Source organism: Saccoglossus kowalevskii, chromosome 16 (assembly GCF_978046115.1).
Source record: "Saccoglossus kowalevskii chromosome 16, keSacKowa6.1, whole genome shotgun sequence".
NCBI classification, from domain to species: domain Eukaryota; kingdom Metazoa; phylum Hemichordata; class Enteropneusta; family Harrimaniidae; genus Saccoglossus; species Saccoglossus kowalevskii.
This window is the reverse complement of record NC_140656.1, coordinates 28371322-28428082: the sequence shown is the minus strand read 5'-3', so window position 1 is coordinate 28428082 and position 56761 is coordinate 28371322. Positions and strand designations below refer to the sequence as shown.

The following is a 56761-nucleotide window of genomic DNA, read 5'->3' as shown; positions in this document are numbered from 1 at the left end:
CGAATACATGTGTGTTTTCAAATCTACATATGAATACTTGTGTGTCGTTTGCAATCTGCATATGAATACATGTGTGTGGTTTGCAATCTACATATGAATACATTTGTTTTCCAATCTGCATGAGTACATGTGTGTGGTTTGCAATCTGCATATGAACACATGTGTGTTTCCCAATCTGCATATGAATACATGTGTGTGGTTTGCAATCTATGTTTGAATACATGTGTGTGTTTTGCAATCTGCATATGAACACATGTGTGTTTCCCAATCTGCATATGAATACATGTGTGTGGTTTGCAATCTATGTTTGAATACATGTGTGGTTTGCAATCTGCATACGAATACATGTGTGGTTTGCAATCTACATATGAATACATTTGTTTTGCAATATTCCTATGAATACAGGTGTGTGGTTTGCAATCTACATATGATTACGTGTGTTTTCCAATCTGCATATGAATACATGTGTGTGGTTTGCAATCTGCATATGGATACATGTGTGTGGTTTGCAATCTACATATGAATACATTTGTTTTGCAATCTTCCTATGAATACAGGTGTGTGGTTTGCAATCTACATATGATTACGTGTGGTATGCAATCTACATATGAATACATTTGTTTTGCATTTTTCCGATGAATACATGTGTGTGATTTGCAATCTACATATGAACACATGTGTGTTTTCCAATCTGCATATGAATGCATGTGTGGTTTGCAATCTGCGTATGAATACATGTGTGTGGTTATGCAATCTGCATATGAATACATGTGTGGTTTACAATCTCCATATGAATGTGTTTTGCTATATTCGTATGAATTAATGTGTGTGTTTTCAAATCTGCATATGAATACATGTGTGTGGTTTGCAATCTGCATATGGATACATGTGTGTGGTTTGCAATCTACATATGAATACATTTGTTTTGCAATCTTCCTATGAATACAGGTGTGTGGTTTGCAATCTACATATGATTACGTGTGGTTTGCAATCTACATATGAATACATTTGTTTTGCAATCTTCCGATGAATACATGTGTGTGTTTTGCAATCTGCATATGAACACATGTGTGTTTTCCAATCTGCATATGAATACATGTGTGGTTTGCAATCTGCGTATGAATACATGTGTGTGGTTATGCAATCTGCATATGAATACATGTGTGGTTTACAATCTCCATATGAATGTGTTTTGCTATATTCGTATGAATTAATATGTGTGTTTTCAATCTGCTTACGAATACATGTGTGTTTTCAAATCTACATATGAATACTTGTGTGTCGTTTGCAATCTGCATATGAATACATGTGTGTGGTTTGCAATCTACATATGAATACATTTGTTTTGCAATCTGCATATGAATACATGTGTGTGCTTTGCAATCTTCATATGAATACAGAGTGTGGTTCGCAGTCTACATATGATTATGTGTGTTTTCCAATCTGCATGAGTACATGTGTGTGGTTTGCAATCTGCATACGAACACATGTGTGTGGTTTGCAATCTGCATATGAATACATGTGTGTGGTTTGCAATCTATGTTTGAATACATGTGTGTGTTTTGCAATCTGCATATGAACACATGTGTGTTTCCCAATCTGCATATGAATACATGTGTGTGGTTTGCAATCTACGTTTGAATACATGTGTGGTTTGCAATCTGCATACGAATACATGTGCGGTTTGCAATCTACATATGAATACATTTGTTTTGCAATATTCCTATGAATACAGGTGTGTGGTTTGCAATCTACATATAATTACGTGTGTTTTCCAATCTGCATATGAATACATGTGTGTGGTTTGCAATCTACATATGAATACATTTGTTTTGCAATATTCCTATGAATACAGGTGTGTGGTTTGCAATCTACATACAATTACATGTGTTTTCCAATCTGCATATGAATACATGTGTGTGGTTTGCAATCTACATATGATTACGTGTGGTATGCAATCTACATATGAATACATTTGTTTTGCAATTTTCCGATGAATACATGTGTGTGTTTTGCAATCTGCATATGAACACATGTGTGTTTTCCAATCTGCATATGAATGTGTTTTGCTATATTCGTATGAATTAATGTGTGTGTTTTCAAATCTGCATATGAATACATGTGTGTGGTTTGCAATCTGCAAATGGATACATGTGTGTGGTTTGCAATCTACATATGAATACATTTGTTTTGCAATCTTCCTATGAATACAGGTGTGTGGTTTGCAATCTACATATGATTACGTGTGGTTTGCAATCTACATATGAATACATTTGTTTTGCAATCTTCCGATGAATACATGTGTGTGTTTTGCAATCTGCATATGAACACATGTGTGTTTTCTAATCTGCATATGAATACATGTGTGATTTGCAATCTGCGTATGAGTACATGTGTGTGGTTATGCACTCTGCATATGAATACATGTGTGGTTTACAATCTCCATATGAATGTGTTTTGCTATATTCGTATGAATTAATGTGTGTGTTTTCAAATCTGCATATGAATACATGTGTGTTTTCAAATCTGCATATGAATACTTGTGTGTGGTTATGCAATCTACAAATGAATATATGCGTGAGTTTTGCATATGAATATATGAATACACGTGTGGTTTACAATCTCCATAAGAACATATGTGTTTTGCAATCTACATTTGAATACATGTGTTTTGCAATCTGCATATGGACACATGTGTGTTTTCCAATCTGCATTTGAATACATCTGTGGTTTGCAATCTGCATATGAATACATGTGTGTGGTTATACAATCTACATATGAATACATGTGAGTTTACAATCTCCATATGAATGTGTTTTGCTATATTCGTATGAATTAATGTGTGTGTTTTCCAATCTGTATTTGAATACATGTGTGGTTTTCAATCTCCATAAGAACATGTGTGTTTTGCAATCTACATTTGAATACACGTGTTTTGCAATCTACATATAAATACATGTGTGTTTTGCAATCTACATATGTATGTATGCGTTTTCAATCTGCTCATGAATGCATGTGTGTGGTTTTCAATCTACATATGAATACATGTGTGTTTTCCAATCTGCATGTGAATACATGTGTGTATTTTTCAATCTACATATGAATACGTGTGTGGTTTGCAATCTACATATGAATACATGTCTGTGGTTATGCAATATACAATTGAATATATGCATGTGTTTTGCAATCTGCATATGAATACATGTGTTTTGAAATCTTCATATGAATACATGTGTGTGGTTTGCCATCTCCATATACATGCGTGTGTTTTGCAATCTGCATATGAATACATGCGTAGTTTACAATCTCTATATGAACATGTGTGTTTGCAATCTACATATAAATACATGTGTGTTTTGCAATCTACATATGTATGTATGCGTTTTCAATCTGCTCATGAATGCATGTGTGTGGTTTTCAATCTACATATGAATACATGTGTGTTTTCCAATCTGCATGTGAATACATGTGTGTATTTTTCAATCTACATATGAATACGTGTGTGGTTTGCAATCTACATATGAATATATGCGTGTGGTTTACAATCTACAAATGGATATGAATGTGTGGTTGTTGCTGTAGTTGATGGATGTGTCATTGGTATTGAACATTTTATTCCATTCATCAAACTTACTGCCATGTTGAGCGTGTTGAGTGTGTTGTGGATCAAGACTGAATTAAACCTGTGGCCCATTGCCTCCCCAGTGCAAGTCTAAAAAAGCCAAGATGAATATACATAATTTGTGTCCCACACTCACAGGGCCTCATGTCTTCTAATTTTTTTATCACATTCGAGAACTCTGGTCTCTATCTGTAGTCAAACACGGCTACAAGACTCAGTTTCCCAGTTATCGTCAATTGACCACCACACCAGTGTAAACGAGTCTACTGGCAGATCTAGTAAGGCAGAGATGATACTAAAGATGATAGACTGGTTGCCAAAAGAGGGCGCTATAACAATAGTGATCAATCGGCTGATCAATCACCTTCTTGAGCCGTACTCTCCCTTATTTCTGCTGGACAAGAGCAGTGGCGATCTAGAGGGGGTGTCCGATAATCGACTTACGCCAATCAGTACATTCTGGTAGACCTTTTTCAAAATGGGAATGCCGGGTACACAAGCATGATTTCGTGGCATCACTGGATCTGTTGTGATTTGGGAGTTAAGGCGTTACCCCATCTTTGTTACAACTTGCATGAACTGTATTAAATGGTATCCCAAAGACTTGTCCATGATTGGTAGCAAAATGGCTAAACATGCGTATGATCTTCTACTCAGGAAGGGTGAGCAACGAATATTCGATCCATTCTAAATAGATATGGTTTTGGCCATGCTTGGCTCAATCAGGGGGAGGGGATGGAATTTATATCTTCAGTAAGTTGGTCAATACATTCGGGACGCTTGGCAACAAGAATCGTGGGAAGAGTGTTCAAATACGAGTCGCTTACATAATGTATACTGTCAAATAACATTCGCTTACAACGTTGACAAATATATTCCAGAAAAGCTTATTAATGATCATCGAAAGGGGTTTACTCTGTTATGTTGCTCCAGTTACAATCTCTCTATTGAATCTGACGCAGACATAATTTTTATACATGGCTTTTAGGCCGAGGAAAGAGGCATTGCACATCCTAAAGTAATTCAGAGCAGACTTAATCATTTTCTGGTCAGTGATAGTTTACAGTCTGCCGTATCTGATACATACATGAAACCATGTTTCTTGTCGGATCATTCAGCAATTATTTTAGATTTAGTAAGGGAGGAAAGCAAAAAAGGCAGTTCTTACTGGAAGTGTAACAATTGTTTATTAAACGTCATAGACTACTTAGTATTAATTCATGATAATTTCTCTTCCTAGGTTAAAAATAGGTATAGAAAATGAGTGAGAGTAGAATAAAATGGGACTGGTTGAAATTCAATATAAAGCACGTAACATTACAGCTTGAAAAAGTAGAACAAGAACTAAACTTTAATCCGTCACAGGAAATTATACAACGATATGAAAAAGTAAAAGAAGAATTACAGTAAGAAATTCATTACAGCAAGTCTCAGAAGTATTGGGGCAGCCAATTTGCAAACTCACTAGCGAATTGGCTAACTGCTTGGGTTTTGACTAAACGGTTGGCTTTCGAATCTCGCTGGCGCCGTCTTGCGGTCACGCCCACTTAAGATTAATCTATGTAACAGTAGGGGACGATCCTCATACTTTATGAGCTAATCAGCGACGGTGTTTACAGTTGGATGGCGATTTTGCTTTGAATATACCAGGGAAAGTCTTCTATGCTCTTCGTGCCCACACAAAAACGACGAATGAGGTCGATTTTTTCAGCGGAGTGTGAAAGTTTGTTTACCCCAGACCATTCGTCCCGGTGTTATCGCTATCGCCACACGAGACTCCAGCTTGTCTCCTATACAATTTGACTGCGCACATCCAGAAAGTAGATGTAGCTGTGATTGGTGGAATACTAATGAGTTGAGTGTCAATCAAACGCCCACGCTATCTTTAGTAAACAAAGTCACGTGACACGCGCCATTTTAGTTTTGGCAGGCGATTTCAAGGCAGCACGCTTAACCCTTTCGTTTACAGGTTGGGAGATATTAGAATGACTGACAATTTCACGCCACTGTTTTACATTATTGGCGGATTTTTCTGCGCTATCAATCTTTCTCTTACAAACTAGACATAGATGAGACGACAGAGTCGCTCCTTTCACAACGTCGCACTGGATCAAATTGGAAAGACGATTTCCATAAGTTATCCCTCCTGCTTTTCCTGGCTTGAATAAATTCACACACGACTTTAACTGTCCACAAACTCGAAGACTACACGAACACAGTCTACAATAGTCGTCCGCAACAATATGTATGTATTTCTTCGGTGTACTGAAGCACGAATGCACCGTGACACGGTGTTTCTCGGGTGTCGCCATCGCTGAGAATGCCGCCGGCGCAATTTTTCACCCAACTCGCGATTCTGTTTTGCAACATTTTATCAATATTCCCTTTGACAAAATCGCCGACAAAAGCACCGCTTTGCTGATCTTTTGTTCTATAATTCTTAATGCAAACACCGACCCTAGTAGTAATTAGTAACGTCGCCTAGTACATATGAACGGTCGTCATTGCAAATCGAACATCCTTTTGAAATTTGGACGTCGGGCAGGCGATTTCAAGGCACCGCACTTAAATATTAGCAACATATTTTTCTGAGCGGTTGTTTATTCTCTTTCAAACGAGACATAAATGTGACGACATAGTCGATCCCTTATCCACCGCTAAGAATGCCGCAATGTTTCGTTCGTTTTGCAACATGCCACAAATCGTCGAAAAAAACACCACTTCGACGGAAGCTTGCGTAATAAGGGGGTTAAAACAAGAAAACAAATGCCATGTTTAATACATATCGACCTGTTTTACTTGCGAAAGATAACGGAACATGAACTCGTTTCGTGCGACTTCGGAACCCGAAGGAACACACCAACAACGTTGAATTTACCCGCTATCTTCCAAATATGGTATATTAATTTATTCAGTTGTTTATTTAGAGTGACGTCCGCGGTCGAATGCGATTGGCTATCGATGTCAGTGCAAAGGTCATATGAATATTAAAATTAAGTGGGCGGAAGGAAAATTGTATAGGAGACAAGCTGGAGTCTCGTGTGGCGATAGCGATAACACCGGGACGAATGGTCTGGGGTAAAGTTTGTTATTTTCTCACTGATTTGTTGGAAACTGTTTCTCAACTTGTCTATTTAGTTTCAAGCAGAGTTCAAGAAGGTTAACCTCATATAATAAATATCGGTAGATTAATCGCATTTATAATATTATCACGCCAGCTGACTGTGACCATTTTCGGGCTCAAATCATTCAGGGGAATCCAGACATGTACCAGCCTGAGGATGCGTAAAAAACATTCTATGTCCCCTAGTGCAATATAGACTCGCCAAGAGTGGACGCGATCACAAACCGGCGCCAGCGAGATTCGAAAGCCAACCATTTAGTCAAAACCAAAGCAGTTAGCCAATTCGCTAGCGAGTTTGCAAATTGGCTGCCCCAATACTTCTGAGACTTGCTGTAAAGTGTAAGAATTAGATCGAGATGTAACTGGTATGAAAAATTATACCAGTACCAATTATACCAATTTTCTTATTCTAATTGTCAAACAAAGAATCAAAGAAACAAATTCATGATTTTATATATACAAAAAATATGTACAGCATATTAAAAAAAATTGAGTAAATTATTGCTTTGAGAAGGAATAAATTAAAAAGCCATATAGAGAAATGGGTAATTACTTGTCATGAGTAATTTACAAGAGAACGGAGTACACTTAATACTGTAATATGTCTATTATACTGTTACGTCTAAAGCATCCAGCTTTTTGACATTTTTAAAACAGTGCTTTAATGTATTAACATTTAACAATTTCCATATTACATAAGATCTGAAATGTATCTTTCATAATGAAGCTCCAATTAAAATTTTCATTAAAAAAACGTTCATATTGCTGTCATATCGCTCGTACGGACACCCGTCATGGGCTTTGTCAGGATTCCCACGGGTGACTCTTGTATTGAAACAATATCAAGCGTATCTTCACATTGCTATCAACCAGAGTGTTTTCTAAAACAATACCCGTGTCGCTTTTAGCAAGCATGTGGCATATGGGCAGCTGACAGTGTATGACACCACTTGTAATAATATAATTCGTAAAACATTATCACCTGCGACAAATCAGCCCGTAAAGCAATTACCCACGAGGTGGAGGTGTTAAAATCACTATTGTATTTTTATACAATGTATTTTCGGGAAACCTATGCGGGTGTATTGAATCACTGTCCTATCATAAAAGGTGTTTTGAGTAATGTAATGTGTCAATTTGGAACACGTGATTTAGCTCATAAAAATATAAAAATAATGTTACCTTAGACTTAGGGGAAGACTGGTACACACATGACCTGAGTTCACTTGTTTGCTCTCTGGGCTTGGCCGTAGGGCCAACGCCCAGATACAACTTTTGTACTCAATTCGAAATCTATCTAATGGGTATAAGGTATGTATGGATTCTCTACGTAAAATGTCAAATTATTTCTGGGGGAAAATTTGTGTATTTTGCTTCTTTTATTTAATAAATTAGTAGATGAACACTGAATTCAACTCATGGCGTTCGCAAATCAAACTTGTATGCAAACCCGAGAAATATTATTGATCTGGCGGCACTAATTATTCATCATCTGGCTGTTCTCCTCCTTGTTTTGTGTAGTAATAACCTGAAATAAAATAAAATATGACTGGTCGTATACACGGAATTTAAAACTACAAAAAATTTCCAAATCAATCAGTGGGACAATGTGCATGTTCGTATGACCCACCAATAACAAATAATCTCCTGCAGTCATTTTCTAATCAGAAATTATGAATTTTATATCATGCCTGCATCATCCCATTTTTAAGCTTTGTTGATTTACATGTATTCATTGCCATTGGTTGTTTCTATATTGTTTTATATGATAATTTTGGTATATTGACACAAACAACAACATAGCATTTATTATGAATAACAATGACATTTATTGTGACTTGGTTTGACGTAGCTAAGGTTCGGAACAAATGAAAATTACTACACTCATATATGTACGAGGTACTTACTGATTCTATTGCAGCATTTACCACCTTTATTATAAATAAATAATGATATTAATACTACGGATATTATAGTAATTACAACACCAATACTAATTCCGACCTTCAGTCTGGTAGGCAGTGCTGATTCATAATCTGTGGTTGGTTCTATAATTACAATAAAGATAATGTGTACTCAATAATTCCATTATATTCAATGGTCGACATTAATAAAAGATTAAAGAAAAATAGTCATGACACTAAAGCACATATTTTTTCTTTATAAAGTTGATTATTGTAAATTCCAGTTGTAAAGTCCTTACACTGCCATTTAGCAGCATCTTAGTTATTTTACTCCATGATACACACTGATGATTATTTACAAACGATTAGAGACCCCCAATTTGTAGAGAGTACATTTTGTTGTCACAAACCCAGGTCAAAAACAAAACACCATAAACATGGATGCCAGTGGCGCTAATTCATTCCTTGTATAATCAATATGTGATTTTCCATTTACAGCATGATTTAGCATAATGCTTGAAAGGGGCGGTCTGGAGGTCTGCTACAAAAATCAAATGATTTGATTTTGAAATTCAAATTATATTTTTATAGTTCAATGTCAAAATAAAAAAATGGCATTTACATACTAAGGCTTCATCAAAATTGACTGCCATCAAATGTGTATATTAAGCGTGGAAATACACAAAATAGTTTAGCATTCACGAGACTCGAGTTCTTAGAATGGCCAATTTATGAATTTAAATTTAACATGAAGTGCTTTTGAAAATTTGGAATAATGGACTATAATGATTGTGAAAAAATACGTTTTGAAGTCAACGAGTATACACAAATAACACAATCATAATCAAGTTTGTGTGGTTGATTTATTAAATTATTGCTCATTAGACTTCCTTAAATCGATTGTTTTAAAAGACTACATACTTACTGATGGCTCTACTAAGGTTATATTAGGTTGCCATGTGAAACAAATGCTCATTTGTTGACAAATTTAAAAATGTTGGCCTACCTCAATCAACGTTGAAAAAATCGGTCATAGCAAAAAAATCATATATCTGACGTCATCAGATAAAAATCAAATTGTCACAGGTTCTAGGTAACAATAATTATCTGGAGTCCGGGCAAACTATTTGAGAAATTAGTTTTCGACTTGCGCTGATGTTTAGTGGGGACAACGAGACTAAAACAGTATTTTAAATTGACACACTGGCGCATGCATACTATATAGCCGTGTAGTAGCAGTCGCATCCATTCACATACTTAGCTGCTTTCTTTTTTTAACCTGAAATATATATATATTTCATATACCACACAATGTAGACATCGTCTAAACAATCACCCTTATGAAAAAACTGATGATTCTAAAAATATTTTTTTGGGGGTATTTTGGAAGTTGGTAATAAGTGTGCAAAAATGTTTCCATTGTAATATACAATTTATTCCTCGCAGATGTCCCCAAATCGTTTTGTATGATGGTTGCTGGAATATTTATCGACATTCAATATTATACAGTACTTACCAGGCAAGTCACACGGTTTAACTTCCGTACATATCTTGTCGCCAAGATTTTGGGCAACACAAGCTGGAATTTTAATTTCGTTGCCTGGGCAACACTCAACACATCGGGAGCATTGGGCAGTTCCTTCATCCAAGTACCACCCATGGTCACACACGCATTCATCAACAGTGGCATTCCAGTGCGTGTTAGGAGCATGGCTGCAATTTTGTTTAGTCGTCCTACCAGTCTCGAGCATCTGAAAATATTTTCAAAATCTTCATACAATGAATTTACATAAATATTAGGCTTTGTATCATAAGACGCTTGGTCATCAATGAAAATACTATGTTTTGTACAAACCTAGTTGAAATAATTGTAAATTAAAACTGAACTAATTTCAGATTGTAAGAGAGACCTCGTATTCGACCTGACGCAGCAATTGAAACATTTATTGCTCGGATACTGTGTTATAACACCTATCACTGTAGCAGTGAGCTGAATGCATTTACATTACCCAGTATGCTGTTACATGTGTATACAGTAATAGAAAATCTGTCACAACTCTTTTTAAACTTGTCAATCATTTCATTAGTGAAACAAATCATTCTAGTAAAAAAATGGATACTGATGACTGTATTCGCGACTTAACTTCCGAGTTGCATTTTGTCACCTCTGACATTGACGCAGGGAAAATACGTAAAGGAATTATACTGCTACCATAGTCGGAACACAGAGAAGAACTGGAGGTGTGCTGCTTACAAGTGTAATTCTGGTAGTCGTAAATAGCAAAAAAGTTTAAATAACAATTGAGATATTTGTAGCTGTCTCCACTTTTAATTTTTGTCATAAAACACGGCTAAGATCATTCCTGTGCTATTGTATCCATGCTAAAATTAAATGATCACATTTCTATGTTTTAATGGTAGCTAACTAACTTACTATGTACTTCTCGCTTGAAGGTCGTATCGTCATATGGCGCGCGCTGCATACAATTTGTCAATCCCCTTCATCTTTGTTACCCCTTAACTCTTTTAAAATTAAGCCAGTTGAAATTAGCATGTTTCTGCATATGTTATAACATATCAATACAAGATTCTAATTGGTTAACACGGTGACAAACGTACCATATTTTATGCGTCTGACAGGCTGGGGGTATAATTAAATGACTAAAGCGCGGTGGTCGTCGCGCGGCGCATGTTCGAATTTTATGTAAGTAAACAATGTATTTTACACGCGTTGTATACGTCGCTATGCGTCCCATATCGAACAGGACGTGGCGCGACAACTGTCGCCCTTTAATGATTAATGCCAAAAATGTGAGTAGAAAATAATGTTCAACACTCAATTGATCAGGAAAGACCACCTTGGCCACAAAGCGAGTTGAGTAACGTATTTTAAATCACCAGGTTTACGGACTGTAACTTAAAAGACGCGTTCGACCCACTTAGCTTTGGCATGAGTTTCTAATGACGATTACCACGATGACATAGTGAATAGTGAAATAAACTCACATATTCCATTACAAATCAATTGCTTAGCTCATTCATTGACCATGCATCCGCCCGCCCCTCGATCTAGAAATCAAATTCAGGAGGAGGTTGCTACTTAAAAGTGTCTTTTACATAATGAGAAAGTTGTACTCTCCACCTGGATCATGCAGGAACAAACTAGTTCTATAACACAGACCGCTTGCTTGTAAATGTGGACGAAGAAGCATTTCTTTCTTAGTAAACAGTCATCGTTTTGAACAAAGAAACTACTAAACATAAATTGTAGAACAAAGACAGAATACTTTCATATTAAATGTTGACAAAGAAAAGGTACTCTGAGTAAAAGCTAACAAAATATACTTGACTAATTATACTATCCTCTACCAGAACACTGTATTGAACAATTGGCTATGCCTTTCATTACGGGTTAATCAGGCATCAAAGTTGTTCTCTCACATTTTAAAAGAAACATGTTTAGTTCAACGAACCATAGGTCCGCTGATCTATACTGATGATACTGTCGTTTGAAAGCTGGGTGTCTGGATGGATGGATGGATGGATGTGGGCAGCTTCTTCTCAAAAAGAACCAGACCGTTCGACTTTATGTTTGTTGTGTAGCTGCCTCGATGGGTGTAGATGGAAATTTGTTTAGAAGTCAATCCGCCAAAAAACTATACAAATGAACTACCATAGGTTGACAAGATTGGTAACAAGAGTACAACAATTGTAATTGCCATGGCAACAACCAAAGAAGTCCCATGGTTGTTATATGGCAAAAACATTGTGGGAACACTATTAAACATGACAATTAGTTAATATCTCATCATGTAGAAAAACTTTGTTTTGAGACACTTTCCAACTTGTTTTCTGGTAAAAAAAATGTGTTCTTCTTGTTGAAAACTACAAGCTGAATTTGTAACAAGGTGACAAATGGAATTGCCAACCCAGACAAAAACACACAAAAAAATACATGTTATCATTATTATTACCTGTTAAATATCACTTAATTTTCCTACCTCCAAATGAAATGCCTTTCGTGGTTTGGCGAAGACTATGAGCGGCAGACAAATTGGCTTATTTTGTACTGACACGTGACTCAAACCACGTTTATTTAGATTAGCTAAGCTGTGCAGTAGCCACACTACCGACTGAGTAGACTGGCAGAGTCGGGACTTCGTTTTTGTTTTACAAAAAAATAATGTTTTAAGTCCTTTTCCCGTGATCGCGAAAACTAACGTGACCGCGAAAGGAATTATATTTTTCATGTAAGGCCAAACTTTTTTATTTCCTGTTTCACGAGTTTTTATAAGGCAATTTTTTTGAGGAGGGCGGAAAAAATAAAATTAATTCTTTATTTCCATTAGATTTGTGTGATTCTCAAGGAATTGTAAGTGAGATCATTGATCGGTGAGAAGAAATGAAATAATATTTTATTCCATGTATAACCTTGTTTCTCATCTGCGTGAGACTTCGGTACTTTGATCATGATATTCCCACGAAATGCAACTTGGATTTGTTATGCGGCGGGCGGTAAAAAAATTAAGATGAAAATAATATTTTTTCAGCAATTCTTTGCGCTTACAAGTCGGCGGGCGCGAGAAATTACGCCTAAATAAAATTTAATTTTTATTTCATTTTCGGATCCAGTTCATTCGGCGGGTTCGCGAAACAAGGGATAATAAAAGTCTGGCCTAAAACAAAAAAAGAAGTCCCGACTTCTCAGTCTACCGACTGAGCTAAACAGGGGATTGGTGAGGGAAAGCGGCAAGTGGTTGGCGATTTCACATGTATATATCAGGTGCATCGTGTACATTCTGATCTGACCATCAGTCCATTGTTCATCTTTACCAGCATTTAATTACCAATGACTATGATTACCAACTGCTATTTTCTATATATTATATGCATTGTCCTGGATTGGAAATGTTGTAACTGTAAATTTGTAGAATTCTGAATATATAAACATGTATTGTACTGTTAACTCTCTATAATAACAGCGCTGCATCCCAGTATGAAATGAATTACTTAAATTTATATTTTTGGTTTAAAAACGCTTACCTTAAAGTGAAAGGCCTTTGTCTCGTCTGACAATGCTTGCTGCTTCTCATTCTGCCCAAATACCGTAGCCACTAACAACGATACGATGAATGTTGACATGATTTTCTGTTAAAATTCAAATTGAATCTTATTTTTATTTTTACTATTTCTGGCGTATTTATCATATATAAATTTCCACAAGTCTTGCGAAATTACACATCTGGTATTTTTACAATATGTATATAAAATACCTGTATTGCAAAAATGTCACCTTCTAGTTTAATACACAACACAGTAAAAGATGCATACCGCATACGGTTATTATGTGATGTTTGAAAGAAAATACATAAAAACAGCTGAACACTTTTAAATAATGGACTTCTTGGTATATCTCAGATTTACATTTATCGATTCATACGAATGAGGAATATATACGCAACACGACAGTAAACAAATAATAAAGGGTTATTTGTTGGGATCACCAATCGAAACACAAATTAGTAGGAACATTTGCCACTGTGTATGTGATATACAAGATGAAATGGGTTAAAGAATGTCCATAAATAATGACATTAGATGGACGTTGAAGGTATCAATGGACTAACTAAGGCAGTGTATACGTCACAGTGTCAGTCTTATCACGCGTTATGAGGCAATACAACACACATAGGAGTTCACCACCTGACATATTATTGTTTTATGAGATGCTTTTATACACTGTATGGTGTTTTGGCAACTAGAATTTAAAACAAACAATATATGGTCAATAATTCATCTTAGCCTACGGTTTTATGGTACTCTAGTCTAGTCACGCTTAAATTACGTGCTTTATTGTTCATATATATCTAGGTGTTTTCCTTAAAGTCAAATAAACTATTGAAGGAATGTTAATGCTAATGTTAATACACTGAAATGCAACATGTAGTACTGGTGACTGTAGCCAACTGTTACATGTCCTACAAGTGATTTAGATTTCATTTTGTATACTGAAGATTAACTTCAAATATCTCCAATGTAATGGCTAGCCAGTTCTTTACAATAAACTGGTAAAAGACCTTGCAATAAACAAGTTTCTGGATGTGCAGTACCATTTGCGATACAGATAGTAGCAATGCGTTATTGCATACATACTTACTGCGAATGGCGACGTCTAGTTTGAAACTCTCACAAAAGTACCTCAATCAAATTCTCACTATGGCGTCAACTAAGAACAACGTAAGGCTGTGTATGGTTGTGTAGTTAATAATTACACTTTATTGTGTGATTGATCATTGATTGCTGATGATTGGACAATAAATGACGACACGTAATATGAGGTTAAATGTTAACATTACGTATAATGGCGGTAATGTGACGTGCTGTACACGAGGTTGTATTCGTCTTTATGAGAAGGGTTCGGGTAACCGAACAACGCGACCTTTGTCAATGAGTTTACTGCATGAATGAACCTTTTCTACTCGGACTACACACAGGGGTTAATACACGTACATATAATATAAGCATTTATTTTATAACTTGTAACCTGGAATTAATTGGCAATAAATCAGTTTGTGCAAAATCCAAATTGTACTGGCTAAAAGTGTTAGATGCCAACCTTCAAGTTGGCTTAACAGAGTGTTATAGCTTAGAAATGTATTCACAGTACCATTTAGGAGAACAAGAAAAAGGAAACTGAATCAAAGAATCAATATCAATGGTCATGTCTTCGGAGAATATGACAAGGTTTCAGATCTTTTTGGTTGATTCTGGTTGCCGCTATCTACTTGTATGTTCTTATAGGACACAAGGACTCTTTCGACCGCCAGGTCGCCGATCTATATAGATGTGTATGTATGTATAAAATTTGCATTGGCTGTATGTTAATTATCCGCTAGTTTTGTATAATATACATAGAGAATGCAATGTTGTCATTTTTCAGTAAGTTCTCATATCGAATGTATATACTAACTCCACAGATAAACCAAATTTCTATTATCTCAACAATTATCCAATTATTTTTTCAGAGCCACAATATTGTAGTTCATTGAAACATATTCACCAGCTATACTACACCAGGACAGTAATATAAACCAAATAAACTTAACAAATACAATTCTTAAATGAGTAGCCAATCAATGACCATGTTGCAGCTGCTGATTTCCTGCTATATCGAGAGAACGAGAGAAAATCCATTGTGTTACTCGCCGTTATTCCCCATTACAGACTTAAAAGTGGGCCTGACATTCCTCAAATTAAATTATTGCCAAAAACCTTCTGTGCCGTTGTTGTTTTTAAAATCCCTGGTAAATTCAAGGGAATAATGAGTGACGCGCCGCCAATTATTTCCATTATAATGGCTGCCAACCTCCTCATAATATAGTCAGTCACTGTGTGGCAACCCGATCTTAAACACATACTCACAGTTACAATAATAAGACACAACAATCATACATTAACTTGAACATGAAATTTAATTTAACACAAGAGTACTATTCAGAACAGGTTTTTTTTATTGTAATTGACAAAAAAAAACATAAAAAGCTGTAAAAAGAAAACTGTGTAATAAATAATTAGTTTAAAATAATCCTCAATTTCTTCCGGACTATCTACAATTTCGCCCGGACTAACTTCAATTTCGCCCGGACTATCTACAATTTCGCCCGGTCCATTTTCGTTGAGGGACTGTGGCCCGGACTATCTTCAATTTCGCCCGGACTATCTCCAATTTCGTCCGGATGATACTTTATTCTTGTGAGGTAGATCTTGTGTTAATAGAGTGAATGGTGACATTACGATTATTAAATAACGGTGCCAGTTGGCTTTCTCTTCATTTGCTGTACTACGTTTACGGCTATTCATGCCAGAGAGCAACCAGTAAGTGATGGATTGTGACGATAAGCAACTGGAGTTAATACCGGTTAATACGATTCATTCCGGTGACTACACGTAGTAAATGACGTAACTTACTTTTAAAAGCTGTCACTCCCCATTTTGCAATTGTCTATTATACCGTTGCCCGCTCATTTCGTTGTTGCTCGATGCCGACAAGCTGTCTTCTAAGGGTTGCCAGCATTAAAATTGGGATCAAAATTTGCTTCAGCATAATTTCTTAATCAACCATATTGTTATTTGTTGTCAGCGGCGGGGGCACGAAATTTTTCATGAGGTGGGGAAACTGCTCAATTTTCAAATCAAGACCGTTAAAATCGCAATTTTCTGCATTTTGAGAGCCAAATTTTTCTGACATACAAGGGTTTCAGCTTTATGGGGGGCGCTCACCCCCCCCCCCTCCGCCACTGATCTATCGACCGCAAGGCACACAGGTTTAAACTACTATCGTCTGCTGTTTGTTATGGTCCGAGCAGCTGATCGCGCGCGTTCAATGAACCCTGTCATATATCGCGTTATATACCTTCACGTGGCATCGTTTGACCAATCAGAACGCGCCATTTCGGTATCCGGCAATGCATGTCATTATAATTATACATATCCTGTATGTGTTTAAGGACAATTTAATTAATTCTGTATTTCTTAAATACAATCTGACTGTATGATATCTTGTTTTTCACACATCAACAACCAACTTTATATAACAGTACATTCTCAGTGGCTACATTTTGCACACACACATAGATCAATAACATTATAAAGTTTATGCATGTACATATCCTCAAGGTGTGTCTAAATCATTCGTGTTGATCCATTTTTCATTAGCTATACAAGAATTGGCTATATTGATTTGATTTTGAAATTGTCGAATTAAAGGCTGAACTTAAACAGTTTACCGTTACCGATTAGGAATATGTCAATTTTGAATTAAATCAATCCAGGTATGTATTTACATTTAATTGTTTTATTATGAGTACCTTACTTATCGATTAACGTAGGCAAGAAGATCAACAGAAGTATAAATTACTTAATCCATTATCATTAACCAAAAAGATGTCGCATACATCATATAACGACAAATTAGGAATATTTAATTAATTTAAAAGTACATTTGACCTAAAATAGTGGTATAACAGGTCAAAATACTAAACCCATCATTATAAAGCCAATAATTTTCAAATGTTTCGTTTGGAAATGAATTGTACGATATTGTAAAATACTACTTTCTTTCATTTTATATAATTATAATTATTGTGTGTATGTATGTGTTAATTAAAATGAACTTGCTATATAGAGAGAACATATCTGAATATCAGGTTTATTGAACGAGGCAAATTTTCATTTATTCTTCACCCAAAAACCATCTGTTTTAATGAATATGGTGACACTACAGATGTCATTTAAATTTTAAATTATATTTATTATATTAATTAAACATACCTTTAAATTAAACATACATACCGCTTTGTATGTATTGTATGCCTCTATTCTCTAAGACCATGTGTGTACGTAATAAGTGTATGGGCAAAGTCTATACATATATTTCGTCTCCGAACTGTTGCCTATTACATGTCACAAAATTACTTTAGAAATCTACTACTGGTACGTTTACTACTACTGCTACAGTTTTTATAACATTTTTTAAGTCTGTTTGTTTTAGTGCATGTGATTACACATTTATTTTGCAGTTTAGTTTAAAATTATTATTTAATTTGCGTTTGATTGAAGCTTGTTTATAACATGTAAATATCATGATTTATATTTCAGTCAGTTTGACAGTGGTTGCCATGACATATACTGATAAAGGTTAATGACAAGACCAGATGGCGAGCTGGTCGAAATCAACCAAAAACATCTTATGACTCTTATGCAGTTTTTAAGATACAAGACAGTAGCTGTAATTCTAAACCAATGTTGTTTGCGATTTTAACTAAGGTGGTATCTTTGTGGAATGTTAGTGCAAGACTATTACTCCATCAATATTAGTTAGCGTTGACAATATATAGAAATGTTTTCTCTAGACAGCTTGACGAGTAATTAATTGATTATGATGTGTAAAACTTTCATGTGATTGGTTGTTTGTTGGAAGGCAAGGCCTTGGAGTCTCTTATACTGATTGTAATTGGTTAAGGGGTGACAAGAAATAAAGATTGATTTAATGCTGTCTCGGGTGAAAACCAGGGACTTGGCAGAGAATCGTTTTGGGAACATGAACGAAGCTTGTGTGTGTCTTTTGTCAGCCTAGCGTGGAAACGACCGAATCCCGGTTACCTAAGTGAAAGGTTTTTAACCATCAAAAATACCTATCACACGTGGTGGAGAATCCGAGCAGGTGTTTAACACACATTGACATCCTGTGAAGAGAAGTAAATGGTGAAGGTGTGTCTTTCTTGCGAACCGAACTAACTGGCTCGATGGCAGAGACAAAACTGCGCTTGACGACTCACGACTTTACCAGTATGGCACCAATGTACAACGCTGAAGAGATGAAGACTTCTGAACCCCTTACGAAGGATGAGTACCGGATAGGACAGTATAATTAAGAATTGAGCGACATTAAAGACAAGAAGATGAAAGAACGACCCGGAATAACGCGACAAGAGAGATGACGCTTATAGACTTTGATTAGAACTTTAGCTATCTGTGTATTGCTTAGAGAACTGCTCGCTGGACACTGTAACTGACACTGTGTAACTCAAGGACGTTGAACTCTTTTCCAGAACCCTAACCCTATTGTTCAGTAATGTAATGTATTGCTTGCTTTTCCTATTGTTTTACCGTTTTTTTGTGATGTTGAATTGTATGTATGTAAGCGCCCAGATCTTTGTTTTGAACTGATATTTAGTGACGTGCGAGGTCCTTTATAACGATTTAAGCGCGCCTCAGTGGACAAGTATTTGCAACACTGTGTTATGAGTTGTGAAGTTTAATGGAGTTTTTATGAGTTTATGAGTACGGATTATGATGGGAGGAATGATGCCCCCACGCGTTTTTTTAAAGAGTTTTGAGATTTGTCGAGTACAGAGATACCGACGTTTTAAGAGTTGTTTTTGTTTATGTGTTGTTTCCGGAATACTTCTGACGCTTTTTGAGTTGATAGCACCTGATAGTAACGTTTTTTAATGTCTTTTTGAGATGAGAGTTTGGTGCGCTTATATACGTATTGTTTGATAACGCAAGTTTTTTTTCATGATTGACAGGTTTATATGTGACTCAGTAGTTTCTATCGTTTTGCTATTCTCCGTCTTTTTGCCAGAGGAGTAATGTGTTATGAAAGCGACTTTGTCTTTGCATTCTGTTTCCACGCCGTATGACTTTTGTTTAGATTAACGACTTTTGAGTTCAGTTGAAGTTTGTAAGCGTATATGACAGAAGTTTGATTAATAGCTTTTTATTCATTGTTTATTAGTTACCGCTTTACAATGCTTTAACCAGAGACGCATCCCTGGTAATCACGTGATCATGCTGTCGACTGCAGCGATTGGCTGATCGCTTGGTTACACCGCCACGCCTTAGTTTTTTTGACCTTTTGATATAGAGTTTGTAACCTTAGTAACAGAGACAGTGCAGCGAAGGGTTACCCTCAGCGAACTGTTTGAGAAAAGTGAGTCGATTGGTAGCCTTTCCCTTGTTTTTGATTTATAACCGTTGATATTTGAGACTTTATAACCATTGTATTTAGACTTTATAATCATTGTACTTAATTAGTGTGTTTTACTCTTTTTGATTTATACCTTTTATTATTAGTATTGTATTTAACCCGTATGACGATGAGTGGCAAACGGTATCTTTGATTTATGAACGGGTTATGCCGAGAGGCATATCTCAGTTTGGGTGAAGGGATGTGTCATGAATTTGTTTTCGCGTATCTGTTGGTCGACTTAATTAACTGATTATTAGCGAATTGCTGTGTTATGTCTGTCATCGTTTAGGTCTATTTGAAGTTTTGGACGGAACTTGGCTCAGTGGTTTGGAACTAATTACAAGATAACCGTCGCGATTTTGACAGTTTATATTCATAGTTATTAATGTAGTGAACGATTAATCAAAAGATATGACGTATTCAGTACTTAGTGTGATTGGCTTTATGATTGAAGGTTACGCCCTAGAGTCTTTTACTGCTTTGTAATTGGTTAGAGTTTTGAAAATGAATAAAGAGAGTTTGAGTTGGTCTTGAAGAGTACTCCACGATAGACGCAGTAGTGGAGAGAGAGTGCAGTCCTGGAGAGTCGAGAGTCCAGTCCAGGGGCGAGCCTTGAGGCAGTCCAGTCTTGGGCAAGTCTTGGTTCAGCCTTGCGAGAGTCTTGGGGATTTTTTCCCCAGGGCGCTGTGTCTGATAGAGTGCTCGATTGACCGACTAAGACGAGAGCTGAAACGTATTTCGTTGTGTGTGCCTTATTTGACTGTAAAGTTAAAGTGACTTCCCCGATCCCGTACCTCAAGGGGACGCGATAGAGAGACGAGACGAGTTTTCCCGCCTGACGCGTGTGGAGACCCCGAGGAAAAGAGTTTACCCCTGATACGTGGTGGATAACCCTTGGGCATTGTGTTCAACACAAAAATCATCCTGGGAACACTGTATGATTACAAGACAAAAGACATACATGATGGAAGGGATTCGTGAAGTTTTAACGGAACATCTTGGACAAATGACACAAGCCATTGCTGGAGACCAAAGAATGACACAACAAGCGGTAGAAGGAATTCAGGAAGTGGTGGAAGATCTTCAAAATCGTCCAACGCCTGTCAACATGGGAATCGGGCCAGCTCTGTTTAAAGGTAAACAATCAGAGAACGCAACATCCTGGTTACAGAGATTTAATGCGTACGCAGACTTTAACCAACTGCCGAATGATAGAAAAGCGGCAGGATTCAGAATGTTGATGACTGGCCCAGCCGAGATGTGGGTAAATGAATTGCCAGCCCAAGTAAGAGATGATTATGAAGCTTTAACGGCGGCCTTTATTGCATATTTTGAAAACGCCGATATAGACTGGATACTAGAACAAGAACTGTCTGAGCGAAAACAAGGGGCCGGCGAATCCATAGAAGATTACGCGGCAAATATCAAGTCGCGTTGTGCCCGACTTCGTAAAACACTCGAAGAACAATTACGTTATTTTCGCGCCGGGCTACGGAATGACATCAAGAGTCAGGTGATTGTCCATCAGCCTCAAACCATTGATGAAGCGAGACGAAGAGCCAGACTGAGTGAGATAGCTTGTCAGATGCAGGAAGGCGAGAAAAAAAAGAATGGCGCAGATCTATCAGCGATTGAATTCAGCGTGGAAAGGTTAGCACAGAAAACTGAACAATTATTACAACAACATCGACTGCAGTACGTATACAGCCCGCAGCAGTTCCAGGGACCAGAGTCAGGTTGGTTCAAACCTAACTTACCAAGGTAGACAATTCAATACAATTCCGATATGTGGCATTTGTAATAAGCAGGGTCATTCAGCAGCCGGCTGTTACAGCCGTGGAAATTATTTCAGTGGAAATTGTTATAATTGTGGCAAAAGGGGTCATAGGGAAAGGGAGTGTCGAAGAGAGGCACAAAAGGAAATTCGAGAGATATAATTTGTTATAGTTGTGGAGCGAAAGGCCATATTGCTAAAAATTGTGATAACGAAAAACAAGGGGGTAATTTAAACCCAAAAAGTCTATTTTAGTAAGGGCGGAGAATAGACTGACTAGCCATAAGAAAAGGATGGTAGACAGCCCTCTTTTGTGTTCAGTATCAACCGATATCTATAGAAATAGTTTAATTAAAGTGAAATTAGATAATGATTATGTATGGGCATTGGTAGACACGGGAGCTGAGATTTCAGTTATTTCAAGAAGTTTCATACGAAACTTTCCAAACTTGAGAAATCGTAAAATATACCCCCTCCCTTCGAAGTTCAGCACGTACTGTGAACGGTCAAATAGTTCCGCTCAGAGGTCGAATCTATGTTAAGGCAGAAATAGCGGATCAAAAAGTGACTATTCCTTTCCACATTGTCGACTATACAAAAAGTAATATGATAATTGGTGCAGACTTTCTAGCGGAACATAAAGCAGTTATTGATTTCTCATCCCGAAAGTTTCATTTGAGACCGAAGTCGCCAATATGGACACAAAATAGTATTACAATTCCTCCCAAGACACAGCAAATTATGACTTGTAAAACTCGATATCATTATCCAAACAGGGTAATTGCAGAAAATAAGTGCGTGAATAATTTACCTAAGTACGGGTTATTGACTGCAAAAGGCATTTTTGAAATACATAAAAATAAGGTGCCAATTAGAGTAATGAATCCGTTAGACACAGAAATTTAAATTCCTCGAGGCATTAAAGTTGGAATGATACAATGTTTGACCCCGGATACTGGCATAATTAACGTCGGCTCAGAGGGGGAGCACTTAAGTTTGAATGAGTTCAAGTACGATGATCACCCTAGTGAAACAGTAAACCCTTTCAATATTGACATGGCGAGGGCAGATTTAAACTCTGAACAAAAAGAAAGGTTAAGGAAATTCCTAAATATGAATGGAGATATATTTGCTGAAATTGCCGAACACATGGGTCACACAAAATTAATCCAACATAGAATAAGATTAGTAGGCGACCCCGACCCAATTAGTTGTCGGCCATACAGGGTCACTCCTCAAAAAAGATCGGAGATTGAAAAACAAATTAATGATATGTTATCTGAAGATATAATTTCACCTTCTGTTTCGGAATGGAGTTTTCCGGTTGTCTTGGTTACGAAACCTGGGGGTGCTTATTGATTCTGTGTCGACTATAGGAAGTTGAATGCAATCACAAAATTAGAACCATACCCCTTACCCTTAATAGTGGATTGTTTTGACTCCTTAGGAATAGCCAAACCCAAATATTTTTCGACGCTTGATCTAAAAAGTGGATATTTCCAATTAGACCTACATCCAGATAGTCGTGAACTCACTACATTTACGACCCATGCTGGGAATTATCAATTTAACCGATGTCCGATGGGGGTCGCTGGGAGTGGACATTCATTTCAACGGCTCATGAATATTGTGCTTAGGGGATTGAATTGGAAGAGTTGTTTAGTTTATCTAGATGATATAATCGTATTTTCCGATACTTTTGAGAAACATTTGGGGGACCTAAATCAAATATTCCAAAGGTTAAGAAAGGCTAATTTAAAACTGAAGTTATCAAAATGTAATTTTGCGTGTAGAGAGGTTAAATATTTAGGTCACGTGATAAGTAAGGACGGTATCAGAGCAGATCCAGAAAAATGTGCAGCCATAAGGGATTTCCCCGTTCCACGTGATGTAAGAAGTTTGAGAGGATTCTTAGGTATTTGTAATTATTATAAAAAGTTAGTGTTCCAATATGCGAAAATAGCCAGGCCTTTGAATACAATGACTTGCAAAAATATTGCGCTTGAATGGACGGAAGAATGTCAACAGGCATTCAAACAGCTGAAAGAAGCGCTAACAAATCCGCCTATATTGGCATACCCCGATTTTGAGAAGCCATTTATATTAAGTTGCGACGCCTCTGGCCAAGCCATCGGTTTTATTTTATCGCAAATACAAGACGAACGTGAGAGAGTTATTGCGTATGGCGGGCGGGCGTTGACCCCGGCAGAGCGTAATTATCCTATAACACAATTAGAGTCTTTGGCCGTAGTGGTAGGAATTAAATATTTCGACCCGTATTTAAGGCACGCAAAGTTCAAGGTAATAACAGATCACTCAAGTTTAAAGTATATATTTGGGTTAGTAAGACCTAAGGGCCGAATCGGAAGGTGGGTCATTGCCCTACAACAGTATGATTTTGAAGTTGTACATAGGCCCGGTAAGATTCACCAAAACGCGGATGCATTGTCTAGACGTACCTATGAGGGGCCCCAAACGATTACAGAATTAGAGGAAGGCGATGATTTGATTGGAATAGTATCCTTAGTAACTGATAAAGTCCAACCGGAAATTAATAATGAAGGAACAGTAAATGTAGTCGGTGGAACGCCTGCAGACACAGGCTGGTGTAATGTTAGCGAAATGCAACGAGCCGACCCAGAGATAAGCCAAATAATAGATTATTTAATAAACGGGACCCTACCGCCTGAACCGCGCAAGGCGCGAATATTAGCATATACTAGAGACGAATATGTTATGGAAAATGAAAAATTATATCACCTCTGGTTCCCCAAGGGTAAATTTAGTAAAGAACAGGATTGCGTAAAACAGTTAGTCATTCCGCATAAATTAAGAAATCGCGTTTTAGAACAATTTCACAATGAAGTAACGGCAGGTCATTTTGGGTTTGCAAGAACTTATGCTTCAATCAGGCAGCGTTATTATTGGCCAAAAATGGCTTCTGAAATCCATAGTTGGGTGTCTACGTGTGTAGATTGCGCCACTAGGAAATCTCCTAAACTACGCTCCAAGGCCCCCTTGATACCGTTAAAAATAGAAGCCCCTTGGCATAGGGTCGGAGTTGATTTTATTGGACCCATGCATAAAACTCGGGCGGGAAATCGGTATATTATCGTGTTTACTGATTATTTTACGAAATGGGCTGAGGCGTTCGCGACGGAAAACATGAATGCTCGAACAACAGCTAGGATTCTATTTGATGAAATTATATGCAGGTACGGAGCACCAAGATGTCTCTTGTCAGACAGGGGTCAAAATTTCTTGTCGGAAGTAATCAAAGCGACCTGCCAAATGTTTGGAATCAGAAAAGCAAACACGACGCCATATAACCCACAATGTAACGCGAATACGGAACGTTTTAATCAAACATTAATTCAAATATTAAGTATGTTTTGCGACTCTAGACAGGAAGATTGGGATGTATTTATACCGGCCGCGTTATTTGCGTATAGAGTAACTAAACAGGAAACGATTCAAGAAACACCGTAATGTAATTTTTAGTAGCCGGTGATTTGCCCAACCTAATTTGAGATTACCTCCCACAGTGCAGCAAAATGTAATTGAGTGATCACTGGTTCATTGCCCAAGTTGCAGAAATATGCAGTCTTGAACATGTGGGGTCTGGCAGCACCCCTGGGTCAGGGATATCATATATCCTGCAGCCAACCATGTTAGCATATAGAGGTGACTCAAGGGAATATTTTTCACTAATCCTGTTTATTTGGTGCATTCCTGAGGATAAAACAGGACGTGTTTTTGTCAGCTCTCCCGTTGAATTTTGTCTACATTGAATTGCAAGAAACCCGTACACAGCTCATGCTGAGAACTGGTAAGTACAGTTCAGCCAAGGCTAACTACATAAAATACTGTAATGGATACACGAGCCTACAGTTTCATACCACAGAGCATAGCCTAAGTGCTGATCGGTCAAGGCTAACTCCATAAAATACCGTAATGGATACAGGAGGCTACTGTTTCATACCGCTGAGCATAGCCTGAGTGCTGATCAGTCAAGGCTAACTACATAAAATACCGTAATGGATACATGAGGCTACTGTTTCATACCGCTGAGCACAGCCTGAGTGCTGATCAGTCAAAGCTAACTACATAAAATACCGTAATGGATACACGAGGCTACTGTTTCATACCGCTGAGCATAGCCTGAGTGCTGATCAGTCAAAGCTAACTACATAAAATACCGTAATGGATACACGAGGCTACTGTTTCATACCACTGAGCATGGCCTGAGTGCATGCCAGTTCAACTCTGCTGGTAGCAAGTACACATATAAAAGCATTGGTTCATCCACACTATAAAATATCCATACTGGGGCGGTATGAAAAATTGATAACTACATGTTGGCTCTGCTAGAATGCAAATATTTTTGATATGCACTACTGTCATTTATGTGTGATTCCTTTGCATGGCGTTTATTTTATGGTGTCCAGGAGAGTTGCAGGAGGACACGCTGATTTCTCTATCCAAGTGCCCTTCCTTCTGCACCCTCCCTTATATGCATGGAAACCTGTTTCCTGTCAGTAACAGTGGGTTCTCATTCATTGTTATTACAGGAATTGGTCCAACTGTGAGCCACTTGCATGAAGCATGTCCTCATTGCAGCTTACTGATGCAGAAAAGCTTCTCCTTACAGAGCCTTCAACAACCAGGTCTGGGAAAGTGCGACAAAAACAGCAGAAAAAAGGGGATATTGAAAAAGATGCAATTGTTAGTGACATTGAAAATGAGGAAAAGATGGATACAAGCAATGACACATCTGCAGAAAGTGTAGACCCACCGCCACCAGAAAATATAGACCCACCACCATCAGAAAGTAGGGAGCAACCACTACCAGAAATGCAGGGGATAATTGTAAGCCATGCACTGGTACATGGCAGTACTTCTGACGATGATGATGGTTCATACATGTCCTCACCATCCCCACCACCTCCAGTAGATTCCTCATCAGGGAGTGAAATAGGTGGTTTTTCATCTGAAGATGAAGAGATGGCACGGTTAAGATTACGTAACCACAATGCCAAATTTATAGAAAACACCTGGAAAACAGTATATACTGAACCAGCACACTACTCTGAGTCTGAAGACGACAGTAGTAGGATAGATGATGATGGATGGAGTACAATGCTAAAAAAACGCCATACACAGCCCTTCACTGGTAACACACCTGGACCAAGCATTGATTTGGGTGAGGGTGCAAAACCCATTGATGCTTTCTATTCCATCTTTCCAAGATCCCTGGTGAAAAGATTATGGAAAGAAACCAACAGTTATGCAACCTGGTGCATCACTAAGAATGGAGGGAATAGATTCTGGTCTCCAGCTAGCAGTGAAGAAATAAGTGCACTGATTGGAATAATTGCCATCATGGGTGTTGATTCAAAACCAGAGATAGCAGACTACTGGTCCACCTACCAAGCTATAAGAAATGACTACATTGCCAATGTTATGAGCCGCAACAGGTACCAAAAACTGATGCAGTATTTTCACTGTAACAACCCAGAAACTGACCCAATGAATATAGTCAATGATGAAGAACGCAGAGAAAGGAGAAAAGAAGCGCCTCTGTATAAAGTACAGCCAGTACTGGATGCTGTCTTCACCAATTCCCGGGAATGTTACAACATGCATCGCCAGGTTAGCATAGATGAATCTATTGTTGGCTACAAGGGTCGTTATGGAGGAGTACCTACAGTTTTTATCCAGGGAAAACCCCATGCTAAGGGATTCAAAATATATGCCTTGGCTGATAGCAAATCAGGCTACAACTACAGGATTGAGATCATGTCAATTACTGGTAGTCATGAGAAGTATAGAAGGGATGTGTCCAGAATAAGAGATCTGTGTGAAAGGCTTATCGTTGACATTAGGGGATGCCATCATGTCCTGTACACTGACAGTTATTATACCAGTGTAGACATGGTGAGTTACCTGCTAGAAAATCATGAAATATATGTGGTTGGCAGCGTTAGGCAAGATAGAGTGGGATTTCCAAATGCCCTCCGTACCAACCCCAAGAAAAATTCAAATCACAAGGCAATAACAAATTTAGAGAGGGGACAGTTTGTATCCAGACAAAAGGATACAGTGGTGGCTATATCATGGAAGGACTCCAACCTCCTGAATATACTGACAACATACTATGAGGGCTATAGAACCGAGAATCAAAGAGTTACCCGTTTTGTGCGCTCACCAGATACTGGCAGGAAAGTAGCATACTCTTTACCTTCCCCAGAAGCAATTTATGACTACAATCTGTACATGGGTGGAGTTGACAAGTCAAACCAACTCAGGTCCTATTATACAGCCCAGCGTCAGTCAAAGAAATGGTGGAAGTATATTTTTTTTCTACCTTCTGGATACTGCTATATGCAACAGCTGGATCCTGTACAAAGAATCAGTGGATCCAAAGAAAATGCACAAAGCCTTCCAAATTGAAGTTGGCATGGCACTGGTTGGTGGTTTTTCATCCCGAAAACAGCATACCAGAAATTCTGAACCTGTGATCAGCTCATTCAAAAACCACCATTTAGTACATAGTCAGCGCTCCCGTGGCTCATCCTGCAGATGGTGCATTCAGTTAGGGAGAAAAACAAGGAAAGGTTGCCCTGTATCGACTGTGTTCAGATGTCAGGAGTGTAGCATCAACCTATGCAAGGGCTGTTTTCTGCCCTACCACCATGTGGCCACAGGTTGCCCAGACAGACCCAAGACAACACAGACCAGTGAAAATGATCTTCAAGAGTCCAGAAAAAGATGGGATCATGGCAGGAGTGATGGTACAGCAGTCAGAGGTGGCAGAGGAGGCGGCAGAGTTGGAACAAGGGGAAGAAGAAGAGGAGGAATCAGAAAAGTCTGAAGAACAGATTATTGGGCCCCAGGGTGGAGGGTCTTGATAGGAGACTGAGAAGACATGTACATGACATGTAAGCTTACCATGTTTTTTTTTATTATTGCAGCATAGAAGATAAAGCCTCAGAATACAAGATATATATCACTACTATACACAATTATACGTTTGTAGAGCCCCTGCAGTACTGTGTTTTGCAGGTAATTAGATGTCATAATGTAGAGCCTAACCAAAAATATATGCATTCTGTCAGAGCCATTGCGAAGCTACTTGAACATGGGGCAGGCAAATATGATATATTTGTAGTATCAGTTATCTGAAAGTTGTCTCATGGTAGTTACTGCCAGCCAAACAGCATATTTTAGTAGTTGGTGAAAACCCCTCATGCATCCTATGGTATTCACGGTCAGCCAAGTAGTTTATTTAAGTAGTTGTCAAACACTCACAGCTATCCAAGCTGTAATTTATGGTAGTACAGGCTATCCAGATGGAGCACTACAGTAGTTAGGGCCAACCAAGTGTAATGTTCCTGCAGTATCAGTTTACCACAGGTCATTAAAAAGCAATTGACCTTGTAACCCAATACGCATTTTTTATGTCGGGCAGGAGCCTCAAAACCACTCGGGCATATCACGGATTACATAAAATTACGCTTTGGGAGACCTACAGAGATACCCCTTGGGAGAAAGAGGATTAAGTATGTTTTGCGACTCTAGACAGGAAGATTGGGATGTATTTATACCGGCCGCGTTATTTGCGTATAGAGTAACTAAACAGGAAACGATTCAAGAAACACCGTTTTACTTAACATATGGGAGACGGGCGACGTTGCCAATAGACACAGTGTTATTAGAACCAGAACAAGAGAATAAGGTACCCCGAGATTATGCGGAATTACTGAAAGAAAAATTAAAGGTTGCCCATGAGACTGCTTTAAAATGCATTGAGGCTAATCAAGAAAAAATGAAATATTATTTTGACAGGAGAGCGAAAGAAAGTACGTTCCAAGTTGGGGATATTGTTTATTTGTACACGCCTAAAGCAACATCGGGATTGAGTAAAAAACTAGAACATCGGTGGCACGGCCCATATCGCACGTTCGAAAAAGTATCTTCTTGGGAATGTTATGAGAATTTAAACGAACAGGCGAGATTATTTTTAGAAGACCATCCGATACCCCTTATGGGGTCGACAAAAGCGAATAAAAGAAGGCGGGAAAAGTTGATTAATGGTTTAGAAGTAAAAAGAGATTAGTGTGTGACAAGACGAGTGTTATTTAGGCCCTGGGACGCACATCATTCATTACTAACGATAATACTTAACGAATTCATTCATACGAGATCATTTCTCAAAGAGCGTGGAAAGAATCCATGATAAAGCCTAAGTTTAAATTACATGGAGGTGTGATGTCCACACTATACATGTAGCTACGTACGGGTTTGGTGTTGGGGGTCACACTTTCATGAAGACGCCGGGCGATGACGCCATGGACAATTTGATGAGAACATAGGAAACGCTTTAGGTGGGTACTTAATTCTACCATTCGACCACGCAAATTGAGAATTGGCCACGAATTTTTCATTTATCATGTGTCATACCCCTTTCTTTTCATTTCATTACTAATTTATAGTGCGTCTCCCGAGAAATTGATGTCAAGATGAGAATAGCGTTGATATTTATTAGTGTATTACTGGTCGTACGATGGAAACCGTCTGTGCAGATGAGAGATTATGTTCTGCGCCCCAATTATGGAGTATTGTTTGAACGGGTAGCAATACTGGCATCATACATGTACGTTCGCAATACCTTATTTAGATATTCCTATGATGAGTGTGAATGGGTCATTATGTTCGAACGAAACAGTTCACCTCATTCTGAAGTTTTGTGAGGAATACGGGGAAACTTTAAAGTTAGTCGAACAACAGAATAAGTTCTATATGTATCATATTTCGAGAGATGAACGAGCGATTCGTGTGTTATTTCCAAAGATAGAGAAAAAGAATTTGGGAAATGAACGACAAAAAAGGGGATTATTAGACTTTGTAGGGAAGGTATCGAAATCTTTGTTCGGAACGGCCACGTCGAACGACGTAAATATTTTGAGACGACATGTAGCGGCATTGGAAAGTTCCACCGAGGTTATGACAGATCAAATTGTTGCGTACGAAGATGATTTGAATTCATATGTTTTCACAACGAATAAAAGAATAGAGAATGCTCTGAATGGGATTAAGGAAAATCATGAGACCATTTATTCGATCGTATCTGATTTATCGCAATGGAGAAAGCGCTTGAACAGAATGGAACTAAATCAAGAGGCGTTAGAAAAAGAATTAAATTATGAACGGCGATCCACACATTTAATGTTTCGATATGCTATTCAACGGCTGCAAGCGTTACAGTTACTTGAAAGGGAGACACAACGTAGGGTGAGTTCGATTGACGTGTTATTACAAGAAAGGTTACCTTTGCAGTTGGTAGGACCGAGAGTGTTAGGGGATGCTTTAAGGGCAGTGCGAAAGAAACTACGAAAGAAATATCCTAATTTTGATATAGCATACACGAATTTGAATTATTATTACCATAATGCGAGTGACATTTCGGCGTACAGACAATAATGTGTACATAAAGGTTGGAATCCCCATTACAATAAAAAACGACATATTCGAAGTGTATAAAGTGATAGTCATGCCTATGCCCCTCCCTTATGATTTAGGTGACAAACCTCAGCATTTCAACAATAATACAGCAAAGAACGGGCGCACGAAGGTAACGTCAGTTGCAGAGTATTTTGGGGTTAATGAAGATGAGACTTACTACATTGAAATGAGTACAGACCAAATTTCGTCTTGTACTGGTCTGACAGTAAAAGATTGTCCCTCTGTAATTACCATGATAAATATGCGTAAGTCGTCGTGAATGAAGGCCTTGTTCTATGATAATAAAGAGGAAATTCATAACACATGTAAAATAGATTTAATACTCAACCCAGTATACGATCCTAAGATTCTCGAAATCGGACAGGGGAATATTTTGGTGAATAGCAATGATACAAAATGGTTAATAGCAAGCGGGGATAAAAGCCCTGAGCCTATTGAAGGTTGTACAATGTGTATAATTAAATTGCCCTGTGGATGCGCTATAAAATCCGACAATTACTATATATCGCCATTGTTAACCAGTTGCACAGAAGACGAGGCCCCCACGTTTCTGCATCCGGTAAATTTGCCATTTTTAATACCCTTTTATGACCCAGATGATTTGACAGAAATTACGAGAGAATCGATGTATGAAAATCCTTGGCGAGTACAACTCCCTAACATCACCATTAACAGAGGGAATTTCGAGGAAATTGTACGTTCTGACGCACGTTTGGTGGTAGATTTAAACAGAACGGCAGATTTATTAAGGAAAAATAAACCAATTTATTATTCTAAAGCAGACAAATTATTTAGCGACATTACGGATGAAACCCCTGCCTTACCGTTTTTGGAAGTCAAAACTATTACTATAATGGAAACCATTCTGGCTATTATATGCACAGGGTCACTGATTTTGTCAGTATATACAGTTTGTAAGGTGAGAACTTTGAGCATATTGATTGCAACCCTTCCCAGGGCCCGGGCTAAAACGTTATATTTGCCAGTGGACGAGTTAATTACGGACCACCCCTTGCGAGATTTGAAGAGTTCCATGATCCAACTTCGAAATGAAACGTTAATTCTGATTTTAATGTGTTCAGGATTCTTATTAATATTGGCGGTTATTCGATTGTGCAAGTGTTATCGTAATCGCTCTATAATGTATCGTGCACCTAAATTGCCCCGTACTAAGTTAATTTTAGAGATATCCAATGACAAGCTGTATGTCTTGGTAAATGTTATGACCCTGTACGTGTCTCCGAGTCATTTGGCCTTTGCAAAGCGACTCGTGATCGAGAATTTAACAGTTGAACGTGGTATAATTTCGTTCGTGTTGAATATCGAATGGGGTGATTTAAAATACAAATTTCATGGTGTAGAACGTGTAATTCTTTTGCCCAAAGCCGTTAAGATACCAAAGTGGAAAGATAGTAAGTGCATGGCTGTGGAAGGGGTGGGGAATCATTATAGATTATTGGTAGGTCTATCTGAAGTATATACAGAGATTCCCAGGGATATTACTAGTATGTAGTAGATAGGGAACCCAATACTGAATAATTGGGATAGCAAGTGAAGTGCTGGCACCTCTCCTTGATAGAGTAGGATATTCGAAAATATAACCAATGTATTTAACCTCATAATCTTTTTATTTAAATATATATAACTATTGTATTTTAGAATCATAACAGTAGTGTTTAAATTTATAGCTTTTTATTTGAAATTATAATTACCATATGTAATCATTGTATTTACTCATTTGAAACTATGTATTTTGTTATATTAGTGTGTATTTTACTTGCTTAACAATTGTTGATGTATTTGACGTGTGAAATATAAATGTGATGACATCCTTGGTATTGGAACGGTATGTTCGGAGAACATGCAGAATGTAAAACAGGGGGTTGTATCATGATTTATATTTCAGTCAGTTTGACAGTGGTTGCCATGACAAATACTGATAAAGGTTAATGACAAGACCAGATGGCGAGCTGGTCGAAATCAACCAAAAACATCTTATGACTCTGCAGTTTTTAAGATACAAGACAGTAGCTGTAATTCTAAACCAATGTTGTTTGCGATTTTAACTAAGGTGGGATCTTTGTGGAATGTTAGTGCGAGACTATTACCCCATCAATATTAGTTAGCGTTGACAATATATAGAAATGTTTTCTCTAGACAGCTTGACGAGTAATTAATTGATTATGATGTGTAAAACTTTCATGTGATTGGTTGTTTGTTGGAAGGCAAGGCCTTGGAGTCTCTTATACTGATTGTAATTGGTTAAGGGGTGACAAGAAATAAAGATTGACTTAATGCTGTCTCGGGTGAAAACTTGGCAGAGAATCGTTTTGGGAACATGAACGAAGCTTGTGTGTGTCTTTTGTCAGCCTAGCATGGAAACGACCGAATCCCGGTTACCTAAGTGAAAGGTTTTTAACCATCAAAAATACCTATCACATAAAGATGGATTTGGCAGTACATGTACATGTACAAAAAAAGTATTCCGTAATTATAAATGGGAAATACTGAAAATGTAATGCATATGTACGTTTCAGAGGACAACCAAAACTCGAATGTAGGCTTAGTGCTAGGGTAAGTTGGGAGATTATTTGAAATTATAGATATATTACGAGATTGCTTTTAGGCGAGCTTCCATGCACTCAACCTACATTACCTACATCATACATCATTTGTTGCGACTCCATTGGAAATCACTGAGAGGAAAATGAATACATAAATATAAAGCTTATAATTTTTTATCTACTTTTAACCATGTATTAAGCGGGCTCTAATTGAGTAATATTCAAAGAAAGCTTCGAGTATTTGCGGCATCTCAAAACAAAATAGGAAATATTTAAAATTATTCCTAAATTAGAATACGAGCCTTTTAGCAAAAACCCCTTGCAACTGATACAAGTCTGCTATTTGAGATGATTGAAGTTATACGACTCAAGGAAATCAAGTAATAAAACAAACGATTTTAAAAAATATACGGTTTTCAGCCTGCAGTTTGATTTATTAGTCTTTTTGCGTGACAAACATTTTGCCTGGAAAACACTCGCTTCTTAACTCTGCCAGCGAAAGGGAAGATCTTTGTGATAAATACACAAGACATCGACTCCCATGAAAACATCATTATCACAGCAACTAGGCTGGTAGTTTTCACGAACATTTCGAAAAAATCATTTTCAACGAATATTAACAAGAGATCTACGCAAAGTACATATTATGAAAATGCATGTCTTCCTGCAAATAGTTGCTGTCGAATTTCCTTGCAAAGAAGAGTAACTTTGCTGTAAATTTGCAAACATACTGTTTGCAAAGACTTCTTGCAAAGTTGCTGATATGACGAGTTATGAATATACTTATAAGCATAATAAGGCTTGGATCCATATTTTAATAAAATACTCTGATGTAGATATGCTGCCGCAGTTTGGAAGGATCTATGATACATACAACTTCATCCATAATAATCCATAATGTCCGATCTTGTAATGTCAATGCCAATCAGCTATTGAAACAAATACGTAGTTCATCTATCACACATACTGAATGAACTGCGTATTAACTGACTTAAATGTCATCGTCATTTAATTCTGTAAGAGTAGATTTGATTCTCACTAAAAGCTTTACATGATTTTCATGACTTCACAGTATTTTCATTTCAAGTATGTTGACTTCATGAAAAGCAGGGTTAGTAAGTGCAAATATCTGATAAAGTATTTACACACACGCTTGCTACTATAATCTGTCATGTCTGTCTTTGTAAATATATTAATGCAAAATGTCAACAACTTGGCCGCTAGGTTGTTTTTAATTTCATCAGCCCTCCTATCAAGTAATAAACAAAATATAGCTGTAAAAGATGTAATTGTAGTAAACAATTCATGTTAGCAGATAAATACTACCGGTACATGTATTTTAATGATCTAAATATTCCTCATAGAGTAATATAACCTAGTACAACAATATATCTAATCCAAGTTTGACAAGAAAAATACTGAAAGAACTGAAAATGCTTTCTTTAGAGTGACAATATATTTATTCAAGTTCGTGTATGACTACCAAGCTTGTTCACCAAATACTAGCAAATTTATTGTCACAACATCAACCTCTAATTATTATAAAAATATGAAAATACACATTGTGACACTGATGCTCTAAAATAATAAAAAGAAGCAACCAATTAATGGTTGCAAATATTTACTGCAGATGTATACTAAGGGCAACAGAGAATATTCATCCAAGAGATTGGCATACTAGCGTTTCATCATGTAGTAAGACTATTACCGACATCAAAGCACAGTTGAAATAATTTAATACTAGCTAACTTATTTAACAAGTCATTGTCAATGACACGTCCCCGTTCCGTTCATATTTGAGTGACATATACATTCAAAGCAGATCATGACCGAAATGCACCTGCATATGTACAACACATTGTGCTAAATCTGAACAAAATCCATCCATGCATGACTGAGATCCGGTTCTGGAATTGTGAAAATATGTGATTTTGATGCATTTTCGGCCTTAAAATGGCCATCATTCCGCTATTGTTAAGCAGATCATGAAACAAATGCACATATCTATTTGTGACATGATGTACCATGTGTGTGTGAAGTTTGAACTTGATCAATCCAGACATGTCTTGGATACGGATCCAGAACTGAATTCTTTAACAAAATGGCCGCCAGTCGGCCATTTCGAACTTGATTCGAAAAAAAAAGACGTGCATCAAGGTCCTATTATGTTTAATGTATGTACCAAATTTGAACAAAATCCATCCATGCATAACTGAGATACGGGTCCGGAATGGTGAAAATGTGCGATTTCAATGCATTTTCGGCCTTAAAGCGGCCCCCATTTGGCTATCGTTAATGAGATCATGAAACAAATGCACATACATATTTGTGACATGATGTACCTTGTGTGTGTGAAGTTTGAACTTGATCAATCCAGACATGTCTCGGATACGGATCCAGAACTGAATTCTTTAAAACAAAATGGCCGCCAGTCGGCTATTTCGAACTTGATCCGAAAAAAAAAATGACGTGCATCAAGGTCCTATTATGTTTAATGTATGTACCAAATTTGAATGAAATCCGTCCATGCATAACTGAGATCCGGGTCCGGAATGGTGAAAATGTGCGATTTCAATGCATTTTCGGCCTTAAAGCGGCCGCCATTTGGCTATCGTTAATGAGATCATGAAACAAATGCACATACATATTTGTGACATGATGTACCTTGTGTGTGTGAAGTTTGAACTCGATCAATCCAAGCATGTCTCAGATACGGATCCAGAACTGAATTCTTTAAAACAAAATGGCCGCCAGTCGGCCATTTCGAACCCGATCCAAAAAAAAAAATGACGTGCATCAAGGTCCTATTATGTTTAATGTATGTACCAAATTTGAACAAAATCCGTCCATGCATAACTGAGATCCGGGTCCGGAATGGTGAAAATGTGCGATTTTGATGCATTTTCGGCCTTAAAATGGCCGCTATTCGGCTATCATTAATGAGATCATGAAACAAATGCACATACATATTTGTGACATGATGTACCTTGTGTGTGTGAAGTTTGAACTTGATCAATCCAGACATGTCTCGGATACGGATCCAGAACTGAATTCTTTAAAACAAAATGGCCACCAGTCGGCTATTTCGAACTTGATCCGAAAAAAAAAAATGACGTGCATCAAGGTCCTATTATGTTTAATGTATGTACCAAATTTGAATGAAATCCGTCCATGCATAACTGAGATCCGGGTCCGGAATGGTGAAAATGTGCGATTTCAATGCATTTTCGGCCTTAAAATGGCCGCTATTCGGCTATCGTTAATCGGATCATGAAAAAAATGCATGTGCATATGTCCCATATAAGGTGTGATGTATGAGTGAAGTTTGAACTTAATCGGTCCATGCATGTTCGAGATACAGGTGATCACGGACGCACAGACGCACGGACGGACGGACGGACGGACGCACACAGGGCAAAACATAAGTCCCCGTTTTCGGACTGCGTCCGAACGGGGACTAAAAAGCATCATACAGGATTCTAATGAATCTTCCTTTTTTGTTATAACAAATAGAGTTGATTCCCGAGTTTGAGTTTGCATAGATTACTAATACTTACTTCTAAAAATGCATGATAATAAGGTGATCCATATCATTGACGATGTGATGCTATGACAATGTATCCCTGAAATATATCAGTTCACTTGTTTTAAAACGTACATGCAGTCATGCCATGCAGTAAACTATGCCCTAAAGTGCAAAACAGATTTTGGCCATTACCAAAAACTAAATATAATAGATTGCACCCGGTATATTATGATAACAGAACAACATATACATAAACAGATACACCCTTATATACAGATATCATCCATCATGCCACCATTTCATCTACTTAGAGCGTTACAAGAAATGTCATTATTTACAGATTTATCCAAACTTGGACATGAAACCAATAGAGATGTACTTGATGGCGGTGAAATGGTTACCCTGTAGAACTGTATGGATTATGGTAGCAGGTTATCATCACCATCAACAACTTCCACACCATATTTGGTACAACCTAAAAAAAGCAATCTTAATTAAACACTAGAATGACGTTCATCAATGACATTTTAAAATTATTTGTGATTATAATAATTTAAATCAAATATTTACATCCAATTTAAATTTGTGGAATATTCAAGCATGTTTAAACACTTTAAAACTGCATCTTTATAATACAATATGGTACTATTTAATGTTAAACAAACAAGTTATTTTGACATCAAATAGACCACAATTTGATGCAGATACGAAAAAAAACTGCTCCACAAACGGACACGTAAGCTTTGTTTCCATTATACAATGCGTTTACTAACTGTAGGACACTCAAATGGCAATATGGTTTTAGTTTTAGTGGGAGTGGTTTCTAGTTCCGTCATAAGGTGAGTGTGGTTTCTAGTTACGTCATTAGGTGAGAGTGATTTCTAGTTCCGTCATAAGGTGAGTGTGGTTTCTAGTTCCGTCATAAGGTGAGTGTGGTTTCTAGTTCCGTCATAAGGTGAGTGTGGTTTCTAGTTCCGTCATAAGGTGAGTGTGGTTTCTAGTTCCGTCATAAGGTGAGTGTGGTTTCTAGTTCCGTCATAAGGTGAGTGTGGTTTCTAGTTCCGTCATAAGGTGAGTGTGGTTTCTAGTTCCGTCATAAGGTGAGTGTGGTTTCTAGTTCCGTCATAAGGTGAGTGTGGTTTCTAGTTACGTCATAAGGTGAGAGTGGTTTCTAGTTCCGTCATAAGGTGAGTGTGGTTTCTAGTTACGTCATAAGGTGAGAGTGGTTTCTAGTTCTGTCATAAGGTGAGTGTGGTTTCTAGTTCCGTCATAAGGTGAGTGTGGTTTCTAGTTACGTCATAAGGTGAGAGTGGTTTCTAGTTCCGTTATTAGGTGAGTGTGGTTTCTAGTTCCGTTATTAGGTGAGAGTGGTTTCTAGTTCCGTTACTAAGTGAGAGTGGTTTCTAGTTCCGTCATAAGGTGAGTGTGGTTTCTAGTTCCGTTATTAGGTGAGAGTGGTTTTTAGTTCCGTTATTAGGTGAGTGTGGTTTCTAGTTCCGTTATTAGGTGAGTGTGGTTTCTAGTTCCGTTATTAGGTGAGTGTGGTTTCTAGTTCCGTTATTAGGTGGGAGTGGTTTCTAGTTCTGTCATAAGGTGAGTGTGGTTTCTAGTTCCGTTATTAGGTGAGTGTGGTTTCTAGTTACGTTATTAGGTGAGAGTGGTTTCTAGTTCCGTTATTAGGTGAGAGTGGTTTCTAGTTCCGTTATTAGGTGAGAGTGGTTTCTAGTTCCGTTATTAAGTGAAAGTGGTTTCTAGTTCCGTTATTAGGTGAGAGTGGTTTCTAGTTCCGTTATTAGGTGAGTGTGGTTTCTAGTTCCGTTATTAGGTGAGTGTGGTTTCTAGTTCCGTTATTAAGTGGGAGTGGTTTCTAGTTCCGTCATAAGGTGAGTGTGGTTTCTAGTTCCGTTATTAGGCGAGAGTGGTTTCTAGTTCCGTTATTAGGTGAGAGTGGTTTCTAGTTCCGTTATTAAGTGGGAGTGGTTTCTAGTTCTGTCATAAGGTGAGTGTGGTTTCTAGTTCCGTTATTAGGCGAGAGTGGTTTCTAGTTCCGTTATTAGGTGAGAGTGGTTTCTAGTTCCGTTATTAAGTGGGAGTGGTTTCTAGTTCCGTTATTAAGTGAGAGTGGTTTCTAGTTCCGTTATTAGGTGAGAGTGGTTTCTAGTTCCGTTATTAGGTGAGAGTGGTTTCTAGTTCCGTTATTAGGTGAGTGTGGTTTCTAGTTCTGTCATAAGGTGAGTGTGGTTTTTAGTTCCGTTATTAGGTGAGTGTGGTTTCTAGTTCCGTTATTAGGTGAGAGTGGTTTCTAGTTCCGTTATTAGGTGAGAGTGGTTTCTAGTTCCGTTATTAGGTGAGAGTGGTTTCTAGTTCCGTTATTAGGTGAGAGTGGTTTCTAGTTCCGTTATTAGGTGAGTGTGGTTTCTAGTTCCGTTATTAAGTGGGAGTGGTTTCTAGTTCAGTCATAAGGTGAGTGTGGTTTCTAGTTCCGTTATTAGGCGAGAGTGGTTTCTAGTTCCGTTATTAGGTGAGAGTGGTTTCTAGTTCCGTTATTAAGTGGGAGTGGTTTCTAGTTCTGTCATAAGGTGAGTGTGGTTTTTAGTTCCGTTATTAGGTGAGAGTGATTTCTAGTTCCGTTATTAGGTGAGAGTGGTTTCTAGTTCTGTCATAAGGTGAGTGTGGTTTTTAGTTCCGTTATTAGGTGAGTGTGGTTTCTAGTTCCGTTATTAAGTGGAAGTAGTTTCTAGTTCCGTCATAAGGTGAGTGTGGTTTCTAGTTCCGTTATTAGGCGAGAGTGGTTTCTAGTTCCGTTATTAGGTGAGAGTGGTTTCTAGTTCCGTTATTAAGTGGGAGTGGTTTCTAGTTCTGTCATAAGGTGAGTGTGGTTTTTAGTTCCGTTATTAGGTGAGAGTGATTTCTAGTTCCGTTATTAGGTGAGAGTGGTTTCTAGTTCTGTCATAAGGTGAGTGTGGTTTTTAGTTCCGTTATTAGGTGAGTGTGGTTTCTGGTTCCGTTATTAGGTGAGAGTGGTTTCTAGTTCCGTTATTAGGTGAGAGTGGTTTCTAGTTCCGTTATTAGGTGAGAGTGGTTTCTAGTTCCGTTATTAGGTGAGAGTGGTTTCTAGTTCCGTTATTAGGTGAGTGTGGTTTCTAGTTCCGTTATTAAGTGGGAGTGGTTTCTAGTTCAGTCATAAGGTGAGTGTGGTTTCTAGTTCCGTTATTAGGCGAGAGTGGTTTCTAGTTCCGTTATTAGGTGAGAGTGGTTTCTAGTTCCGTTATTAAGTGGGAGTGGTTTCTAGTTCTGTCATAAGGTGAGTGTGGTTTTTAGTTCCGTTATTAGGTGAGAGTGATTTCTAGTTCCGTTATTAGGTGAGAGTGGTTTCTAGTTCTGTCATAAGGTGAGTGTGGTTTTTAGTTCCGTTATTAGGTGAGTGTGGTTTCTAGTTCCGTTATTAAGTGGAAGTGGTTTCTAGTTCTGTCATAAGGTGAGTGTGGTTTTTAGTTCCGTTATTAGGTGAGAGTGGTTTCTAGTTCCGTTATTAGGTGAGAGTGGTTTCTAGTTCTGTCATAAGGTGAGTGTGGTTTTTAGTTCCGTTATTAGGTGAGAGTGGTTTCTAGTTCCGTTATTAAGTGGGAGTGGTTTCTAGTTCTATCATAAGGTGAGTGTGGTTTTTAGTTCCGTTATTAGGTGAGAGTGGTTTCTAGTTCCGTTATTAGGTGAGAGTGGTTTCTAGTTCTGTCATAAGGTGAGTGTGGTTTTTAGTTCCGTTATTAGGTGAGTGTAGTTTCTAGTTCTGTCATAAGGTGAGTGTGGTTTTTAGTTCCGTTATTAGGTGGGAGTGGTTTCTAGTTTCGTTATTAGGTGAGAGTGGTTTCTAGTTCCGTTATTAGGTGAGTGTGGTTTCTAGTTCCGTTATTAAGTGGGAGTGGTTTTTAGTTCCGTTATAAGGTGAGTGTGGTTTCTAGTTCCGTTATTAGGTGAGAGTGGTTTCTAGTTCCGTTATTAGGTGAGAGTGGTTTCTAGTTCCGTTATAAGGTGAGTGTGGTTTCTAGTTCCGTTATTAGGTGAGAGTGGTTTCTAGTTCCGTTATTAGGTGAGAGTGGTTTCTAGTTCCGTTATTAGGTGAGAGTGGTTTCTAGTTCCGTTATTAGGTGAGAGTGGTTTCTAGTTCCGTTATTAGGTGAGAGTGGTTTCTAGTTCCGTTATTAAGTGGGAGTGGTTTCTAGTTCTGTCATAAGGTGAGTGGGGTTTTTAGTTCCGTTATTAAGTGAGTGTGATTTCTAGTTCCATTATTAAGTGGGAGTGGTTTCTAGTTCCGTCATAAGGTGAGTGTGGTTTTTAGTTCCGTTATTAGGTGAGTGTGGTTTCTAGTTCCGTTATTAGGTGAGTGTGGTTTCTAGTTCCGTTATTAGGTGAGAGTGGTTTCTAGTTCCGTTATTAGGTGAGTGTGGTTTCTAGTTCCATTATTAAGTGGGAGTGGTTTCTAGTTCCGTCATAAGGTGAGTGTGGTTTCTAGTTCTGTCATAAGGTGAGTGTGGTTTTTAGTTCCGTTATTAGGTGAGTGTGGTTTCTAGTTCCGTTATTAGGTGAGAGTGGTTTCTAGTTCCGTCATAAGGTGAGTGTGGTTTTTAGTTCCGTTATTAGGTGAGTGTGGTTTTTAGTTCCGTTATTAGGTGAGTGTGGTTTTTAGTTCCGTTATTAGGTGAGTGTGGTTTTTAGTTCCGTTATTAGGTGAGTGTGGTTTCTAGTTCCGTTATTAGGTGAGAGTGGTTTCTAGTTCCGTTATTAGGTGAGTGTGGTTTCTAGTTCCGTCATAAGGTGAGTGTGGTTTCTAGTCCCGTCATAAGGTGAGTGTGGTTTCTAGTTCTGTTATTAAGTGGGAGTGGTTTCTAGTTCCGTTATTAGGTGAGAGTGGTTTCTAGTTCCGTCATTAGGTGAGTGTGGTTTCTAGTTCCGTCATAAGGTGAGTGTGGTTTCTAGTTCCGTCATAAGGTGAGTGTGGTTTCTAGTTACGTTATTAGGTGAGAGTGGTTTCTAGTTCCGTTATTAGGTGAGAGTGGTTTCTAGTTCCGTTATTAAGTGAGAGTGGTTTCTAGTTCCGTTATTAGGTGAGAGTGGTTTCTAGTTCCGTTATTAGGTGGGAGTGGTTTCTAGTTCCGTTATTAGGTGAGAGTGGTTTCTAGTTCCGTTATTAGGTGGGAGTGGTTTCTAGTTCCGTTATTAGGTGAGTGTGGTTTTTAGATCTGTTAGTAATATGTACATCCTACAACAATAGCTCAAATATGTCGAACACAAAATTTTAAGTACAAGTACTATTAAGGATTCTCTTTTTAAGGTTTCTATCACTAATGCGATGAAGCACACAACTACTGCAAGTTTGTAGAAACCGGCCTAGGTTACAAGACACATGGATGAGTTGTTTACTCATTTGGGGAAATAGCATATTGATTCTCGATTGATTCAGTTGTTTCCAGCCATGATGACCACTAGATGGTGCCAGTTTCCGGCGATCCCCGAGGGAAAAAATCAGGTAGACAGAATTTATCTATAAAAACTCATACTTAAATAACATCTAAATACTACAATTTAGTGGTAATTGGCTAGCAACATCATAAACATGCAAAAAGTCACTGAACATTAAACAAAAATATGCACATGGAGAACAGTACTTTTGTACTGGTGCATATTGATATTGTAAGTATTAGCATGTGGCAGGTATGTTATAGATGCCGATAGTTCAAACTGTGTGATCAAATCGTATAAGGCATAAACAGTCACAAACTATATTTTATGCAGTTAATATATATAGTGCAACGATTTTAATACATACATAGTGCTCTTTTGATTTTATGTCGTTTCCATCCACCTATTGCTATCACAGTCAATACAAGAACTCCTCCGCCTATAACAAGATATGGTTGCTTAGTTTTCCAATCCCAAAATTGTCTTCTAGGTGTGGGTCCTAAAATCACACAAAACAAAAGAACCACATTTAAATTTTCTGGGGTGTAACAATGAAAAGAAGAAAGTTGTTCTTGTACATGCCAAGAGTCGCATACCTCTGACAGGATACCACAGAATGAAAACAAGCTAATTATTACCGGTATGTACAAATAAATTGCAAAATATTATTAGATTTTTGATTTGTACATTTAATCAATTCGAGCAAAATGTTACGATACAAACAAAACATTGTGAAACAGTTAATTACAAATGTAGTATGTAAATTAGCTAATGTGTATTAATGGTTACCAGTCTGCTTACCATACATCATTTTTTTATTAAACGTGATTGTAAGTGTGTAGCAAAACATTAGTATGACTATAACACAAAATTGAACAAGTTATTGAAAATGACACAGTCCCCGTTAAATTTTTGAAAGTTCTCCTTGTGCTCGTTATATTAAAGCGGAGGGGTTGTAGTGGCGTATACAACAGATTGTATATTTACATCAAAACATGTGTTCCGTGTAGTAGTAATATGGCTAAAAATAAAAACAGCCGTTATTCGGCCATCTTTAATCTGATTATGAAACACACTGATATGTATGATGTATGTGCCAAATACGAATGAAAATGGTACATAAATTGTGGAAATATAGTAGTAAGGCCAAAAAGTCAGATGGCTGTCAATCGGCCATCCTTGACCAGATTTTGAAACAAATTGTCATGGACATGCATCCTAACATGTATAAAGTATACGTATGTGCCAAATTAGAATGAAAACTGACAGAGCACCTTCAAGATACCGCATAAAAAACAAAAAACAAGATGCCTGCCAGTCGACCATCTTTGATCCAATTGCAAAATAAATCGTCATGGACATGTATCCTAACATGTATAATCTATGTACCAAGTCTGAATGACAACTGACAAAGCATGTCCAAAATACAACATTTTCAAAAAAACAAAATGGCTGCCAGTCGGCTATTTTGAATCAAATCGCTAAACCACTGCTTGTGCATATGTCCTACATAAAGCACTAGGCACATGCAAAGAATGAACGAAATCGGTCCAAGGGATTCTGAGATATGACTCCGGACAGACGCATGAACGGACGGAGACCGAATTATATAAGATCCCGTTTCGGACTTCGTCCGAACGGGGACTAATAATACCAGTGGTTTGACTTACCCTCATGATCACACGGTTTTACTTTACTACACACATCTTTCACAAGCTTTTGGTTAACACATGCAATAACGGTTTGTACATCACTATCACAACATGGTACGCATTTATCACATTGGGCAGTCAATATATTCTTATACCAACCGTGGTTACAGACACAAAGTGTACCATTCCAGTGACTGTTATCCAGACTTTCACACTGACTCTGTAACTCCTGTAATTTTGTATTATCTGTAAACTGTATAAAATATAAACAAAATACTAGCTGGATACTAGAAGTTACTTTTGCCTAATAATATAAACCTGCACAATCAATATGACAAGTTATGCCTTTCACTACACTAGACCTACACTAGATTTCAGTTCATAAAAAGACATTGTTATCCGTTTGGTTGAATCAATAATGTGTTGAGAGGCAATCAATATACTCGTGAATTTAAAATTATATCACATGAGACGGCGGTTTGAATTCAAAAATGAACTTATCAAGCAGGGGATTTTACCATGATCATTTTGTTTCATTTTTCATGGTCCTAAACAATTGGCTTGCCTCCAATTGTCAAAAAAATGTGATTGATATATTCCAGTCATTCATAATTATCCAGTATTGTTCAATACGTGATGGCAAATAATAACAATTCAGAATTGTGTACTTACGTTATATGCAGGTTTCTTGAACTGCAATGAATTTGCCATATAAATATAGGTACAGCCTAATCCGTTAGTAATTGGCTCATAGCCATCATCTTTGAACTTGTCTAGAACATCCTGTAATATTGCTTCAGACGCAGACCAAAGGAACAAACTAATCGTCTGAAAGTATAATATTATTTATAAACCTATCTACACATAGGTAAGGATATGCGTGGGCATTTGGAAGCAAGCTTGATTATAATGCAGTTTATATCCATATATTGATGTTGCATTTTCTTCCATGTCATTTTCAACAATGCCTTATACTTTTGACTACTTTCAGATAATATTAAATCATGATTGTTAAAGTTGACCTTTATTCATTAGTACACACTCTGACTAAATCACTAATTTCTAGTACTTTCCTTCAGAAGATTAAGACAAAAATAGCCAAAATTTTGAAGTGAAAACTTGACTCAAATTTTGGCTGTTGGCTCCAAAATTAGGGTTCATTTCTAGAAATATTGAAGAATATAAGTAAAAAGTGCAGAAAAAAATTGATGATAAAGTCTGGTGGTTAACAGACATTCTCTGACCAAATCAACAGTTTTAGAATAAAATAATTGAGTGTGTACTAATATCATGTATGGAACATGTATGTACTGACTGACTTACACTGTCTGTTCTTGTCTCATTGCTCTAGTCAAGTGGCTCTCAGCTGAAGTAAGCAGACAACAACAGCAGACAGTGGAAGCTAGTATTTAAGCCTATCAGGCAATAACAATTCTTTGAATCAATGTTTATCGTATCCTTTTTCATCAAATAATTATGGTTTGACTTCAATATATCAATGTAAATGCATAATATAACAGAGCAATACTAGTGAATGTATTCACTCCCCTGAAAGTGAATTTCTATGTGCATGAATATATACACTTTTCCTTAGATTTTGTTGAAAGTTTTTGTGTTTATTCTACAATTTGTGATAGGTGACATTTAATAATTATGGTAGAAGCCTACTCATAAATTAAAATACCCAAAATTTGTTCTTTTTGCAATATAATGTACTCCAAGGCAATATAAGGATATTGAAAGTTGGGGGTCACCTGCCTTTTTTTCAAGAAATTGATGGTTGAAATTTTGACACTATTATAAGACTTTTACCACATGTTTCTATGGCAGAGATATTATGCAATATCTCACAATCTAGCCTGGTGAAGTAGGCTGAAAAAATCATATATTGTTGATGATGATGGAGTCCTGATTTTTGTTCTGAATTATTTAAAAAATTTCAAAAATGCAATTTTTCTTTAACATTGTGTTCTATGGAATTATTCTAAAACTAGCAATTTTCAAGAAATATTTCACATGTTTCTCGAAAAGCTTAACTATAACAGACAAAATAATGCTATTTAATTGTACCATGGGACATTAACTTCAGTTGTACAAAATAAACTAATAACATTGTCATGCGATTTATGACCAATTTTGTCAAAACTTATGACTAGGCTTCTACCTTAGGACACAATAAATTACAATAAAAATATTAGGAAAAATGTATAAATAAACGCACATAAAATTTCACGTTCGAGGGGAGTGAATACATTTGTTAGAATTCCTCTGATAAAAATGCATAAATACACGCACATAAAAATTCACATTTTGGGGGAGTGAATACATTTGTTATAATTGCTCTGATAAAATGAATATTATGCATTTTCATTAATATGATGTGGTAAAACCTTGATAAAAAGGAATATGATAATCATTAATTTAAAGAATTGCTATGCTTGATATAATGTAGCTGCTAGAGTGTCTGCTAGCTTCTATTGTCTGCTTGAAGTGTCTGCCTGTGCTAGCAGTCAAGTGGCCTGACACGGCATATAGAAAGTTATGCAACATTCCAGTTTGTATCCACACCACACTCCCATGTGGATGGTACAAATCCGAGAAGTCTGCGTAAATGAATTCCACAGGGTGATGATTTTACTATGGGCTTCTGAAGGGTACATTTTGGATTGTTAATTATGTGGGGTACATTTGGGGGAATGATCATCTAAGGGGTATTGGCGAAAAAAAATGTTTATCGGGGTGCTGAAACACCGTCGTATATTTCCTGGGAGGAGTTATCAAAAACTAACCCGAGGGGGGACATTTTTTACTATAACCATCCATGTAGGGAGTTATTATACATTCACAATAACTTTAGAAACATAACATATAGCAAATAACAGTCAAAAATATGTGTATAATCCACAGATTGACATAAACTATATCACCTACGATGGCCTTATAAAGTATTTGTTGGTATAGTGGTTTTCAAAGTTATACAACAAACAGAATCACGGACGAATATACTCACACACAAATATGCTAATTTCTTCATAATGCTTGGAATCCTGGTAACATGTCGGTGATATGATATAAACATTACACTCCCTGCCTAACCATCGGACAGCTCCGACTACTGCATGGTTCGTTATAGCTGTGACGTCACAGTCCCAGCTCAGCATAGGTCCCATAGGTCATCCACACAGAGGGCGCTCGCTCCAAGCAAACCTCTGCCTCTATTTTTTCAGTAATGAACATTTCAAAAACAGTAGATATTATAGTTTCGGAGTTGTTGCAGGAGCTACAACTTAGAGACAAACAAAGGCAATGTTTGGAGCATCTTATATATAAATATAAATGACTTAATAGCCATTTTACCAACAGGATATGGTAAAATATCTACCAAGGATATCTACCAAGGAAGTCATACCGTGTAAATACCAGAACACTGAGCTCCCCGGTATACCTGCACACCTGTATACCTATAACTGTTATACGACGTTGGCATTACATAACTTTTCATGTCATAATAGTTTATTTGCGCATTTATTTATGTACTTTAATAGTTGTAATTAATTTATTATTTATTTATATATTTTATGTGATTATTTCTGACTGTGAGAAATACTATTAATTACATACTTTATGTATGACTTTAAATAGTGCAAAACTATATTAATTAATTGTTTATTCACATATTATTTGATACTTTATTAATTTACTTTAATATGTCCTATTACACAATCGCAAAGTATTATTACATAATATATAAATAGTTGCCAAATTATTTATTTTACATAGTGCACTGTCAAAACATTATGGAACTTGATGTTTACGGTAATTGTGTATTGATATATAAGGAAACACAGCAAAGTTGTCTTTATTCTGCTGTTTAGGTATTACCAGCAATTTTAAAGAGCAAATTTGGTAGCAACTGTTCAGGCAAGAATATTGTTCTTTAAATCTGATCCAAATGGATCAATTGTAGAGATTAAAATCTACACCAATAACGGCATGTGAGCTTGATATAGAGTGTAATGTTAGTGCTGATGCAGTGGATGACAGCAACGATGATAGTTATTTAGATAGCAATGCAATATATAATTATAAATTAACAACTGAAGTTAGTATGTCGGATATAGCTGATGGGAAGTATGACATCAACTTGAGAAGCACAACTGAATACTGCAAGGGGTAGAAACCTTCTGGATAGTGAACAATTCCAAATAGACATCTCTGCAATAGTCATCAATGAGTGTCACACCCTTGATTTGTGGTTAGTATAATTTTGTTATTCTTTATCTGATGATTATAATGTTTGGTGCTCTTAATGTAACTTTCATACAGTAAAACCTTGACAATTTGCAGAAGTATTGGTATTCATGTGCCATCTTTGAAATTTTCATGTTTTTTTTATTTTTATTTTGTTTAAATGAATTTTGATTGTGTTATACTTTTAAAGAATACTTACTACTGGGGGGGGGGGATATTGTTGAAATATGCCCTCTTTCATGTCTGCCCATGAAGTGAATTTTTTGAGCTGCGTTTTTTTGTAAAAATCAGTCTCAAAATTACTGCATTCTCTTCTTTCTGCTAGATCAAAGCAATTTAGGAAAGGTTTTGGCAACATCCATACAATACACTTAAAAGTTTTCTTCCATCCATTCCTTTCATCTGCTTCAGTGGAACTTTCAAGTGAACAACTACAATTACTTCCAGAACAGCTGGAGTCGTACCAGCCTACAATAAGCAAAAAAAACCCTTCATTCGTGTTTCGCCATATTTGTTTACTTATGATTTTACCAACTTTTATGCAAGATTCCATCCACTGTAATCTGATTGTTATCTTTATTTTTGCCTTGTTCTTATTGAATTTGTATCTGGTAAGATTTGATTCTTGTGTATATTGAGTTTATTTGCCATTTTGTAAGTATTTTTGAAGATGTTTAAACTTTTGTAGACATTTTTGTATTTCGCGTATTGAGCAGACGACTGCATTTATGATCACAAATTTCAAACAAAGTTCAGTATTTTGTGCTTTATTGCTTACAAAAATTGAGTTGATTGCTCATGAAGTGACACCTTGTCATAGTGATCCTGTGCGTGATATTTTCATGACATTTTGCAAATTGTAAAGAAGTCTCTCTACTCATTTTATTTTATGCACTGATTATGTGTAAATGTCGTACCTATCTGCACTTAAGTTTGCAATTCACTGAGATTCATACACTACTACTTTATTAGTAAACAGGTGTTAAGATCTGATATTTAGAGGCTATAAATCGTGAATTGTTTGGGTTGCTTGAGTGTATTTGACTGTTAACTCGAAATGTTTCAGTTATTCATAGAAATGTATTTTGTATCCCACGAATGATGTCATCATTGTAGGGCCAACTGATATTATTTATTTTTAAAGTGTTTTCTATACTTCTGTATGCAGGTTTCTGTAGTAAATCTTTGTCATATACACACTGAATTAGGAAATAATAGAACCCGGATATGTGTATCATGATTGAACTCTACATCATTGTCTAAGTGTCATATATCCCAGCGTTACACATGGCGTAGTCGGCAGGATTACCTCATCAACGCTCTCCATTGAAACCCTGACTGTTCCTGGATGCTTATCTGGATGAATTTCTGTAGACATTTATGCAATAATTAATATTTTTTAGTGGTGGTATTAGGCATTTTTGTAGCTCTAGTTGTATACATTTGTAGCCTTGTATATTTTTGTATGCTACTTTAGGTTGTATCTGTCTACTGTTTTGATATATATTGCCGCCTTAGTGTACCTTTCAGGTTCCACTGTCTGACACTGAATGAAATGCAATTGTCACTGAACAAGAATGACTATGGCTGTTCTAAAAGCAACAGTAGCTAGAAAAGAAGAGGATACTGAAGCAGCATTGGCCAACACTAGAGAAGCAGACAATGAGATAGAGATTGATATCAGAGCAGAGATTGTAGAAGGCTGAAACCCCTTCAGTCAGCCCACCTGGTCGTATGGTATATGTGTCTTCCAATAGAAAACTTAACAGATTCACCGGTAAGCTTAATGGAAATGGGTCTTATTTTGGAACTCCTGCCAGAATGGTATTCCCAGAATAGCGCCAGTTGTTAAAGAAATATAACATTTTTATTATCAACAAGGAGGAATGGACCAGTTACCGAGACAAACCCCTACTCCCCGAGAAACGCACCAGATACAAAACCACCCACTCACCGCGAAAGCCACTCACCACGAAGCTACTAGTAATTCAAAGTGACAATAAAATATGGAAAGTGCAGTTAGCTGATATCATTGCAGATGGTGACTTTTTTGCAAGAGACATAGTTTACCATACCAACTGTAAAACTACACTGTGGCGAAAGTTTGTGCAAGGCCCAGAAAGACACAGTGCTTCTGTGAAGAATATGGAAGACACTTTAAGATTAATAGCTGCTGAAATGGAATTTTATGATGAGCTTCAAGAGCGAATTGAATCGGGAGAGTACATTACTACAGTTAAGGCTGAAACACTATATAAAGGAATGATGCACGATCACGGGGTAGTTAACACATCAATTACACGCAGAGCTTTAATAGTGAAAGTTACAGAGAATGTAGCAGATGTTGTGATATCTCTATACAGAGGTAATTTACCTGGTGTTTTACATTCCAAGAAAAGTGGTCGTGAGGCAGTGGATATAGCCAGAGAAGAACACGATGTATTTGCTGATTTTACTGCGATCTTCAAGTATGGACAAATCATCAGAAGGTTGATTACCAATGCAAAGAAAGGATGTCCTTAGGTCTTTTCCTTAGGTCTTTTCAGGGTCTTTTGTTGGCACCAGTGAATATGGTGTGTCAGTAGAACTGATGACATTGATAAGGTGGACATTACAGGGTTCTAAAGCGGCTACAACTAATAAATGAGATGAGGAATTGCATAGATCATGCTTAATTATTTCTGAAATCATGATGCAGGAATGTAAGACAAAGAAACAAATGACACATGCCTGCCAAATCTGAGTCAGCATCATCTACTTTTCGCAAACGACTGGAAAGCCCATTTGCTGTAGGTCTATCACTGATGTATCAACATTTTTGTAGCCAAAAACTGATAACTCTACTCAGTAATGCATGTGCTGGTATAACATACAACAGAGTAACACATGTCTCCAGTCAAATAGCAAATGCTATACTACAGAACATCCAATCACATGGGGTGTTTGTTCCAGTTGATATTGTGAAAGGAAGAACAATACGTACACCTGGTGATAACATTGACAAGAAAGTTGATACTCCTGATGGCAAGTATAGTTTCCATGCAATGGCATCGTGTATATGTCAGTCAACCTCTGATGGTGAGCAATTGGTGGAATCAATTGACCTCTTCAAGGTACTTCTGGTGCTCTGGTGGGTGTACCAAATACATGCATCGATCTGCAACATATAGTACAACATATAGTGCAACATATAGTACCTATAAATTAGGCTTCCATGAGGAGGTATTTCCATGAGGTTACTCATTAAAGTTCTCAGGTATTGTTCGATCTATGGATAAAAGCATTCTTTGCTCAAAACCCTGCAGCATGTGAGGCACTCAAAACCAATGTTAAGCATTTGTCAGATGAATGTACAGCTCAGGAAGGTGTTCGAGAAGCACACACGTCAATACTGGCTACAAGCATATCGATCTAAAGAAACAGCTAGCAGAGTTTGATACTAGACACCAGAATCCAATGGGCCCGCATGTATATGAGACAAATAATGATTCAGTTTAAATGTGCTACAAGATAAGGAGATCGATTCCTTCACCTTTCGTCTACAGAATTGTGTGTTTACTTCTTTGCCTATAACAGGCTGGACCATGCACAGAATATTCTAGAATATATTGCTCGCATGTATCATCTTCAGACTGAAGATCCTGAAATCTGGCTTGATTTTTTGTCGCATGGATTTACAGTGAATACATCAAACCATATTCCTTTCATTCGTCTTGGAATAGATCCGGCACAGGAGCAGGCAAACAAAAGGCTGAAAGGCCAAGGATCCGTGAGCGACATTACACAGTCTCTAGCAACCCTGCTTAAATTCTGCATATGTGCTCCTGAATTAGCAAGAATTTCAAATGAGTTTGAGACAATGGTAATAGCCTCCAAACAGAACAGAACTTTACATCACTGCCTCAATCAGGCAACACTCAAACGCAAGATGTAGTTATCACAAACCTGACCCAAGTTTTGAGACCTTGCAACATACTCAATTCAGAAGAAACACAACTATTCAAGCTCATAACTAAAGAAATAAACCGCTAGAGGAAAACATTTTGTCTACTAGTAAACGTGGATCGTCTGCATTGAATACTTTTATAGAAGAAAGGATACGTTGGAAAACCAATCTGTGAGACAGAATGACTAAATGTAAAACACTTTCATGGAATTCTTCAATGAAAGAAATTAAACTCAAAACCAAATCCAACATTCTTGCACTTCGTGCAAATAATGGGCTTTTGTCATGATTGCTTATTGTTGCAAGATAAGCTCATAAAGTTGAATTGGAAGACATAATTGGAAAGTATGAATTTTCAACAATCGTACACTGATGAAACGAGATGGTTCTGTCATTCCAACTTTAGATAAAAGTAGAATCATCACAATTTTAGAGCATCTCCCAGGACAAGATGACCATGATGAACTAGCCAATCTGCCAATAAATTGTCCCACCATATCTAAATGTCTCATAGTTGATGGTATGGCAGTTGTACAAGAACTAATGGCAGTTAATTCATTCAAGGATTTCAAGTCCTTTCAAGATTAATATGTTTCACTCGTAGAAGGAAGCAAAATCACATAGTTATGATGTCACACAGATTGTTTTTGATAATTATTCTATAAAGGGGTCACTAAAAGAAATTACATGAGAACAGCGTAGAAGCAGCTGTGAGGGGATATAAAGTAGAAGACATTACCAAAATCAAAGTTACCATATCATTTCTGAGAAGTACTGCTAAAAAATATTTCCTCACTTTGTTTTTGGCACAGAAACTTATAGAAAAAGCTAAACAAATACATTGTCATGACAAATAGAGGTACAACTGTTACTCCCAGTGTAAGCTCAGAGGAAGAAGCTGACACACTACTGATCTTGCATGCAGTAGAAGCAGCAAAGGCTAGATTTACTGTTCACATTTACAGTCAGGACACAGATGTTTTCCTACTTGCACTGTAGCGTACACCATTACTTGGTAAAAAGGTGATCATGTTGATGGGCACAGGTGACAGATGCAGACATGTCCTGTTACAGCCAATATACAAATTTCAATACGCTTGGAGCAGAAAAAGCTAGTGTCTTATGAACATGGCATGCACTAACAAGTTGTGACACTACTGGTCACATCAAAGGAAAATCAAAGAAAACGTGTCTTGAGGCTTTCCTAGAAGCAGCCTCCAAGACGATATCTAGTTTGGGAATAAAAGATTAGCCCTCTAATGATACTATTAATGGTTGTTTATCACATCTGTGTAGTTCCTTTCATAAGAAAAATACTAATATTGTGCAACCACATGTACTCAGGTGGAATTTGTTCGAGCAACAGGGTACTGCAAAGGGGATTGACCTACTACCACCAACACTTGGGGCCTGGAGAGAACATATTCATCAAGCTCATTGCCAAGCTTTTGTATGGGAGCAGGATCTAGTTCTTCACTTCAATTTCTTCTGGAAATTGGGAGTACCATCCATTAACATTCAAAATAGTAGTTATTTTCGTTTGTTCATGGTTTCTAAAATAAAAGTAGGAGTTATTCTTTTCATAGCCATAAGAATGAATCTTCTAGGCAAAATGAATCTTGATATACCATTACCAATGTATTATGAATGACGGCCATTTTGAAATTCAAAATGGCAACAATGTTTTGGAATTCCCTGATATAAAATGAATATTTCCTGAAAATTACTAAGATTATGCCCAAAAATGCATAAGGGTTCCACAACCTCACAGACTATATGTTTGGACCATGATGGACATTCAAATTAGTCAGTACTATTTATCAATTTTTTATTGTTGTATGTTATTTTTTTAGTGTAGTGAAATAAATTATATGACAATGCCTACTACTATCTCCATAGAGACCAATGCAAACATCAACCATAATTATTTTTTATTCAAAAAATAACGCCACAATGCAATCTCCTTATTTCTATATCTCAATGACATAGATCTATATTTTTAAATGATGAACATCCTGGACAAAAAATAATCAATAAATAAATCCTAAGAAATCAAGCTGGGTACATAACCTTCAAAATGGGTTTTTAATTTCCCCATAAAAATATTACATTTATATTGAGATGGTAGTATGGAATCGTATTCCATGTATGTACATGTATATTGAGGTGAAATAGGATATAATTTGATACCCTGTTATAAAACAATTCCTGAAATGTTTTTTTTTGGGGGGGAGGGGTAACACATATGTACAATATAGACAATATAGATTGGAACACTTATGCTACTGCCATAGCTACTGTGTTTTCACTTGTATTTTGTATGTGACGTAGTCCAAATTCTGTGGAACTTTATACAGATATATTATTAGGATATTGTTTAATTATATTTTCATCATCATAATCAATGCTAATGTGGTTGCTGATTTGATTAAAATAATAATACCCTTTAAATGGTGTGCCGGTCTTTACTAACGGCTATCACTAGCTAATAATTTCTAATCTGTTTATTAGTTACAAGAACAACCCTAATTTCAAAAATGCAATTGTACTAATAACTAACAGGTAGGTATACAGCTTTATCAATCAAGCATGATTAGTAAAAGTAGAAGTAGCAGAAATGTACAACGATATTATTTAATGCTTCCACTTACATACAAGTATATCATCCTCATGATATTTAACTTGCTATAGACGCTGTATTTTTCATCCGGAAAACAGTTACACTGAACACTTTGTCCCTTCACGCGATTAATTGAATCTAATGTTAAATCGATGTGAGGTGTCATATATTTAAATCATAACTAGCTGCGATACATTCCCATTATTTGTCAGCAGATACTCTCGATAAATCATCAATTATTTGAAAACAATATACTGTGCAATAATACTAATTAGATTGTATATACTGTAAAGGGGTTAATTATTCACTGGGTTTTAATTTTACTTATTTCGCTGACTGGAAAATGCGCTAAATTAAAACCCAGTGAATATGTAAAATTTAGCATAGAACACATAATCTAAATGATAAAACCGTGAATTTAAAACCCAAAGAATATGCCTGAAATGGCAAATCAGTGAAATTTAAACCTAGTGAAAATTAGTCATTTTACAGTAAGCTACACAAGTACTACAGTGTAATACATTGACATCATTGAATAATTAACTTACATTTCAAATTATTGAAATATATCTACACTTGAATGAGGAAATATTTTGAACATAATTAAAATATTTGGAATCTCCATGATAATAGTTAAATGCGACCATTTTTATGTAACCTTGCTTGAGAATAGTATATATGAATAATAAAAATTGAATATACATGACGTTATTTATATTTTCGTATGACAGGTGGTTGTTTACAGTATATGATTGTTTAAGGTTTAGCAATAATATTAATATAGTGTGCACCATATTTTGTTTTTTTGTGAATGCATAACTTGGTTATAATTGCTTATAATTTCTATCCAATCAAATGAATATATTATACGTAAGTAGTAATCATTTGATGGAGGGGTATATGATATGGTTGTTACTAGTGTCTTCTAGTATTCACTTTCTCCTGCTAATGCTTGGTAGCTTCAGTCAAGTGTTCCCATATATGTGTAATATATTCAAACAAGTTTATTTTTGTGCAAGAAACGTGACATGTAACAAATCAAAACAGTTTAACAAATATACTAAGCCAGGCATAGTGTATAGTTTCGGATATTAAATTGATGATAACGTCAATGAATTATACTCTCTGGGTCTATGTTGGGTAAATTAGGTATGCACAGGTTTTAACATACGTATATGTGTTCTCAAATGTCAAAAGTGACAGATGACGTAGTAGGGACTAGACAGTTTAGTATGTTCAAAGGGGCTGGGGTCACCAAGTTTG

The 56761-nt window shown here is 37.0% G+C and overlaps 2 protein-coding genes across 2 annotated transcripts; both read right to left on the bottom strand.

Moving 5' to 3' along the window:
• Positions 1–7174: 7174 nt before the first annotated feature.
• Positions 7175–37732, bottom strand: LOC102807463 (uncharacterized). The gene is made up of 5 exons (XM_085491314.1): positions 37604–37732; positions 13694–13798; positions 10167–10401; positions 8654–8794; positions 7175–8274 (listed from the first exon to the last, which is right to left on the bottom strand). The coding sequence occupies exons 2-5, from the start codon at positions 13790–13792 to the stop codon at positions 8228–8230; spliced, it is 522 nt and encodes a 173-aa protein (XP_085347440.1). The 5' UTR covers positions 13793–13798; positions 37604–37732; the 3' UTR covers positions 7175–8227.
• A 48-nt stretch (positions 37733–37780) lies between these two features.
• On the bottom strand, positions 37781–47819 carry LOC100377493 (uncharacterized). The gene is made up of 5 exons (XM_006822926.3): positions 47692–47819; positions 45354–45509; positions 44700–44934; positions 43397–43528; positions 37781–38047 (listed from the first exon to the last, which is right to left on the bottom strand). Exons 1-5 carry the CDS (start codon positions 47758–47760, stop codon positions 37992–37994), a joined length of 648 nt encoding a protein of 215 aa, XP_006822989.1. The 5' UTR covers positions 47761–47819; the 3' UTR covers positions 37781–37991.
• Between the last annotated feature and the right edge of the window lie 8942 nt (positions 47820–56761).

Excerpts from the sequence above, each read along its gene's own strand:
- LOC100377493 (XM_006822926.3), bottom strand. The coding sequence starts at position 47,760 with ATGTTTATATCATATCACCGACATGTTACCAGGATTCCAAGCATTATG. Across the intron at positions 45,510-47,691 it reads AGAAATTAGCATATTTGTGT|ACGATTAGTTTGTTCCTTTG; the intron begins GTGAGTATATTC and ends TTATACTTTCAG. Across the intron at positions 44,935-45,353 it reads TCAAGAAACCTGCATATAAC|TTTACAGATAATACAAAATT; the intron begins GTAAGTACACAA and ends TATTTTATACAG.
- LOC102807463 (XM_085491314.1), bottom strand. The coding sequence starts at position 13,792 with ATGTCAACATTCATCGTATCGTTGTTAGTGGCTACGGTATTTGGGCAG. Across the intron at positions 10,402-13,693 it reads CAAAGGCCTTTCACTTTAAG|ATGCTCGAGACTGGTAGGAC; the intron begins GTAAGCGTTTTT and ends AAATATTTTCAG. Across the intron at positions 8,795-10,166 it reads TAAACCGTGTGACTTGCCTG|AACCAACCACAGATTATGAA; the intron begins GTAAGTACTGTA and ends TTGTAATTATAG.